Source organism: Cricetulus griseus, chromosome 8, assembly GCF_003668045.3.
Source record: "Cricetulus griseus strain 17A/GY chromosome 8, alternate assembly CriGri-PICRH-1.0, whole genome shotgun sequence".
NCBI lineage: Eukaryota > Metazoa > Chordata > Mammalia > Rodentia > Cricetidae > Cricetulus > Cricetulus griseus.
Genome location: NC_048601.1, coordinates 23,163,313 through 23,235,401, shown reverse-complemented (window position 1 = coordinate 23,235,401; position 72,089 = coordinate 23,163,313). Strand labels below are relative to the sequence as shown.

The 72,089-nt window shown below is 41.5% G+C and overlaps 1 protein-coding gene across 1 annotated transcript; it reads left to right on the top strand.

The window, feature by feature from the left end:
- Positions 1-16,614: 16,614 nt before the first annotated feature.
- Positions 16,615-71,811, top strand: LOC100772039 (murinoglobulin-1-like). Its single transcript, XM_035449024.1, has 35 exons — positions 16,615-16,715; positions 17,969-18,152; positions 18,822-18,981; positions 19,101-19,153; positions 21,245-21,265; positions 21,537-21,705; positions 22,085-22,169; positions 23,149-23,257; positions 34,755-34,872; positions 35,031-35,140; positions 36,101-36,262; positions 39,099-39,323; positions 39,511-39,574; positions 45,508-45,656; positions 45,831-45,980; positions 50,881-51,030; positions 52,038-52,125; positions 54,518-54,656; positions 55,643-55,871; positions 56,574-56,700; positions 57,248-57,369; positions 57,856-57,907; positions 60,829-60,912; positions 61,157-61,333; positions 62,235-62,322; positions 63,106-63,262; positions 63,497-63,571; positions 63,963-64,143; positions 65,381-65,604; positions 66,813-67,031; positions 67,193-67,320; positions 68,987-69,077; positions 69,692-69,760; positions 70,494-70,596; positions 71,690-71,811. Exons 1-35 carry the CDS (start codon positions 16,615-16,617, stop codon positions 71,809-71,811), a joined length of 4,485 nt encoding a protein of 1,494 aa, XP_035304915.1.
- The last annotated feature ends 278 nt before the right edge of the window (positions 71,812-72,089 follow it).

Below are 72,089 nucleotides of genomic sequence, written 5' to 3'. Positions count from 1 at the left end.
TCCTTTTGATTCATGCATTCATTGCTTTTGTTTGAAGTATTGATTTCTGCTGTGTATTCAGCTTTCGTAATTGGTCCTTTTTCTACAATTTTTGTTTGTCATGTTTTACTTTGGAGCAAGCGATTTCCCTGTGACATTCCTATACTTGCACATGGTGGACTCCAGTCATCACCAGCCACTGCTACATTTCAGGAGCCCCTGGCACGCGCCTACGAGTCTCTCCTCCTCTAAGGTTCCTCCTGCACATCCATGACTCTAGTTAAGCTCACTTGATCTCTGGAACTAGCATGTTACAGACAACCATTGTATTTTTAAAAATGACAAAATTTCATTCTCTGTGGCTGAACATGGGTATCTTCCCTTGACCTCCTTATATGCTCGTGGTTGATGACATTTTGTGTGGTATTATCCTAGGATTCCATGCTGAACCCACCATGAATATGAAGCACCATCTCCATCGTGGGTTGTTGAATTATTGAACTTTGTCTGAACTATGAAGTAATCTCCTACCAGATGTACACTAGAATGTTCAAGGATATTGACTCTCTCTCTCTCTCTCTCTCTCTCTCTCTCTCTCTCTCTCTCTCTGTGTGTGTGTGTGTGTGTGTGTGTGAGTGTGTGTGTGTGTGAGTGTGTGTGTGTGTGTGTGTTCCAACATCAGGGTATTGCTGGCTTTTTAGATTAAGTTTAGAATAATCTCTCCTTTTCTCCTTGGTGAAGCAGTATGGTAAGGAGTCTGGTGGTTTGAAAGAAAATGGCTCCCAAAGGGAATGGCAGATTTGGGAGGTGTGGTTTTGTTGGAGTGGGTGTGGCCATGTTGGAGGAAGTGTGTCACTGTGGGGGCGGGCTGTGAGGTTCCCTATGTTCAGGATGCTGCCCAGTGTCTCAATCAACTTCCTGTTATCTGCAAGATGGAGCACTCTCAGCACCAGCACCACATCTGTCTGCACACTGCCATGCTTCCATCCTGATGATAGTGGGCTGAACCTCTGCAACTGTAATCGAGCCACTCCAGTTAAATGCTTTCTTTTATAACAATGACTGTGGTCACCGTGTCTCTTTACAGCAATAAAAGCACTAAGACAAGGAGCATTCCTTTGCTTCATACTTTACGTCCAGTAGGTAAGATCCATCATGCAATCTGTTGGTCCAGGCTATCTTTTTTGGGGAAGATTGCATTAATCTTTCCATCTGGTCCCTACATTTATCTCCTTACACATTTTCTAACATCATGAATTTATCATCACATCCAGGGTGTAATGGGGGAGGGCAGCAGGTGGTACGAATGTTTGATAACCTCTTATATCAATCTTGATGTCTTTTGTGAATTAAGGAGTCAATCAGGATTATCAGCACTCTGGAGTACAAGTTTGCCTCATAGCACTTAGGGTTCCTTTGGGTTCTACCTGTCTCTTCTGTGACCCACATTTCAATAATTTGTGTCTTCTCTCTGGGTGATTTATAGCAAGGGTTTGTCAGGTTTGTTCATCCTATCAAATTACCAGCTCTTTGTTTATTTGATCTTTGTTTCAACCTGTATATGTCTATTTATTTCCAGCTCTGATTTTTCTTAAGCTTTGTCACAACTGCTTTGGTGTTTGTGTTGGTTTTTATATCTGACCGCAAGATGCCTCAGATATCCATGATTTTCATGACATAGAAACTGAGCCATAAATTTGTCTCCCAGGTCTGCTTTTGTTTTTTGTTTGTTTGTCTTTACTTCTAGCACCTTGTGGTGGTGCCATTCCTCACCTGTGAGGTGGAGGACATGGAGAAGTCATTTCCATGCATGGGTCTCTGTGATTCACATTTACCACCAGCATCCAGAGGTCCAGGTGGTCCATCTCCATCATTGTGGATCCTGTGCATTCCTTGGGCCACATTCAATAGCAACAGTGGTAACTGGAGGGGAAAATAGCTTAATGATGTCCTAGCCAAAAAAATGATGTCTTCTACTGGAAAAAAAGGTGGTGGTTACAGCCTTGGGGGCGTGGGGCATCTTCGAAAGATCCTTTCAGTCAAGAGCCTGGGATGTCCTCTAGCCCTCCCCACTTTCCCTTAAAGAAAAGATGGGTTCAACCTGCCATGCTCACATCCATGGCATATGAGGACAACAAAGGGCAGGAGGTCCAGCTCACCTGATTTATACATCATGCTGGATATTGACTTGGCTTGCAATTCTGCCCCAAAGGGGAATCTTGAGGATGCATACAACATCAACAATTCTGAGGAGACAGAGAGTACTGTCTCATTTGGTGACACATCTGATGACCTCCTGTCCTACCTGGAGGATACCATGTCTGATTCTATCTCAGCCCCAAGGGATGATGGTGTGGAGGCTGAGAATGAGGAGGCTGGCTGAACCATCATGTTCAGTTATACAGCCATAGATGTAGTGTGATTCCTGGAGGATACCAACTGCAATGGGATTCCAGGACCACAGGATGATGCTGAGGTTACTAATAGCATCACCATTAGAGACATGAATGAAATTGACCTACAGTTCAGTGAGAGAACATGTAATATTATATATTTCCTGGAACCTCCTCAGGATGGGAATGCTGAATATGAAAATATCAAAGGCATAGCCCTTGAGGGCTCACTACTTATATCTAGCAAGGACCAGCCCCGGGATGCACCCATAGCCTCTACCAATAACAGAGACTGGAAAGGGGTGAGGAGGCAGATTAGCCACCTGTTTCACAGCTCATGCTGTAGCTTCCCCACCCCAAAGAAAGACACAACCTCCAGGTAAGGGACAGCAGGGCATGGAAAATGTAGTCCCATGGGAAACTGAGTTAATGGCAACCAACATTGACTTGTGAATTTGACTTTTGCTCTCTCAAGCTTCTTCTCTACTGACAAACTGTAGCCATTTATAAGACGTGAACCATAAGATGTGTGTAACCCTAGAAGAAGCTTTCCTGCTGAATCTCACCTACGTGAGCTCTGAGGAAAGCAGATCCAGAAGTAGACAGCAGAGGATGTGACCAGGGGCTAGGTATGGAGGAAGAAGGGAAAAGGGTTTGGTGAAAGGGATCACAAGTTGGAAAGGAGGAATCAGAGAGCTACAGTGCAGCAGGGTAGCTCAGTACTAAGTCCTGCCTATGTCAAAGTTACCAACAGTGTTCTTTGCTTGTGTCTCCTTTCAAGGACTGAAGAACAAGGCCAGGTCCATGGTTCTTAAACCACGGGTCTATGCTTGGCCTCGTGTAGCCAAACAGTCCCAGGAAGGAGCTAGGCCAGAAAGTGTGGGGGGGGTTTGAGCCCCCAAACCTGTTGTAACTTGTCAGACTCCTCCAGCAGCCAGGGTACAAGCTTTCTACCTCTCCTCTCCCTGCAGAGTGTGAGTTATTAGCTCCCTACTATGTAAGTTCATAGTTCATCCAGCACTATGGGGAGATGAGGAGGAGAGTAGCAAGTGGGACATGCCAAGAAAGAAGAAAGGGGGTAAGAGAAATGAGGAAAGGGTATGAAGCTGGCTGGATGAAGGAGAGGGAGAGTCTGCCTGTGGTAGTTGGAATGTAATTGACCCCCATAAGCTCAAGGGGAGTGGCATTATTGGGAGGTGTGGCTTTGTTGGAGGAGGTGTGCCCTTGTTAGAGGAAATGCGTCATTGTGGGGATGGGCTCTGATGTCTCCAATACTCGAGCCACACTCAGCGAAGACACACACCCCTGCTGCTGCCTGCAGATGAAGATGTAAGAACTCTCAACTCCCTCTCCAGGACCATGTCTGCCTCCACACTGCACGCTTCTCACCAATGAAATGTTTTCCTTTAGAAGAGTTGCCATGGTCATGGTGTCTCTTCACAGCAATAGAAACCTAAGACACTGCCCAGAGGAAATTCCAGTGAGGGATCTGAGAAGAAAACCATGAGCATGCCGGATGGAGACAGGGTGTAGACAAGCAGGAGCAGGAGTATTCTACCCCCTGAAGAGGAAATTTGGGGGTGCAGGGAATGGTGGCCAGGAGGAGAAGAGCGCCTTCCTAGTGGATTCCAGCTCTTGGCAAGTTGCACCAGCTGGATGTTGTCCGGAAATCTGCTCCTATCTTGGGGAACTCAGGCAGAAGTGACTGTAGAGAAGAGAAGCCACATCCTACCCAGGAGCCTCTTCCTCATTCTCCTTTAATCCAGTCTTGGGCTGATCATCTTGTGTTTTTTAGCTTCACAACCTCCTTTCTCCAGGCTCCAACAATGAGCTCCAACGATGCTGTTCCCCCATCTAAGGACTCCACAAACTGATAAAAATTTCATGTCCCACTGGAGGATTCTATCTTACTTAGGGTTTCTATCGCAGCCTCAGTGGCCATGCAAGCCAGATGGGCTGTATTCTTTCTCAGCCTAAAACTCCTGTGAGACCCTTCGTAGGTTCGGTGGTGCCCCACACCCTGATAGTTGTGCTGCAGTTCTGAGTCCGGGGTTTCTGGTGCTCACAGACACACCCAGGCATCCCACAATCCACACAAAGCTGGACACGGAAATTAGCCACCACTGTTATGAGTCTGGGGTCATTCAGGGATTCACCGGTTTGACCATGATAAGTTAACACATAAGAGTCTTTATTCAGACGCTGGTGCTGGATACTCGAGGCACCAGGACTGCACCCTAGAGCTCCCTTGAGATGCTCCAAATTACATTAGTACGGGGTTTATAAAGGCAAAACTCATGAGGACAGGATACTTACTTCCTGCCTTCATGCAATCAGGAGCAAAGTCAAACAGTGACATACTTCCTACCTATGTGCAATCAGGTACACATCCTGTCTACATGCAGGAAAACACACATCCTACTTATGTGCTGCCAGGGGCAAACAAGCTTGTTTACAGAAGTGAAAACATGTGGTCTGTTATCTTACATAAACAAAATCAGACAACTATAAGAACAGCCCCCAAGTGAAGATGACCATGCCTGATTTGGTTGCCTGTATGTATGCGCTATGCAAGTATGCTCCCACACTTGTGTACCACCCCTCCACACAGACTATGTAGCTCAGGATGACCTCCAGTTTCCGGTGAGGCATCTAGATGAGATTCTGTGTTATGAAAATATTATCTCAGTGCTTAGCCACCTGTGTCCTCTTGATCATGTTTCAATCAAATAGTTTCCTTAGTGTTAATGGTTATTGTTTTAAGTCCCCCAGCCCACCTCTCTCTCTCTCTCTCTCTCTCTCTCTCTCTCTCTCTCTCTCTCTCTCTCCTCTCTCGTGTGTGTGTGTGTGTGTGTGTGTGTGTGTGTGTGTGTTCGCGTGCACGCATTCTTTTCAATCTGTCCTCTTTCCTCTGCTGTCTATTTGTTCTCATCAAAACAATCATTTCATCAGTAATTTTCTAATCTCCACTGTCTCCATTTTCAGCTATGCATACTACCCCACTATTAAGCTCATTTATAAATAAGATCCTTTGTGTCAATAAATCTTTCTGCCAAAGCCGCCCGAGCCCTACCGCCACGTATGTGGTCTCCACCAGCCTCCCGAATTTTGCCGCTGCATGAATGAACAAAATAATACAGAGACATATTAGGTACAAAGCTGCTTGACCAATGACTAGGATTCTCATCTGTTAGCTCAGTCTTATTTATCATAAATCTTTATATTTTATAAGACTTATCTTATTGGACACCTTCCGTTGGTGTCTTCCCTTGCCGGTGGATCACATTGTGCCGCTGGAGGAGGAGCGGAGGGGAAAAGGGACACTTCCTGTTTCTCCTTTCTTAAATATGAGTCTCCTTGCTATGTCACTTCTTGCCTGGAACACCACTTCTCTACTACATTTCCCAGAATCCTCTTTGACTCCTAGTCCTGTCTAACTTGCTGTCTCATTGGCCAAACAAGTACTTTATTCAATAATCAATAAGATGAACATACACAGTACATTCCCCATCAATCCTTCTTCATGTAGTTTTAGCAAAGAGTAAATTATTAGGGAGTTCTCCTTGCTTAGGAATTCCTCCCTGTGAACAGCCCACTCTGTGATGCCTTTGCTGGTCCATTTCCCTTTGCACTTTTTAACCTATTCTTCAAATTTTGCACCCGGTATTCCCTTCCTTCAGTTATTCTAGGCAGCCCAAAGCCCACACAAAACTTATTCTTTTAACGTAAAGATTATTTCTAAGGTATACCATGAATGCCTCAATATAATGACACCTAAAGTGGTCCCTCCATCAGATTGTCCATCAGCACACTCCTCGAGTCCCCTCTTGCAATGCAGGCAGCTGTTTGCTTCTTGAGAAGTAATTATGACGGGGTCTGTGTTCAGGGCCTGTGGTTCAGATGTAAGAAGCATGGCTCATATCAGAACCTGGACTCCTGATGGACAGTCCCAATTCTATCATCTCTTCATTTATTTCTTTATGTTTCATTTATTTCTCACAGACTTCATGGTGTGTGCCCAGTGCCAGGTCCCATTGTATATTTTATAAAGATCCTGGGACCTAAACTCAGGTCCTCATGTGTATCTAACATGGTCAACCACCTCTCCAGTCCCAAGATTGTTAAGACTGTCTTAGTTAGGGTTTCTATTGCTGTGAAGAGACACCATGACCATGACAACTTTTATAAAGGAAAACATTTCATGGTGGCTTATAGCTTTAGAGGTTCAGTTGATTATCATCATGAAGGGACACAGTGGTTCACAGGCAGACAAGGTGCTGGAAATAAGAGTCCTACATCTTGGAAGGCAACAGGAAGTAAACTGATATGCTGGGCAGTATCTTGAGCATATATGAGACATCAAAGCCCGTCTCTACAGTGACACACTTCCTTCATCAAGGCCACACCTACTCCAACAAAGCCATAACACCTAGTTATAAGGGAAGCTGTAGCCACGCCTTCTTAGGGGCTGGCTACAGGTGTGCCTGATCATGCTTGTGAGGGCTTGGTCAGAGTGACGTAGTGTGACTGCGTTTGCGCTTTCGGTTTCTTTTTGCTTCTTGCTGTACAGGCTGCTGCCACCGGCTGGCTAGGTCGCTCTGTAAGTAAGGCTTTTCCCTATTAAATACCTTTATATTTCTACCTGACTCCGTATTGGTAATTTCCCACTATATCTAGTAGTGCCACTAACTTTGGGGCCATTTTCTTTCAGCCCACCACAAAGGCCTGCATTACTCTATGAATTTTAACCAATTTAGGACAGAACTTAAGCAATACTTTGCTTTCTTTTCTTTTCTTTTAAAAATTTACTTGAAGAGCCTCCTGTTACATTGCCAGGCTGTCCTTAAACTCATGATCCTTCTGACTCAGCCTCCTGAGTGCTGGGATTGCAGTTGTGCTGTGTGGTGTGACTGTGTAACTATCTCCTCCATACTGCAGCCTTTCCTCCAGGAGGGAGGACAGAGGTGGGAAGACCAAGGAGGGTACTGAAACTGACTGGGCTTAGGAAGTTCACAGGGTCTCTCCTGAGTTTACCAGTCAGTAAACAATGGCTATGGGGAGAGGAGACTCTTCAGAGAAGCTGCCTGCCATGTGGGCATGGAACTCCTGATGTTACAGAGTCCACCAGTCATCATTCATGCCCCTGTTAATGACCCCTCAGCTGAGCTCCTGTAAGTCACCCCAATAACCTCATCAGCTCATAAGCTTTGGGTGGCCCTGTCTCTCTTGTCTGGCATCAGTGCCTTCTTCGGAGTGAATAAGAGCAGGTTCACTTCTTCCAGGAGGTCATACTGCACACATCTAACCACACTGCTTTTCTGAACTCCTTAGGCTGTGAGTCTGGACAGCAGGGTAATACAGCAACAGGGGTGACAGCTCCCAGGAACATCAGCTGAGTGCCAGCTTAGACACTGCCTGTGGTTGACTGATTTGGATGGAGGAGGTAGAAGCAGAGTCAACCAGGAAGGGAGGGAAATACTGTCCTCTGTTTCCTGTCTGCCACATCCTGACTAGAATGCCCCAGAAGGCTGATTCATTGAGTGAGGGAAAACCAGACTGAGACAGACAGCTTTTGTGAGCTCAGGATGGTACCTAAACAGGATCCATCTAGAAGCCTCACCAGAAGTGGAGACCCATCTGAGCTACATAGCACTAGGTCACCTTGGGCCATGGAGTGAGACATTTGTGTTAGAAAACAAAATTAAATAACGTGACATACTCCAACAGTCCTGTAGTAACTGGATGACTAAGTGTGACCCAAGGCATCCAAACTGGACCACATGCTACCCCAGGAGCCAGGGCTCCTATTCACTGATTCCATGTCCCTACAAATTTATAGACTGTGCTCTCCTTCCCAGAAGCATCTAGAAGAGACTGTATCACCACAACCACAGTGCCAGGGCCTGCCCACATCAAACATGAAGACCATTCCCAAAGACATAACCACAGGCTAATCTGATCTGAGTACTCCTTCACTTGGGACTCCATCTCTCCAGGTGACTCTAGACATTATCAAAATAAAAAATAACACATAAAGCCTTAGCAGTGTGTTCTACAAAACCATAGGAAATGCTGGGTTACTGAATATGGCTGGGACCCTGGAGAAGCACAGTCTGAGTTGAGAGTCTCTGCTCATCTTTTGACAGCCAGTTAGCACACACGGCTCTTTTGTATATATTTCTGGGTTTTGTTTTCTGTTTTGGTTTGTTTTTCTGGAATCTGTAGCCCAAGCTGAAAGCATTATGTAGCTCTGGCTGGCCTCCAACTCAGAACATTTCTCCTGCCTCAGCCTCCCGTGTGCTATGATACAGGCATGAATCCTCTTTGAAAACGCCTGATTGAATACATGTGGCTGAGTTGGTCCCTTAGTGTCCTGGCCACAGCCTTGGGCCTGATAGCTGGGTGAATCTTCCTGACACACTTTTCTATGGTTAAAGGTCCTTGCTGCCATAGCTGAAAACCTTAGTTTAAGCCTTGGAACCTAATGATAGAATCAGAGAAATGATTACCACAGTGTCTTCTGTCTTCTACACACACACACACACACACACACACACACACACACACACACACACTAAAAAAATAAATGTAAAAAAAATTTCAACATGTTTTACATGGTGATGAATCTCTAGGGCCAACAAGATTTGCTCTGCAAGTCAACATGGAGTTAGTTCTTGTAGACGGTCACACATGTCCAGTTATAGTAATGTGTTTTCTCTGCCCACTACAAAAGTTTATACATGCCCATTTAATTAACTTGTCTGTTTGCTAATGGCAATTTTTCTATGCTTATCAATATTTTCAATGAGGTATTTGTTGGATTTTCTGTTTGTCAAATAGCTATTAGTCACTCTCTTGTCTGTTTTTAACCTCCAGAATCAATGCTTCTTGAGGCAACTCAGTCATTATTATCCTGTTGTTCTCATAAAGTACCGTGATGAAGACACTGCCGAGAAGAAAAATTGGATGTTTTCATCTCTAGAGGGATAGAAGGCTATGAGAGTGGAGCAGAGATGCTGGAGCAGTAGCCAAGAGTTCACATCCCAAACAGAGAGCATGGGTGTGGCATGACTCTCTAAACTCTCAAAGCCTGTCTCCAGTGTCACACTTCCTCCAACAAGGCCACATCTACCAAGTCTCTCCAAACAGTGCCACCAACTGAGGGCTGAACCTTCTCATTCAAACCACACAGGCCTTATCCTGAGAGGCCTTTAATTAACAATGTTCCCTGACATTCTCCACTGGCCCTGAGAACCTCACTGGGTGGAACACTTTCAACTTCCAGGGATAAGCTCTCATCAGTCCTTGTGGGTTATGCTCTACAGATGGTCTTCTTTGTATCTACCCAGGATACATTCATCCTCCATTCTCAAGATGATGTCTAAACCTGCTGGCAAAATGGAGTCTTTCATGGCAGGAAAACCAAACAAAAAATCCTTAAAAAAGTTTTATACAAACTGGAGAAATGTAGAACAGGACATAGGCTGACTCTGACAGGATGAAACTATCTCATGGGCAAAGGACACTTTGAAGCAAACAAAGAAATATTGCAAGAGCTTTAGACTTTGGCCTTTTCTGTGGGTCAAGGAGATACAAACAGCTTATCTGGAGCCTCTAGTTACTATTCTACTAATACATTTAAAAAATGCCCAAGAAGACACAGGAGCAAATGGAGGGACTATGACTAAAGCTATGCTCTCTGAATCAGCCTGTGCCCTATTATGAAATGCAAATGGAGCCCACACTTTCTTGTGTCTCCAGTGAATTTGCAAATGACTCACATCATGAGAAGCCAAGCACACACTAACACCACCTCTCTGAAAGCATCTGTCATATCCAAACCATGTTTTATGTCTCTGTGACTTGGGCCCCTGTGATATATGTGCTGTGGGATTTTGTACACAGAAAAGCGAGTCTTGGTCCCAGAAATACATTTTATGCTCAAGGAGGCCATCAAATGTTTGTGCCAAGTGTATGCATCCCTCTGTTTCAGTGATTTCTTCATCCATTTGTGACTGACTGTCAGCTCTGTAATTCACCTCATCTTGTATGAACATATTGCCACCCTATTTTATATGCATCCATTTTGATTGGCTGTATCATGCTTTAATAATTCTCAAACATTTAACTGGGTAAAGCCTATGTTTTCATATGGACATTTGAGAATAAATTGTGGATAAACGTTCCTGGGAACTGAGAAGATACAAGTTAACACTCACTTCATCTCTTAACTTTCTTGTCTGCACACAGCTGTGTCTTGTTTGAGGATCCCAAGGTGGTGCTCATCTGCTTCGAGCGTCCAAAGGCTTCATTATATGCTCTTTCTCCTGGATACCCCAACAAGAGCCTTAGACAATAGAGAGCTGAGGTGATGTTATATTGACGAACCAGTTATTTGGTGGGCATGGCTTCAAGCTCTAGACTTGAAATCCGGTCTTATGTGTGAAGATAAGAGAAGCACTGGATCTTCCTGACATACAGAAACTCTCTGCACACATTTCCAAGAAATGTTGATTTTAGAATTTTGTTGATCTGCTTGCAACCCATGTGTTTACCAAGTCAGAGTCCAACCTGCCCTGAACCTAGACTGTCATTTTGGCCCCACATTGAACCTAACAGTGATATGGTGCTAGCTAGCAAGGCTGGTGACCCAAATTCAATATCTGGGACCCACAAGAAGGGAGAGAACTGACTCATTCAAATTTTCCTCTGACCTCCACATATATGACATGCTGTGATTCCACAAATAAATGTAACAAAAGAAACCCAAAGGAAAGAAAACCACCTTTGGTCAGTTGCACATTCCACATAAGGTGTGTTTGGCATGACACCATGGCTTTGATGAACCGTAGAATTATCTTCCTAGTTTGTTTCTCACCAGGACTTGCTTCAAGGATTGCTCCCTACTGGGAAGCAGAGGACAGCCCTGCCCTTTGTGGGCTGCCGACATCTCAGGAGCCATATTGTTAAACACAAATTGAGGTGGTACTGTGAAGGGAACTTGCAAAGTAAATTTACTGATCATCTCCCTAAACTCTAGCCCAAAAAGAGATGGTCTGGGTGGGCCTGACTCCATCAGATAAAAAGTCTGCAAATTAAAGTTTGGATTTCTCTGATTCGAAATGACAACGAAGTCTGAAGCTGCCCTATAGCATGCTGGGAACTTCACATCCATGGGTGTTAGATGTACAGCATCCCTGGCATCAGGCAGGCAGAGGGTGCTATCCTCTGAGTCTGAAATACCCTCTGTGGGTGTTTTTTTTTTTTTCATCAGGATGATGTGGGATAATGCTCCTGTCCACTGTAAAGATTTGAAACTCATATTGGTTTAATACAACGCTGCCTGGCCAGTACCCAGGCAGGAAGTATAGGCTGGGCTGCCAGACTAGGAGAATTCTGGGAAGATGAAGGCAGAGAATGAGTCCCCAGCCAGATGCAGTGGAAGCAAAGTGAGAATGCTTTACTGGGAAAGGTACCAAGATACACAGCTAAACATATATAAGAATTATGGGTTAATTTAAGTTGTAAGAGCTTGTTAGTAAGAAGCCTGAGCAATAGGCCACACAGTTTATAATTAATATAAATTAATCATATTGTAATTTATAATATAATAATTATATAATATAATATATTATAATTGTGTTATAATAGATGATTATATATAATATAATAATGTAGTGTGTAATTGGTACTAAAAGGTTACAGAAACTACAGTCTACAGTAGGAGATATTAGCTCAGACAGCAAGGTTGAAAGTCAAGGGCTAGTGTCTTAGTCACTGTTCTATTACTGTGAAGAGACACAATGACCAAGGTAACTTCTATCAGTGAAGGCATTTCATTAGGAGCTCGCTTACAGTTTCAGAGCCTTAGTCCCTTGTCATTGTGCTGGGAAGCATGGCAGCATACAGCAGCTGATGGAGCAGTAGGAGATTGCTACATCCTAATATATAGGCCAAGAGAGAGAGATGCACAGAGAGACAGAAACATGGAGAGAGAGGGGCATCTGGGCCTGGCATGGGGTTTTGAAATCTCAAACACCACCCTAGTAACAGACTTCCTCCAACAAGGCCACACCCCAAAATTCTTTTTATCCTTTCAAATAGTGCCTGGTGACTAATCATTCAATATATATAGAGAGGCCATTCTTATAAAACCAACACATCCAGCTCCATGACCTGCATAGACTTGTAGCCATATCATAAGGCAAAAATGTATTCAGTGCAATTTCCAAAGTCCCCATAATCGATCACTGTCTCAACACCATTTAGAAGTCCAAAGACTTCTGAGATTCAAGGCAATCTCTTGACTGTTATCCTCAGAAAAATCAAAACCAAAAAGCAGATCACATACTTCCAACACACAATGGCACAGAATATGCATTACCATTCCAGAAGGGAGGAAAAGGAGCATAATGAAGAAATACTCAAGAGAAGCAAAAACCAAAAACCAGCAGGACCATCTCCAAGACAGGCTGTCTTGACATCTAGGTCTGATGTCAAAAAACTCTTCAGGATATCAACCACTTTCAGCTTTCTTGACTAAAACATGCTGCTCTCTCTTGGACTGGTTCTACACCTGGTATGCAAACTCTCCTTGCCAGGTATTCCATTCTCTGACATCTTCAACATCCTTGTTTGTAACAGCTAAGGAAAATTCCTTTTGCACTATGAGCATATTTTAAACTCCTAAAAAAGGAAAACTCCATTTTGTACTAGGTACCCATTCCAAATTTCTTCTTCTTTTTTTGTTGTTGTTTTGAGACAGGGTTTCTCTGTATTGTTTTGGAGCCTGTCCTGAAACTTGCTTGGTAGACCAGGCTGGCCTCAAAGTCATGGAGATCCACCAGTCTCTGCCTCCCGAGTGCTGGGATTAATAGTGTGGCTACTAACATCCGGCCCCATTCCCAATTTCTATAGGATGAGTGTCCAGCAACTCTGACTCCTTGTCCCCTCCCCAACCTTGTAAAACTGCTATTAGGTAATTGATTGTGCTAGTTTTTTAAAAACCACTTTTGAATGTGTACCATGGAGTGAGACAGCTCCTTTACCTGTGTATACAGGTGGATAGAGACAGCTTTTTAAAGTTAAGGGATTAAAAGCAGTTGCTCACTCAGCTTCACATAATTGAGATAGTTGTGGTGTCCATCTATAAAAAGCCTTCCTCTAGGCAGATCTGCATAACTCACCTTCTATTTGGATTTAGGGCTAGCAGTAATTAATAAATTCATTTAATGATAATTTGAATCAAGTCTGTGGTCTTTTGTCAATGTATTTGAACTCTGTAACAGGTATATCCAAGAAAATCCAGGCTTTACCTTCACAGCTTCACATAATGGCCTCTCTGGGTGTCCATGCAGGGACACCCCTAACCCATGCCTGACCTTAGTGGCTCTCATTACCCATAGAGGAAGATTCCACAACCCTTCTTTTATTCTTGATTCTAAAGATCAAACCATGTGATTGATACTGCCAAATTCTACTTCTTGATGAGGCTGGAACATGGGTACCTTCTTTCAGTTATGTTTGCATCAGTTGTCTGTTGTTGATAGAGTCTTTCACTGCTTAAGGTTTTCTTTATTTTTCACAAGTTGGAAGCTTAACCGGGCAGGGTACTGCCCTGACACCACAAATCTCCTTATTCCATTTAGCATTGCATTTTCTTTAAATTGCTTATCTCCTTGAACACTGGATTTTGTTCCATTACATTTCCTGGTATTCCATTTAACTGCAAAGTGAGCATTTTCTGTTTCTTTTTGTACAACTTTCTCCTTTTCATCATAGGTCTGCATAACAGTGATTACTAATAACCATATGACAGCATCAACACTAGGCTGTCTTGACATATCCTCTACCAACACCATTAATTCAAACTTTTCCATTTAGCCTCAGGCAGATTTCTGAGATGCAGGCATGGAGGGGAGCAGCTTTATTTGTTTCTAAAATATCACAAGAATGGCTTGTAGGCCACTTATTAATATTCTTCCCCTCTGAAACTCTTGAGCCAGGCTGCCACAATATACATTGGCCTCAGCACCACTGTCAATGTTCCTACTTGGATAGCCCAGTAAGTTACACTTAAAGTGTTCAACCACTTCACTAGTCCAAACTTACAAAGTTCACATTATTCCAGGCCTATCACAACAATATATCAATCTCTGGTACCAGTTTCAGAGGTTTAGTCCATTATCATCATGTCTGAAAACATGGCCACATGCATAAGGCATGGTGTTGGAGAAGTAGCTGAGAGATACATCCTGATCCATAAGCAAAGAAAGAGAAACAGAGAGAGAGAGAGAGAGAGAGAGAGAGAGAGAGAGACAGAGAGACAGAGAGAGACAGAGAGAGACAGAGAGAGACAGAGAGAGAGAGAGAGAGAGAGAGAGAGAGAGAGAGAGAGAAAGCCACACTTTCTAATCTTTTCAAATAGTTCTGCACCCTTGTGACTAAACACTCCAATATACGAGCCTGTGGGGTCTATTCTCATTCAACCACCACAGTAAGGAAGATGCCAGTCATCTTGGAGGTTTGCCACCATTATTACCTAGCCATAACCCATCTCCTTATCTGTCTGCCTACCAGGGAGTCTGCCTAGCTCCTAATCTCTCAGGGTGGAACACCATCACAGGATATCTTGGTAACTATACCAGCCATTAAGTGGGGTATCTAGGCTTCTAGTCTTCCTTTCATAAAACACATAAGCTATCATGCTACACAGAAAAGATTTCTATCCGTTCATTATTTAAGTGATACTAGTTCTTACTCCAAGTTCCTTTCATAGGCCTCACATGGCTATGCTTAGCTGTATTGCAGTATCATTATTGCAATGAAAGACTCCCACTTCAGATGAGGCAATGCTCTTCTGGTCTCCAGGCCTTCTCATGTGCTTTTTAAAGATTTGAAAATCTGTACCCCATTGTTTCCTCAGACTGGAAAAGCTCAAGTTAGTCATTGTAGCATGCCTGTTCTCTAACAAGAAGACATCTGTGAGTTCTGAGTCTGGGTTATGCACTGTCTCAGGCATGCCAGGCTGTCTGATGTTATCCTGCATTGTCAGCAACCTGACAATGGTTTTGTGTGCATCGCTTGTAGCATCATCTTACATGAATCTAAGTCCATTCATTGTCATGCCCAAAAATAAAGAGCAGGCAGTGAAGACGGAAAAGTGTAATTACTGTTTTAGTGGGATTTTGAGTGAAAGGACCAGTTCAGAAGTTGATGGGGCTTCCTATTGATGACTTATTCAGGTTCATATGTCAATCAATAACATACAGAAGATTCATTTCTTTTTCAGCCTTTACATGCTAACCCTACATCCCATTTTAGCATATTCTATCTTTTTACTTAATGCCCAAGATTAAAATTGATTTAGCTTATGCTATACCTTCCTCTCAAGCCACTGTCATAAGCTCTTTGCAAAACCAAACAGCCCCAGGTTCCAGAATGGAAATGCTACTGTGTATCCCAACTCATACCTTAACGCCAATCCAAAGGAACTGAGTCACATCCCAAAGGCTGATCACCTTAGCATTCAAAGCCACCACCTTTAGTTGCACAGACTATATTTGGCTTCTCTGTAGACCGTAGAGTTAAGTCTTCTCAACTGTACCTCTAGATGAGGTTTATGAACTTCAAAAAAGAAGAGTTAGACATAGTGACTTGTAGCATGTGAGTTTTGGAGCTTTCCCAGCATCCACAATCCCCTCTTTACACATAAGACCCATAAAAGCATAGACTTGAATGACCAGAGACAGAAGAACTGGAAATCTCTAACCTGGAATGCTGTAGTGACTCCTCAAATGAGGAAAGAGAAACTGAGGTGTCATATCCCAGGGAGTGCTGCTAGGTTCCAGCTGACTAGAAGCAGTGAGGTAGCCAATGTCATAAAACAACCACTTGATGCAAAGATATAGATCAGTAGTATTAAGACTGAGAAGGTCTGCTCTGTTTCAAGCTAAGTGAATTCTATGACCTTGACGTTTTACCAACACCATCCACAACTACTCTGGCACCTTTGATGAGGCTGTTGTAATTTGTTTGAGTTGTACTGAGGCCACCACTGAATACAGTGACACTAACAAAAAACATCTCTTACAAAATTCTTCTTGTCTGTTTGGACACCTAGGGTGGAGCTCTCTGATTACACAGGGCACCCATAAATAAACCTCTGTGTATTGGTATCTGGAAATGGTATCAGGGAAGAGGACACCAGAAGCCCCGTCCTCTTGTCCTTTCTTCCTACACCATGATGAAGGGCAGACAGGCACTGCAGTGTCTCATTTCAATTCTTCTTGCCTTCCTGCCTTCTGTTTCTTCACTCGATGGACAACATGAACCTGAACAACCGTGAGTACCACCAAGGCCCTCTTCCATGTTGTTCCTCTTCTAATCCCAAGTCACCAATTTCCTTTCTATATCCTTTTTGCTTTTTAACAGATAATGACGGTATGTATGCTTTCCAGGATTCTATGTAATATTTTTTCAATTCTACACCGGTGTTATTATATTGAGCTACAATATAATTTAGAACAACATTTCTCTTATGACTGTTCCAGCAATATCTAAAATCCCAGTGGTCAGAGACATTCTTACCTGTTGAAACCATTTAATCACTTTGAAGATAAGTATTTACGTTGTTGACACTCTTGGTTTGAACTGTGTAGTCTACAGTTAAGGTAAGACTTCAGACACACCAGAATTGTACGGATGTTTGTGTATTAAAGCAAAATCCTTGTTAAGATCAAAGACCTTGTATTAAACTACCAGTAGAACTCATTATTTGGTGTCCAACCAACCACATTATCAGTATTATATTGTTGACTGACTTTTGTTGTCATTTTTTATCAGAAAAATATATTTAACATCGTAAAAATAAAGCTACCTGTTGATTTTGATTTATTGTGTGATGTAGCAGTGACAGGCTAGATTTTGGGCTAGTTTGGGTAGAAAGACTTGAATTCCAGAAAGAAGTAGGGAACGATTCCTACAGACCTGTCTTTGGCATTTGCTCAAGTGTAACATATGTCAATCGTGCAACACAGAATTGCACAGTCACTTCTTAATCTTAGGTTTAAGAGTACCTGAAAATAAGAGCAGGGTTTGAGTTAGTTTTCAAGAATGGTAATTAAGAACAATCTTGATAAGTTGTATGAAAAGAATAATTATTTGTCACATTAAAAAATTTAAAAACCACCAAGCAATGGTGGCGCATCCCTTTAATCCCAGCACTCAGGAGGCAGAGATAGGTGGATCACTGTGAGTATGAGACGCCAGCCCCCTATAAGAGCTAGTTCCAAAGCCACAGAGAAACTCTGTCTTAACCCCCGCAATAAACCCCCCAAATGTAAAAACCTTCTAGAACATGAATGCTAGCTGCTAAAGCGAAGGGAGTACAGGGCATTTAACCCTGACTGGATGGATATCACCACTGAGGCTGAGTTGTTATAATCACTGATTATTGTCTGACCTCTCTGCTGTATCATGCTGTCACCCTGCCACCTCAAGCTGAAGAAATGAGAATGGTGATGATTATTGGGATGAAACCACAGGCATGGACAATGACATTTGTTCTCAGCTGGCCTGAACTCTTTCCTTGCTAGGAAGATTATGGTGCTGGTCCCTTCCCAGCTCCGCACTAAGACCCCTGAGAAAATCTGCCTCCATCTATACCAACTGAGTGAGCCAGTGACTGTGAAAGCATCCTTGAAGTTTAGCTGGGAAAGCAGAAGTCTGTTCAATGATCTTGTGGTTGACAAGGACTTGTTCCACTGTGTCTCCTTCACTGTGAGTACTGGATACCTGTGCCAATTTGCTTTTCATAGATATGCATATATACTAACATATTTCTGAAACAGATTAATCTAAAAACCCATCTAGTACTTCAAAACAATAGAAACCTACAACATTTACCCAATAAACAAATAGCATAGATCATCCCACCCCAAAATGGAAAGAGCCAATACTTGGGCACATGCTACTTTCCCATTGAAGTCCCTCAAAAATCCCACCACCCAGAAAAAGAACAGTTTTGCCACTTTGTAATATTTCCGGATCATAAGTAATAAGCTTTCAAAAAGCACTCCAACTGATCAGGACCACATCTCCTTGGTGTAATTGATATCCTGAATAAGTGTTGGGCTTCTTCTGCACCTATCCTCAAGACACAAAAGACACAATTCCTACCACCATTAATAGAGTAATTTTCACTCTACCTCAGTTCAGAGTCATATCTACTTTTTCAATCAAGATTATGTTTACTCCAAAAAAAAGGCTACATGTTTGATGTTTCCATTGACTCATGAAAATTTGTGTTTTCTTTCCATACCTAATGCATAAACCGAAATTGATCTCCCCACATCCTTCCTGTGCCATGGAAAGAGAGGAGGTAAAAAGGCCATCTCAGAACTCCAAAGGGTCAGATGGTGAAGGGTCTTGTGTTCCTCTCATTCTCAGCTCCCCAGAGTCTCATCTTCTGAGGAGAAGGTGTCCCTCTCTGTCCATGTCAAAGGACCAAAACACGAATTCAGCAAAACGAATGAGGTGACGGTGAAGAACCAAGAAAATGTTGTCTTTGTCCAGACAGACAAACCCATGTACAAACCAGGACAGCCAGGTATGCAGCCATTATGGACACAGGAATTAAGAAGCCATCCTCAACATGGCACAGAGCAGCTCTGGGTCTCTGGAACTCACTAGGAAATTCTCTATCTCTATCTCTCTCTCTTTGTCCAGTTAAATTTCGTGTTGTCTCTATGGATACAAATCTGCACCCCCTGAATGAGTTGGTGAGTCTTTTATACATGGGTATTGGGGGGGGTTCATGAAGATGTGTTACTGAAATATTCTCTTTTCTAGCCTCTTGCTAAGGTATGCATTTACCTAGTTTTCTATTCTCCTCCTTTTCCTATTTATACGCCTTATCAGTTACCATTGTCTATTCTATGTCTCCCTTATGTGTCTTCCTTATTTTGGAGTCTGGTTAAGCGCCTCTGTGTCTTCTTTATACTTCATGGAGACTCTCACTGTACTGTACAGGACGTTTTGGCTTAATCATGTTTTCCACTAATTTCTTTTGTAGTTTCTGTTACTTCATGCCATCCTTGAGAAATCCATTTCTAGGCCAACATGGGTATTACTCACATGTACTTTGTATTTAACATTTAAGTCCTTCCCTAAATGGACTCTCTTAAGCATAAAATAGAATTTCACAGTCTCTTGTCCCGGGCACTTCAGCAAGCTGTGGGTGTCTATGTTCATCACCATCTACTGTAAATAGAAGCTTCTCAGAAAGGACTGAGAATCTCTATAGTCTGTAAGTATAAAGATCAGTCTGTAACAATTGGTCTAATACTATGTCCTTTAGCAGCATAATAATAGGTTCTCCTCCAAGGGCTATGACATGTCTAGCCATAGGTTCTTGGCCCTACAATGATGCCAAATGTGGGTTTCATCTTGCATAGTGGGACTTTAGTTCAGTCAGAGAGTGTCTTGTTACTTCCATGACATTTGTGTTACTATTGCACAATTGGGCATGTCTTGCCAGGCCAGAGGTTCTCATAGTTTATAGGTTCACAGCTGGGTGAGATTGATGATCCCCCAGTAATGTAGATGGCACCTTCCAGCTCTATGACCGTTAGCCAGTAATGATGATGGCTCCAATCAGCACCAGCTTGACTGTGGAATGTGAATGCCCAAATTAGACATCTGAATAACATTCTCTCCCCGCAAGGAACAGAGATAACTGTGTCAGTGAGGAAGGAGAAACTATAAAAACCAGAGGTAGTGAATGAATGCAACGAAACAGTCCTCCAGACTCAGCGTTGCAGCCAGACACATGAACTTATAATTGAGTTAGCATCCACAAACTTATCCAAGATCAAGCCAGACCAAACCTTAGCATGGAGAGGAGGGATGTACATGAAATCCCACCCTTAGCTGAGGCACTATTGCTAGCTGATAGCTACTGGGAGTAGTCAGTTTTCTTTAAGAGTATAGATGAATGTAAGTTGACTAAACTCTGGTGGAAGACCATATATCCAAGAATCAAAAAGAAACACTTCACCCGATCAACCCCTGTACATGCAGCCCATGCCTTAGTCAGCAGCTACTCTCCTTTTTAGCAAGAGCAGCTACTGAGCACTTTCTTCCACTGTATTTCGAGGGCAATGGTTAGGCCCTGGTTTGATCTGTTAAATGAAGTTCAGGAGGTGTATATTGAGTGCATGTGCTAATCCCTTTGAAGCTCATTAGATGAGGAATGGGAAGCCAGCGCCTTGTGCAGCGTGGGCATATGTAGCTTGTCCAGGAAAGCCAAAGTTAAACATTTGGACTGGATGTATTTAACACTAGCAACCCCATTCCACACTAAAAACATTCCTCATCTGAACAAATAAATTAGGTGATCTCCGTACTGCAAAGGCCTAGGGTGGGTCTCATAGCACAGAGACATCTTAATGATAATGTCACACAGAGTAGTTCTAGAACACAGATAGTTCAAGAATATATACGAACAGTTTCTCTATGGTTGTTAATTGGTTTGCAATTGACTTTGTTACTGGATATTAAGTTCATTGAATTCTGGCTGAAACTCGCATCGGAAGGCCCATTCTATAAACCCATTTTATTTGCTATGAGGGTAAAATTTCTAAACCAGTGGTTCTCAACCTTCCTAATGCTGTGGCCTTTTAATGCAGTTCCTCACACTGTGGTGATCCTCAACCATAAAATTAATTTCATTACTACTTCATAACCATAATTCTGTTACTGTTATAAATCATAATGAAAATATTTTTGGCGACAGAGGTTTGCCAAAGGGGTCATAACCCATAGGTTGAGAACTGATGTTCTAAACTAACACATTTTCCCTTTTGTTTCAGTTTCCTCTGGTTTACATTGAGGTAAGAAACTTAACTGTTTCACACTCAGAAAGAGATCAGTCCGCTGAAAGTAACTGGGTGCTGGAATGTTGTAGCAGAACTATGGGATGCAGCCTTCCACCATTCCAGATGATTGGTTCATTATATCTCTCTTTACCTTCATTCCTCCCTACCCCCCCAAAATATTAATGCTAACAAGTTCCCGAATGCTTCCATCATGAACACAGTGGTCATAGAGGTATTGCTGTAACTAGTATTATATTTACTCAGAAAATTTACAAACTGTTTCAAGGACCCGAAAACAAATCGCATCATGCAGTGGCGGGATATTAACACAGAGAACGGGCTCAAGCAACTGTCCTTCAGCCTGTCATCTGAGCCCATTCTAGGCTCCTACAAAATAGTGCTAGAAAACCAATCAAGATCAAAGAAAGAGCACTACTTCACCGTGGAAGAATACGGTATGGCTTGGGAAGATTGAAAAGGGAAAGTAGATGTCATAAGTTTTTGGTCATCATAGGATGAATTCTTTTGAACTCATTGAGTTCCAATGGCTAAGGCTGGGCTTCATCTGACTTTAGCTAGGCTAACCATCTAGCAACATGGGACTTCCAGAAAGTTCTGAAGTTCTGGGACTTTCAGAAGCCAATTGTTTGCTTTTTCTTATTTTGCAAAACCTGATATAATCTATGACCACTCAGCATTCTAACTCTATGGGGTGGCGGGGGGGGGGGGCCGTTACCTTAATAACATGAAATCACCCTTTCTTGGCAGAAGCTGATCATTTAGACGACTAGAAATGTCATTTCTCCCCTGAATTTCTCCTCTCTTTTCCAATAGTGCTTCCCAGATTTGAAGTTCAAGTAAAGGTCCCGAAGGCCCTTTTCATTAAAGATGAAAAATTGAAAGTGACTGTGTGTGGAGTGTGAGTTTCCTGTGTTTAACCTTCTATCCTTTTGGACACAAAACAGCCAGGATGTAGACTCCCTGTAGACTATGCCAAAATGCTAAGGCTGGGCCCTTCCCTCCTGGCGTGTTTCCCCTATGGCTTTCATTTCCTCTTCCAGTCCCTGACTGCTCTGCATGGATGAATCCTTGATCATTCATTGCATATGTACTGATGTTAATTCTGATGACACCAATGACAGAATCAATATATGTGGCAGTAGAGAGTTCCTACATCTGGAGACGGGAAGGTACCTAAAAAGCTCTCCTGACCCAAGTGTAGAGAGCACAGGCACTAAATATAGCACTGTGCTGACCTATTATGGGTTGACAGAAAGAGCAGAGAAACAAGAGCTCCTTATATGACTTCAGTTCCAATCAATGCAGCCCAAGTTTTAGTTTCAAACATATCACATTTCTGTTTCTATTTTCTGTACCTGATAAATAAGGATCCCGTGCCACAGCACAAGAAACTGCTCTTTAAGTCTGGAAGCACAGGAAGTTAAACCGTGCTAGAAGGAATTTGCAAAGGTGCCTGCGTCAAACAAGAGACATGCCTTTGCTCACACTTGCTTGTTTTTAAAATAAACATGCTCAAAAGAAAATTGATAGAAAGAAGGAAATTATTGAGGAGGTCTGTTAGAATAGGTCTGAGTCTTGTTGCCATTTTTCCATTCATCGCAGCCCCGGTCATTTACTAGCTAAGGATCCTGATCAGGTCGCTTAACCTTTTCAGAGCTACAAGAGGGAGAAAATCGTATCTCCCAGAGGCTCTTAACAGAGCTAAATTGTTAACACATCTAGTAAGACAGTGTCAAGTGGTACTCCATATTTGCTGTCACTATGAAACTATACAGTCAATCTACAGTTACAGTTTGACAGTGAGGACTAATGGGTGGGAAGAGTATGTGTCTCTGTTTTAGGATGACCCTTGGTGTCTCTGCATTTATCTGTGACAGATACACCTATGGGAAGCCTGTACCAGGACATGTAAAGATACGTACGTGCCATAAATATCCGCTGTACAGAAGGCAGATAGAGACTCAATGCAAAGAGTCCAGTTCCCAGGTAAGTAAAAGTGTTCAAAGGCCTGTTTTCAATATCCAGGGTTAACTGACACAGAAATACAGACAGCAAATTCGAGAAGAAATGCACACTCAGATATTGATAGAGGTTGTTCTGTGGACTACAGACCTTGGGACCTCGGGGTGTAGCTCTGTTGTGGAACACTAACCAGGCATGTGTGCAATCCCCAGCACCCCCACTACTGACAATAGTGACAGTCCTAGTACCTACTATTGCTAAAGAAATCTTTCAACAACTTAGAGCTAAACTGGGCCACCAAATTTATTTTTTAATATATATTCCTTGAACAAATTAATAGGTCTATGACATTTTCATACAAAATATCATATATTCTAGCCATATTCCCTAGTCTCATTGCCACTTCAACTCTTGTGTCCTCACTCCTGTGTCCTTTCTTCTTCTTGTATGGCCCTCAATACTTTCATGGCTTATGGATTATTCTCTAATTGGCACATATAGAAATTAAGTAAATTGTACAAAACTATAGGCTTCTTTCCCATACATTCATACAGGTGTATCATGGACTTGATTATCTCCTTCAGTATCTATACTGCTCTCTCCTTCTGTCCTGCCAGACCCTTCATCTTCCCAAATGGAAGAACACATACGTCACAGTGTTCTTTGTTTTACCCTAACATGACAGGATGTGTTTGAGTCTGGTTTATTTTGTGAAAGGTGACAACATCCTTGCCTGTAACATTGTCTGGTCCAGTTTGGATTATTCATTCATCAGCTATGGACTCATTCATTTGGGAATCCCATTCAGGACAAGCATACATGTGGACACATGTCTTGGTGCACTGCGACAGATTCCTTTCATATATCCCCGATAGATGATCATATGGGTCTTCGACCTTGCATTTTCTGAGGAGCTTCTATACTGACTTGTGGAGTGGCTGTTCTAGGGTGTACTCTCACGTGAGCACAGTGTATGAAGTGTAGAGTCTATAAGGTCTCTGTGCTCACAGATAAGCTTTAGGGAAACAGGATTGTTAAACACACAGGGTTGTCTCCTCAATGGAGGACATGTCCACCCAAAAAACTGGAAAAGGATGTGGTTAATATTCTGGTGGTCTGTGTTGTCTGTAGGGCCAGGACACACCTGAATCTTCCAGACTACTGTGTTTATCCCAGACTCTTCCTCTCTAGACCTTTATCTTGAGCACTGTTTCTCAGGCAATAGAACCATCCTTATGAAGATGTCATGTGTACTTTACAGCTGCTTAGCTGACTTCTGTCCTATCTGTAGGACTAGGCCACTCCTGTCTCCCACAGACTCGTATGTTTATATCATCATTTTCCATAGGCCCTTGGCTGAGCCGTGTTTTTCACTCAATAGAAGCCATTTTTTATGGGAGATGTCACATGGACTTTACAAATGGAGCAGAGCCTAGGTGACCTCTGTGCTACCTGTAGGGCTGGGTCACACCTGACTCACAGACTCATGTTTATCTCAGTCATTCTTCCTAGAGGTTCATCTCAAGCACTGTTTCTCAGTTACTAGAATCCCTCTTAAAGAGTTTCACTGTGATCATGTTTTAAGCTTTGTTGTTTGTTTGTATGTGGGATTGAGTTCATTTTATCAGGAAACTTTTTTCCAAAATTGTGCTGTGTTTAAATATGCCTAAAATCAACTGCCCACTGTCAGACTCAAGAAGTTTGAGCCAACCTGGGCTACTGAGTCATGTTCAACTGGATTTCCTTGTTGCCTTACATGGATTGTTATTCTGCTCATTCTGGTGTTTACATACACTCCCACAGGGAGTGTCTCCTCACAACCTCACCAGCATTGTATTTTGCTTTCTTTACATTAGCCACTCTGTCTATGGTGAGAAGAATTTCCATAGTTTGGGGACTGAATTTTCCTGTGTCTAAGGATGTCAAAATTATTTTTTCATATTGTTTTAGAGGTTTGTACTTGTTATGCAGATTGTTTCTTCAAGTCACATCAATCGCCCATGGAATGAATCATTTTTATTGGTCTTACATATTTTAAGTTTTATATACATTTTTCCTAATTTTTAACTTTTTGAGAGTTTCATGAGAAATGTGTTTAAGTCATTTTTTCCCCTTTATCCCGCCTCTCCAATGCTTCCCACCTCTCCCCAACTCTCTCTCAATTTTATGACATCTTCTTCTGGAACTGTTATTGTTACACATATATTAAATATTGTGTGTGTGGTGGGGGGGAAAGCTCACATATTCATCCTGCTGAGTTGATGTAGTATTGCTCCTATGAACATATACTTAAGGATGACCACATGACATTCTATAACCCGCCAGGGCACTCTGTGAGAAGAATGGTTTCTATCTCTGAGCAGTCATTGATTACCTGTAGCTCTTGATCTTGGAGTTGGGCTTTATGAGTCTTCTCCATCCACCACACTGGCATGTCAACTGGCGTTACCATTATGTAAGTCTTGTTTAGGCAACTACATTGTTGAGATTCTAATGAATGTGGTTTCCCTCTTGTATCTGAATGACACTATTTTGCAACAGGCATTCTGGTCTTTTACAATCTTTCTGATCGTTATTCCATGATTTTCCATGATCCTTCCACGCAGTGGTTATGTTGGAGATATTTCAGGTGGGGTTGAGCACATCATAGGCACTTATTTTCTGCATTTTGAGGAGTTGTGGTCTATAATGTTCTGGATTGAAAATTAAGATGGTTTCCTGAAGGGTGAGATCTACATATATCTGTAAGTATAAGCATAAGTCTTTGAAATATAATAAGGAACTATACTGGTTCAAGAAAATGGCAGGGGTGGCTTTTCCCCCTAGAGTCTATGTGACTGTTGAAGTTGTCCATTTATTATTGGTTTAACATTTATGTTTTGGATGAATGTAGAAATTTGTTTGTTGGTTTTAAGTTTTCTAAATAGTTAATGCAGTACATGTTTTTAAAGTATTAGTTTATAAAATATTCCAAATCTCTCTAATGTCTATATAATGTTTCCTTGCAAACTCCTAATTCTGTTAATTCGGGTATTTTCTTTCTGTCTTAGGTTAATTACACAAAAGTTCTGTTGACCTTATATTATTTTTTATTTAAATTCTTTAATTACTACTCATATTCACATATCTATCACCGCCCAATTCCCTCACCCTCCCATCCTCCCATGTTCCCCACCAATCCCCAAACCCATCCCCCAACTCCTCATCAGGGATAGTGAGGCCCACCACAGGGGACCTTCAAAGTCCATCATATCATTAGGGGGAGAGCCTAGGCTCTCCTTGCTGTATCTGGGCAGCAATAGTATCCCTCCATAGGGAAGGGTCCCAAAGTCCATTTGTGTTCCACTGTTAGAGGTCCCATAGACTGCCTTGGCTTCCTAGCTGGCAAACACATTCAGAGGGCCTGGATTTATACGATGCTGTTTACCCAGCTTTATGACTAGGGTCTCCATGCTCTCACTAGTTCTGGTCAACTGTTTCTGCGAGTCTCTCTAGAAACATCTTGGCTACTTTGTTCATCCCTCCTCACTCTCAGAAACTGGATTCCAGGAGTGTGGTTCAGTGCTTAGCTGTGGGAGCCTGACTCTGCTTGGAACAACTACTGGATGAAGGCTCTAGGAATGGGAACCAAGGTAGACATCAATCTCATTACTGGGGAAGGGCATCCATGGCATCCTCTCCACCATTGCTTAGATTCTTAGTTGGGGTCATCCCTGTGGATCCCCTAACATTTCCCCTGTGCCAGGCCTCTCCCCAAACATGTACTGTCTCCCTCTATCAAGGCATCTCCTTTCTTGCGCTCTTTTATTCCTCCCCTGTCTTAGTCCTCTTGTTCTCCTGCCCTCTCCCCTTCTTCTCTTCCCACCTGTTTCCTCTTCCCCCTACCCCCATTTGCTTAGGGGTTCTTGTCCCCTTCCCTGTCTCCCAGGGACTATGTAATCTTCCCTTGGTGTCCTCCTTGTTTCTTAGCTCCGCTGGCAGTGTGGATTGTAGATTGGCAATCCTTTGCTTTATGTCTAAAAATCATATATGAGTGAGCAATACCATTTTTATCTTTTTGTGACTGGGTTACCTCACTTAGGATGGTTTCTTCTAGTTCCATCCATTTGCCTGAGAATTTTGAGATTCCATTGTTTTTTTTCCCCCCCACTGAGTAGTACTCCATTGTGTAAATGCACCACATTTTCTCTATCCATTCTTCAGTTGAGGGGCATCTAGACTGATTCCAGGTTCTGGCTATCACAAGCAATGCTGCTATGAACATACTTGAACAGATTTCCTTACTGTATGAGTGTGAATTCATTGGGTATATGCCCAAGAGAGGAATTGCTAGGACTTGAGGTAGGCTGATTCCCATTTTCCTGAGAAACCACCATACTGATTTACAAAGTGATTGTACAAGTTTGCACTCCCACCAGCAATGGAGGAGTGTTCCTCTTTCTCCACATCCTCTCCAGCATAGATTGTCATTGGTGTTATTAATTTTAGCCATTCTGACAGGAGTAAGATGGTATCTCAGAGTGGTTTTGAGTTGCAATTTCCTGATGGCTAAGGATGTTGAGCCCTTTCTCAAGTGACTTTCAGCCATTTTAGATTCCTCTGTTGAGAATTCTCTATTTAGTTCTGCACTCCACTTTTTAATTGCATTGTTTGGTGTTTTGGTGGCTAGCTTCTTGAGTTCATTGTATATTTTGTTAATTAGCCCTCTGTCAGTTGTTGGATTGGTGAATATCTTTTCCATTCTGTGGGCTGCCGTTTTGTCTTGCTGACTGTATCCTTTGCTTTACAGAAGCTTCTCAGTTTCAGGAGGTCCCATTTGTTAATTGTCATACTCAATGTTTGTGCTTCTGGTGTTATATTCAGAAAGCAGTCTCCTGTATCAATTTGTTTAAGGGTACTACCTACCTTCTCTTCTAGGAGGTTCAATGTGGCTGAATTTATGTTGAGGTCTTTGATCCATTTGGACTTAAGTTTTGTTGCATGGTGATAGATATGGATCTATGTGTAATCTTCTTTAAACATGATAAAAGCAATATACAGCAAACTAACAGCCAACATCAAACTTAATGGAGAGATATTCAATGGGATTCCTCTAAGATCAGGAACAAGAGAAGACTGTCCACTCTCTCCATATCTCTTCAATATTGTACTTGAAGTTCTAGCTAGAGAAATAAGACAAGAAAAGGAGATCAAGGGGATACAAATCAGAAAGGAAGAAGTCAAACTTTCACTATTTCAGATGATATGATAGTCTACATTACTGACCTGAGAAACTCTACCAGGGAACTCCTATATCTGAGAAACACCTTCAGCAAAGTGGCAGGATACAAGATTAACTCAAAAAAAAAAATCAGTAGCCCTGCTATATACAGTTAATAAATGTGCTGAAAAAGAAGTCAGAGAAACATCACCTTTTACAATAGCAATTAACAATATAAAATATATTGAGGTAATGCTAACCAAAAATGTGAAAGACCTGTATAATAAGAACTTTGAATCCTTAAAGAAAGAAATTAAAGAAGATACAAGAAAATGGAAAGATCTCCCATGCTCTTGGATAGGTACGATCAACATAGTAAAAATGGCAATCTTGCCAAAAGCAATCTATAGATTCAATGCAATTCCCATAAAAATCCCAACACAATTCTTCAAAGACCATGAAAGAATAGTGCTCACCTTCATATGGAAAAAACAAAAAACCCAGGATAGCCAAAAGAACCCTCTACAATAAAGGAACTTCCAGAGTTATCACCATACCAGACTTCAAGCTCTATTATACAGCCATAGTCATGAAAACAGCTTGGTATTAGAACAGAAATAGACAGGTTGACTAATGGAATCAAATTGAAAATCGTGATATTAACCCACACACCTATAAACACCTAATTTTTGACAAAGAAGCTAAAGTTATATAATGGAAAAAGAAAGTATCTTTTTGTTGGCATAACTGGATTCTGACTTGTAGAAGATCTTATATTCTTAAATAACCATTTTTATACTCATTGATTCTTTGTGCTTTTTATTTCTGTTCCACTAATACCTGTCCCAGTCTTTATTTTTAGTTCCCATCTACTAATATTGAGTTTTGTTTGATTTTTCTTTTTCAAAATCCTTGACTTGTATCATTGAGTCATTTATTTGTGTGATTTCTTTTTTTTTTTTTTTTTAAATCTGTACTCAGACCTGTGAATGTCCCTTTTAGGACTGATATGAATGCTCCAGAAGTTTTGTTCTTTCTCTTGGGCTTGTTCCACTCCTTGTTAGCAGCTTTTCTGGCAGGTATCCCATTACTCTGGAATCTCCAACACCTTGGGTTCTCCAAGTAACCCATACTTCAACTTCAAAACTTCATACAATGGCCTCTCTAGGCCTCCATTCAGAAACAACCCTGACACATGCCTGCATTCAGCAGCTTTCTCTAGTCAAGAAGGCAAATTCCATAGCCTCTTAGAACTTTATTTAATTCCAGAACCATGTGGCTGAAGCTGCCAAGTTCTGCTGCTTACTAGGGCTGGAACTTATGAAGCCCTTGTTCAATGACATCTTTACCAACTTTCGATTTTTTATGTTTTCTTTCACTGCCTCATCTTGGCTGTCCTGAAACTGGATCTGTAAACAATATTGGCCTCCCACCAGCCTCTGCTTTCTGTGTGCTGGTATTAAAAGTGTGCTACAATCTGCTTTAAGGGTTTCTTTAATTCCTATCCACAAGTTAGAAACCTGGCTGGGTGGGATCAAGCCCTAAAGTCACCACTCCCTTTATTCTGTTTCTTAATCTCCTTGATTGAGAAATCTTTAATCTTGATTAAGAAATATTTAATTTAAGTTAATTAATCTTTATATTCATGAACATAAGACTTAGCTCCATTCCACTCCCTGATGCTCTTTTTCACTCAAATTTTGCATTTTGTATTTTTCCTTCCTCAGCTTGCTCATTTTCATGATAAATATATATATAAGAGAGACCAGAAATAACCATAAAACAGAACCAATACCAGGCTTTTTCGAGATTTCTTCTACTGACATAATTAATCCAAATTTCTTCACTTTAGCCTCAGGCAGACTCTTCAGACGTGGGCAAAGGCAACCACATTCTTCACCAAAATATCTTCACAAGAACAGTTTCTATTAATTAATATTAATATTGTCCTCCTTGCAATCTCTTGAGCCAGGCCTTCACAATTCAAATCACACCCAACATCACTGTCTTCCAGGTTCCTACTAGGATGACCCATTAAGTTAAAACATTCAACTGATTTTCTTCTTTCTTTTTTGGTTTTTTGAGACAGGGTTTCACTGTGACTTGGAGGCTGTCCTGGAACTCGTTCTTGTAGACCAGGCTGGTGTTGAACGCACAGAAATTCATCTGCCTCTGCCTCCTGAGTGCTGGGATTAATGGTGTGTGCCACCACCATCTGCTTCAACTGATTTGTAATCCTCAGACCCAAGGTCCCTGGTACCAACTTCTGTCTTAGTTAAGATTTCTATTGCTGCAAAGAGATGTCATGACCACAGCAACTTTTTTTTAACCCTTTTTTATTTTAAAAAAAAAAAAAAAACCCTTCTCTTCATAAACTAACCTCAGTTCCCCTTCTCCAGTCCCCATGTCCCACTTCCACCTCCCACACTCATTCCTCAGAGGGGTTAAACCTTCCTTGTGGAGTCAGCAAAGTCTGGCCCACCAAGTTGAGGCAGGACCCTCCTCCCTGTACCAAGGCTGAGCAAGAGATCCCACCATAGGGAATGGGGTCCAAAAACCAGTTCATATACCTGGGATACCTCCTGGTGCCACTTCCAGTCTCCCAGCACCTGCAAAAGATCAGACCACATAACTGCCTAGGTTGGTTCTATGCAAGGTTACCAACTGTCAGTTCTAAGTCCTTGAGCTCCCACTAGCTTGGGTCAGCTGTCTCTCTGGTTTTCCCCATCTTGATCTTGACCCTCCTATTCATATGATCCCTCAGCTGAATTCCAGGAGCTTATCCTAGTGCTTGGCTGTAGGTCACTGCAGCTGCTTCTGTAAGTTACTGCATGAAAGTTCCATAATGACAATTAGGGGAGTCATCATTCTGATTAAAGGGTTAGGCCTGTTCAAATACCCTTTCCAGTAATACTAGAAGTCTTAGTTTGGGTCATCCTTGGGGATTCCTGGGAATTTCTGGAGCACCTGGTTTCTCCCTAACCCCACATTGGCTCCCTCTATCAAGATATCTCTTTCATTCCTTTCCCCCTCCATCCCTCCTTCAACTTGACCTTCTCCATTGCTCATCTTCCCATCCCCCATCCCACCCCTTCCACCACCCTCCCGCTTTAGCCACAGATCTTAACTGTTTTCCCATCCTTGGGCATTCCATGTGTGTCCCTCTTAAGGTCCCCTTTCTTACTTAGCTTCTCTGGAGCTGTCTTTTCTTTACATCTAATATCCACCTGTGTGTGAGTACTGTAACATGAATAATGAAAACCCAGAGACAGATATAGGGCTTCAAGCTGAAGATTAGAAAGGCAAAGCAGTCAGCCAATACCTTTTACTTCTACATCAGATCAAAATGGTGATATCCTGTCTCCAGGAATCCTCAGAGTGCAATATTCAGAGGCAATATGCTCTCCATAAATCCTCGTAGGCAAAGGTTGACTACACTGCTCTCCACCAAGCTGCAGACTGCTGTTCTCTGCGTTCCTGTCTCCTCACACCTTATTATCCTCTCCCCATCCACCCATATCACTCCTGCTTCCACCTATACAGTGCTAGGATTAAAGGTGTGTGACTCCAAGTTCTAGGATCACATTTGTGTGAGCTGTTTCTCTTTCAGACTGGATCAACTTCTTGTAGCTAGTGTGGCCTTGAACTAACAGAGATCCATCTGCCTCTTGTCTTCTGAGTAGTGGGATTAAAGGTGTGTGCCATACCTGCCTGGCTCTATGGCTGTGCCTGCTTTGTATTTTGATCACCAGTGGCTTTATTAAATCATAAATAATATATCACCACAGAGGACATACCATGTTTGTCTTTCTGGGTCTGGCCTACCTTACTCGGGATTTTTTGTTTTTTCTTTTCTAGTGCCATCCATTTGCCTGAAAATTTCAAGATGTTATTGATTTTTACCACGGACTAGTACTGCCTTGTGTAAATGTACCACAATATCTTTATCCATTCTTCAGTTGAGAGGCATCTAGTTTGTTTCCAGGTTCTGGGTCTTACAAATAATGCTACTATGAACAGGGTTGAGCAAATGTCCTTGTGGTTTGACTTTGCATCTTTGGGTGTATGCTCAACACTGATATACCTAGGTCTTGATGTAGATCAATTCCAAGCTCTCTGAGAAACAACAATATTGATTTCCAAAGTGGCTGTACAAGGTTGCACTCCCACCAGCAATGGAGGAGTGTTCCTTTTACTCCACATCCTCTCCAACATAAGTTGTCACTAGTGTTTTTGATCTTAGCCATTTTGATAGGAGTAAGAGGGTATTCAAAGAAGACATTTTGATTTTTATTTCTCTGATTGCTAATGATGCTGAGCAGTTCCGTAATGTCTTTTGGCCATTTGAGTTTGTTCTGTTGAGATCTGTACCCTATTTTTCAATTGAATTATTTGGTTTTTTGGTGTCCATTTTCTTGAGTTATTTATGCATTTTGGTGATCAGCCCTCTGTCAGATGTGGGGTTGGTGAAGATTTTTCTCATTCTACAGACTGCCATTTTATGTTGTTGACTATATCCTTTACCTTATAGAAGCTTCTCAGTTTCAGGAGGTCCAATTATTGCTTGTGGCTCTCATTGTCTGGGCCACTGGTATTATATTTAGTAAGTAATCTCCTTTGCCCATGCATTCAATGCTAATTCCCACTTTCTCATCTATCAGGTTCAATGTCACTGGATTTATGTTGAGGTCTTTGATTCATTGGACTTGAGTATTGTCCATTGGGACGAATAAGGATCTATTTGCATTCCTCTACAGTTCAACATCCAGTTAAGCCAACACCATTTGTTGAATGCTTTCATTTTTCCATTGTTGACCACAGCAAGTTTTATAAAGGAAAAAACATTTTATTGGGTGGCTTATGGTTCAGAGGTTCAGTCCATTTTCATCATCATGGGACCTAGCAGTGTTCAGGCAGACATGATCCTGGAGAGGTAGCATGTACAGGCAACAGGAAGTGTCTACACAACTTAGTGTAGCTTGAGCATATATGAGATATCAAAGTCTGCCTCCACACTAACTCATTTCCTGCAACAAGGCCAAACCTACTCCAACAATGCCACACTTCCCAATAGTGCCATTCCCTAGAGCTTCTAAGGGGTGAATAGCATTCAAACTATCACACTGCCCTTTCATTTTTTAGGCTAATTAATTATCCTGTGTCTCATATTAGAGAGTAGTTAAAATCATTTATATTTATCTGTTGACAATTATTTATTCATTTACTATGATTTTATTAGATATTCTGGTTGGTTCCCATGCTATTTATCTTTATTATCATCACATCTGTTGTTGGCTTTCTCATTCTTATCTGAATTGATAACTTTAGACCTTCATCTGCATGTTGGAATTCTCTTTGAGATCACTGGCCATTTCTAAAACTAAACAATTAGACCATTTGTCAGCAGTATGAGAATCTCAGTATTCCAGGATTTGGTCAGTGAGGAGTTGTGCCCTTTGGTAGTTGTCCTACTGCCTTGTCCCTGTTTGCTGTATTTCTACATTGTGATATACAGATCTCTTATAATAGTTCTCTCCTCCAGTTTTATTTGGGGGTCTTTTCGGTAAAGTTTTCACTTAAAAGCTTGATCCCCTCTATCATTCAGAGACAAGAAAAAAAAACCTGCCAAACACCAGGAAACCAAAGTTAATAGAATGATATAATTTAAACTAAATAAAGTGCTATACTATGCCAGAAATCACTTTAGAAATGAAAATGGCAGAAATGTAATGTAGTCTGTGAGTTTGAATTGAATTAAGAACAAAATAATACTATTCTGGTGACTTCTCTCACATTTCAAAATAATGTCAGCTCTGTCTTATGAAGACATTTCTCACTCACAGAAAAACAAGAGGCAGCTCCTAAGCCCCATTAAACGATGGAATAGATTTTGCTTCATTTATTTACTGGCACTCAGTATCAAGTCAACAGTTTCCTGCCTGCTAGTAAAATGTACCATTGAGCTACATCTAAGCCTGTGGTTGCTATTTTGAATAATACAAAGTGATTATTAAGTACTAATGATATACAAGTAAGTGTTCTGATTACATTATAATTGTGATTTTACTTAATACTTCCTATTGTCTATAAAGGTAATCATTATTATTATAGATGACAAAGCCAAGGCAACTCTGTAACTGGCTCATGATGGTGGCACACAGCAGCTCCATGTGTGAGCTGAGTTCCATGCTTATGACCATAATGCCATGCTCTGAAGCCCTAAGCACTCAATTTTCTCATAGAAGCCCTCACATGTGGGTTAGAGTTGACCAAACATCTGAACAGGCCTGCATGTTACCTTGTTTTTCTCTTGCATATCAGCTAGACAATAATGGCTGCAGCACACAAGAAGAAGACATCACTGAGCTTCAATTAAAGGAAAAAACATTTGAAGACCAGTATCTTCATGTGAATGCAAAGATTACAGAAGAAGGGACAGGTGTGTGAGTAACCTGAGAATATAGAAAATGAAGCTGTGAAAGTTCACGCCTGCTCACGCCAATGGCGGTTTGAACCATGTAGAATAAGGGTGTAGAAAGCAAGCAATTCCTCTCTAACTGGCCTGGGTTTCAATGCTGTTGCTAATTTCTCTTTCAGGATTGGAGTTCAGTGGATCTGGGACAACTAAAATTGAGAGAACCATAGCCAAACTCATATTTGTGAAAGCGGATTCACACTTTAAACAAGGGATTCCATTCGTTGTGAAAGTAAAGTACTTTTTGATTCATAGATGATTCAGCTGTATTGTGAGGCCTCAACCTAGGCCATTCTGCTCAGTGATAAACATGTCTGACATGACTGGCTGCAATGTGAGAATTTAGCTTGCTGGTAGAGTTTGTATCTCAAGTGCTCAAGTGCATGTGTTCAATTCCCAGAGCTAAACTGAACACTTCGAAAAGTTATCAAGAAGCCCCAAACCTAAAGCATATTAGCAAAATTTTTATTTCTAACCACTGTCCTTGAAATTCTTAAACCCCAAAGTGTCACTGTGTTTTCACAATGAAGCAAGATATGCTCCATATTCATAATGAATCCAAGCTCTCCATTAGCCTCAGGGCCCTAAGGAACTTTTATTTTGACTGTGTGAGTGCATCTGCCTCTCTTCATCCACACCATGAAGTCATGGATGGTTTCTTGTGAAGAACAGGCGAGTAGGAAGCACCTTTTATTGAGTTGTGTTAAGACTATGACACCTTCAGCCTCTGGCTTTCACAGCACATCCAGTTCTTCTGGTGCAGATCTTAAAGAGTTAGATGTAGTGATAACTTGCCTGAGAACCTGTAACAGTGGCCATGCATTTTGGGTGTGGTTACAGGTGCAGACATAACCAGGTAAAGGTGAGGTTGGGGGGGGGCAGTGAGAATCCCGTTGGTTGCAGAGAACACAACAAAGGCAGTGTGTGCATCCTTTGAGCAGGGCTGTAAACAGTCACTCACTGTTAACTGTGTAAGTCCATCCCCAATAAAACACCATTTATCATTTATTCTTGGGTCTAGTGAATCCATAATTTCCACACCTTCAGTTAGATGTTTGTAAAATACTTTCTTGCACGCTGAACTAGTTGCTGCATTTTTGATATCTTTATATAATATGGAAACAGGTTTTTCTCTTAATTCTATGTAGTATCTTCATACCTAGACTATACCTTTCTCCCTTGTTCAATTTAGGTCCGCCTAGTAGATGTCAAGGGAGCTCCCATCCCAAATGAAGAAGTCTTCATCAAACTATGGGAACTTGACTACACCAATAAAACGACCACTGATCAGCATGGCCTGGCAGAGTTCTCAATCAACACCACCACCTTCAATGTGCATTTCCTCATTATCAAAGTAAGTCAGGAATGAGGGCATTAGACACATGGTGAAGCTTTGTAACAGTTTGAACTCATTAATGTGTAGTGTAATGAAAAAATGTTCCCATGCCAAACTTTCGTATTTTAGGGCAAAACATAAAAGATCTCTGATGAGTAATACAAGTATGAGCAAAGGGCTATAGAAATAGGTACATGCACCATAAATGCACTACTTTTAAAACAATATTTTTCACAGTCTCTCTTATTTTGATTGTCGTCTCTATATCTCAAGTCAGGACTTTTAAGCAAAAATGAATAAAAGAACATCTTTATCTATTCAGTCATGGATACGTGCTGTCTAACCTCCAATTCATTGTTCAGATATGCTGTGCCCATTTTTTCAACCAAGGGACAGTTATTTTTGTAACTGAATATGATTGGTGCCACACAGTTCCTGCTTTAGGTGGGCAGGCAGGCAGGCCTACACACATGATTGCATGCATGCACAGGCACTTGCTCATACACACACACACACACACACACACACACACACACACACACACACACACTTAGAGGGTTCCTCTAGTGTAGGAAACTCATCCAGTCAGAAGATAGAAGATAGGTTTATCTGGTAAAATCATATGATGGTCATACTGTCATTATTTAACAGCCATAGACTCAGTGCCCTGAAGTCAGCCCTGCAGTGCTTCAGACATTGTCTTAGCTCAGCTAGTGGCTTAGGCTTCAACTCACTCTTCTGATGGACCATCTACCGCCTCTTCTGGTGGCCTGTCTCCCTTCCTCTTCAGATACCCCACCTACCTTGATCTCCTTCACTGGGTCTCAGATGCAACAAGTTCACCACTATACTTTCTTCTCCTTAGATTCCTGGTGGTTCTTGAAATAACGCAAAATAATTAGTTTTCCTTTTTTCTTTCATGGTCACTTCAGGTTTATCCCCTCTCGTCCTCCTGCCCAGCCCACTTCTCCTTTCCCTTCCTCCTTTGAGTGTGTTACTTTTGTTGGTTTTTTAATTAGCACGGAGAGTGACAGGTTTCACTGTGGCATTCTCATACATTCTGGCGCTTGGCCCCTCTCTGTGATTATCTCTCCATCCCCCGAGCCCCCTACACTTCTGCCCCCAATAGTCCGCCTCCCACATTCCCGCCACAGGCTTCAGATGTCTAGTGCTGTTCCTTGACTTTCTTTCTTATGCTTGGGCCTCGTTTCCCTTCTCTGCAATTCTGTTTCTTTTTTGTTTTCCCTGCTCTCCCTTTTTTGCTACTTTAGTAATAAAATTCATCTCTATATCTTTTTGCATTCTTAAATCACATTTTATTGTTTGTGGATTTCACATCACGCATCCCAATCCCACTCATCTCCCTGTCTGCTCACTTCTGCCCTCTGTCATTGAAACCCCCTCCAAAAAAGAAACCCAAAAGTTAAGTAAAACAAAAACAAACAAACAAAAAACCAGGACAGTGGACCCACACATGGTCCTTGGCAACAGCCTGGTCCAGATGTTGGCTTTACAGATCACCCAGATTGGTGAGGCCCCTGTGGTAACATGGCCCTCAAACACCTTATTCCCAGGTGGTAGCCCAGACCCCTGTCATCAGTTCAGCCTTCCATGGTAACAAGAACCACGGACATCAATAAAGACTCGCTGTGGTAGGCCCATAGATCCAGATATGGCCTGTGTTCTGCAGTTTAGGCCCAGACGATACTATGGCCTTGGGAGGCAGCACAGGCCACCGAGGTCTGTAAGGCCCCCTGCAATAGCTTGACCTTGAAAGTCTACATGACCTCAGATGTTGCCCCAGACTGCAGGGCTCTGCATGGCCCTCAGTAGCAAGAGGAGTCACAGATATCGACTTAGAGTCGGGTCACAGGAGGGCCATGGACCCAGACATGGCATCCAGCAGCAGTGCAGCTCAGACATTACCACAGTCCTGGGTGGTAGCACAGGCCTCTTAGATTGGCATGACTCCTGTGGGGGTTCATCCCTGAGATGTGGAAATGGTCACAGGTGGTGGCCCAGACTTGGGCTGTCTACTGGCCCTCAGTGGTAACAGGAGCCACAGACATCAGCACAGACCCCCAAGGCTGCATCAGAACCATGGACCAAGTCAAGGCCCTTGACAGCAACCCAGGACTGGACAACACCATGGCCCTGTGTGGCGACAGGGATCTAATCTGCCCGTTCCTCGCCTCCCTCTTCAGATCTGCCCCTCTCCCTAGCTCATGACTCATTCTGCCTCTCTCTCTCTCTCTTTCTACCATTTCCCCACTCTGTATTCACTCATGATGAACGTGGTGCCAGGCTCATGTTTGCTTTCTTCTTACCCTAGGTCTAGAGGCCTGGGGTGGAGCTGTAGCTGTCCTCAGTGCTCCAGACAGGCCTAGAAGTGCCAAGAGGCTCTTTTCTCTACTTTTTAGCTCAAGTGTTTAACTTACATTTATTTTATCTTCCACTTTCTATTGATTGTAAATGGGGATACAGTGTGTCTTTTGAATTGTTTTGTATAATATTCATACATATCCTTTACTTTGGCATTGATGAACTTTTTAAAATTTCCTCCATGTTCCTGAGGTTTATTGGAGAGCAAGTCTTTCAAATAAGGCTATTCATTAAGAAAATTTGCTTATAATTTTCTTGTAGTCTTGTAATAGATACAAGTAGATCTATCATCATAGATACACAAATTGCAACATTAAAATAGAAGAAATATGAAAAAAAACATAACTTACCCAAATCTCTTCATTTTCTAGTTCCTGAACTCAAATCTATTGGAGCACATGAAATATTATACAAATAATTTATAAGTTTATTTTTTTTAAATGATTAATGACAAAATGTGCTGTCTCTCCAGGTCTACCATAAGGAGCAAAGTTCGTGTTTCCATAAGCTTTGCCTAAATGAACACACAGAGTCACTCCACATGGCTCAAAGTGTTTACTCCTTCAGCTGGAGCTATATCCACCTGGAAAAGGACGCTGGCGTCTTACCCTGCAGTCAGACTCACACAGTTCGGGTGCATTTTCTTGTGAAGGGTCCTGTCTTGAGTGCGCTGAGAGATCTTACTTTTTATTACTTGGTGAGTTCTAGCCCCACGTTGACAAACACAAAGAATCTTTCCATCTCCTGACCATGCCTCTCCACCTGACATTTTGGGTTCCAGGCTGGGTATTTCTGTCTAACTATAGGTTTTTCAATTAGAAGAAAGCCTTGTAAAATATAGATGTAACCTTGGAAAACTCTTTTTTTTTTTTTTTTTTTTTTAGGTCATGGCCAAGGGCAGCATTATCCAGACTGGAAGCCACACTCACCACACGGAGCCAAAAGAATGTGAGTGATTCCCACCCAGTAACAGGTCTCCAGCTGAATCCCCCCAACACTCACCAGTGACACCTCAGCACTGAGCAGCTAGGGATGCAATGATGCTTGTGTGTCACCCACACACTCTCTACAGTGGGAAGTCAAGGTTCTGTTATCTAATGTAGGTTATCTCTTACACAATGACCTTCAGGAAGGAAAAGTCTCAGACTCCCTAACTGGGTATCATTCAACATGTTGAAATATTTATTCTGAAGATGTAACATCTGAATATAAGATTCACACTAAGTGAGGAATCTATGCATTTACACACAGATTATCACCATCAAGGCAAAATAGGTTATCTTAGTGTCCGTCCAAAAAAATAAAAAATCTGGCGGTTTCTCAACTTGGTCTTTAAACCATTCTAGGTACACCAATTTTTATTCATCTCTTACACAATGACCTTCAGGAAGGAAAAGTCTCAGACTCCCTAACTGGGTATCATTCAACATGTTGAAATATTTATTCTGAAGATGTAACATCTGAATATAAGATTCACACTAAGTGAGGAATCTATGCATTTACACACAGATTATCACCATCAAGGCAAAATAGGTTATCTTAGTGTCCGTCCAAAAAAATAAAAAATTTGGGGGTTTCTCAACTTGGTCTTTAAACCATTCTAGGTACACCAATTTTTATTCATTTGATTCATTTTTTATTGTTGTAAACTGTGGGGTGTTTGGGGGGATGGGGAGTGTTTATCTGTGTGTGCATCTTTTTTAATTAATGTTAGTTTGAAGTCCATTTTGTTAGATTTTAGGATAGGTCCACCAGCTTGTTTCTTAGGTCCTTTTGATTGGAAATTTTTTTCCCAAATATTTACTCTGAGGTAATGTATGTCTATGCAGTTGGGGTCTGTTTTTTTGTACACAGCAGAAGAATGGATTCTGTTTTCATAGCCAATCTATAGCCAATGTCCTTTTATAGGTGAATTGAGACCATTTTTATTAATGAATATTAATGTTCAATGATTGCTAGTTCCTGTTACTTTATTTTTGTTGGTGGTGATGTCATTGTGTATTCAGTTCCCTTCTTTGGGATTTGCTGCTGTAAACTCATCTATTGCCTGTGTTCTTGTGGATGTAGTTGATTTCCTTGGGCTAGCATTTTCATTGTAGTAAGTTTTACAGGGCTGGATTTGTGGATAGGTATTGTTTAAAATGCTTTTATCGTGGAATATCTTGTTTTCTCCATCTATGGTTATTGAAAGCTTTGCTGGGTAAAGTAGTCTGGGCTGGCATCTCTGGTCCCTTAGTGTCTGCATAACATCTGTCCAGGGCCTTCTGACTTACATTGTTTCTGTTGAGAAGTCAGGTGTAATTCTGAGAGTCTGCCTTTATATGTTACCTGGCCTTTCTCCTTTGAAGCTCTTAAAATTCTTTCTTTACTCTGCATGTTTATTGTTTTGATTATTATGTGGCGAGGGGACTTTTTCTTGGTCCAGTCTATTTGGTGTTCTCTAAGTCTCTTCTATTTTCATAGGCATGACTTCTATAGGTTGGGAAAGTATTCTTCTATGATTTTGTTGAATATATTTTCTGTACCTTTGAGTTAGACTTCTCCTTCTTCTATATATATTTTTCTTAGGTTTTGTCTTTTCAAGCTGTCCCAGATGTTCTGCATGTTTTCTACTAAGGATTTGTTGGATTTAAAATTTTGTTTGACCAATGAATGTATATCTTCTACAGTGTCTTCAACACCTGAAATCCTCTGTCCCTTATATTCTGTTATTTACACTTGCATTTGTGGTTCCTGATTGTTTACCTAGATTTCCATTTAAAGAAATCCCTCAGTTTGCCTTTTCTTTACTGCCTCTATTTCAGATTTCAAGTCTTGAATCATTTCCTTCACTTGTTTGATTGCTCTTTCTTGGTCTTCTTTCATGGATATGTTCATATCTTCCAGTGTTTTGTTTTGTTTTCCTCCATTTCTTTAAGGGAATTTTTCATTTCCTCTTTAAGGGCCTTAACCACCCTCCTAAAGTTATTTTTAGGTCATTTTCTTCTGCTTCATCTGAGTTGGATGCTCAGTTCTTGCTGTTGTAGCATCACTAGTTTCTAGTGGTGCCGGTTTTGCTCTTTATATTGTTGAGTGTATTCTTACCTTGTTGTCTATGCATCTCTTCCTCTAATAATTGGTGTAGGTGCAGCCTGTGTTTAGGGGAGATCTCTATTTCTCTAATTGGTATAGTTGGTGGCTGTGGCTCCGTTGACTACTCCTTCAGACACAAGTCAATCAGAGCCTCTTGTGAATGCTCTTCTCCATAGAAGTGGGCCCAAGGCTCAGGTGGTTGCTCCTTGAGGTCCAGGTAGGTCTAGAGTTCCAGTGACATCCTCCCAATTGAAGGAGAGACTACAGCTTCAATGATTGCTCCTTTAGGTGTAGGTGGGACTGAGGGTCCAGTAGATGATGTAGCAGTGGGTTATCTCCACCTGAGAAACGGAAGCAGATGCAGGCTGGGACACAGGTGCTCTTTCATAGAGGAACTTCTTACCATAGTTTCTGTAAGATACTGCTGGAAACAACTGCTGTCGTCTCACCCAGTGGTTGCTCCCTATTCCTGGGCCTAAGACTTGGGCCTCCCCTGATGCTGCTCCTGGACCTGAGACTCAGGCCTCCCTCTGATGCCTCTTCAGGGCTGGGGTTCGGGCCTCCCACTGATCTTCTTCTGTTTCTGTTCAACAGGTCTTTCATGGATATCAACAAAGCATGGCACAGCAAATTGTGGTAAGACTATGCACCTCCTTTTTAGTATGGCTGGGAAAGGCAACTCAGTATGAGGAATGCGTTCCCAAGAGCCAGCCAAACATTAGGGACAGCCCCTTCCCACATTGTTGAGATTCTGACAAATAGACCAAACTACACAACTGTCACATATTTGTAGAGGGGCTAGGTTGGTACCACACAGGCTCTCTGGTTAATGGTACAGAGACTGTGAGTTCCTATGAAACAGGTTAGTTAAGTCTGTGGGTTTTCTTGTGATGTCCTTGACAACTCTGGTTCCTACAGTCCTTGTTCTCTCTCTTCAGCGCTATTCCCCAAGCTCAGCCTAATGTTCAGTGTGGGTCTCTGCATCAGTTTCCATCGGTTGCTGGATATAGACTCTCTGATGATGATTGGGGAAGTCACCAGTCTGATTACAGGAGGAGGCCAGTTCAGGCTATATATCCACCATTTCTAGAAGTCTTAGCTGAGGTCATGCTTCTAGATTCCTGGGAGTTTCCCTTGCACAAGACTTCTACCTGACCCAAATTGTGCTCCTTTCCAGTCATTGGTTTCAGTACTCTCCCTCCATCCAAACCCAACACTACTCCCCAAGTTCCCACACATAACTGTCCACCCACGAGATCTCTTCTATTTCCCTTTTCCAGGGAAATCCATACCTCTCATCCCCCTTTGGGCCCTGTTTGTTACCTAGTGTCTCTGGGGCTATGGATTGTGGCCTGCTTATCCTTTACTTTATACCTAATATTCACTTATAAGTGAGTACATATCATATTTGTCTTTCTGGGTCTGGTTCACCTCACTCAGGACGATTTTTTTCTAGTTCCTTCGATTTACCTTCACATTTCCTGATGTCGTTGTTTTTTAAAAGCTGAATAATACTCCATTGTGTAAATGTACCACATTTTCTTTATCCATTCTTCAGGTGAGGGGCATCTAAGTTTTTTCTAGGTTCTGGCTACTATGAATAAAGCTGTTATGAACATTAGTTGAGCAAGTGTCCTTGTGGTATGATTGAGCATCCATTGGGTATATGCCCAAGAGTGACATAGCTTGGTCTTGAGGTAGATCAATTCCTAGTTCTCTGAGAAACCACCATATTGATTTCCAAAGTAACTGTACAAGTTTGCACTCCCACCAGCAGTGGGAGAGTGTTTCTCTTGCTCCACATCCTCTCCAGCATTAACTGGCATTTGTATTTTTCATCTTAGCAGTTCTGACAGGAGTCAAATGAAATCTCAAAGTTGTTTTGATTTGCATTTCCCTGTTCAACTAAGGATGTTGAACAATTCTTTAAATGTTTCTAAGCGATTTCAGATTCTTCTGTTGTTCATTCTGGTTAGATCTGTACTCCATTTTTCAATTGAATTATTTGCTATTTGATGTCTATTTTCTTGAGTTCTTCATGTATTTTAGAAATAACCCCACTATTGAATGGGAAATTGGTGAAGGTCTTTCCCATTTTGTAGATGGATGTTTTGTCCTATGGACAGTGTCCTTTCCCTTGCAAAAGTTTTTAAGTTTCATGAGGTTTGTTAATTATTTATCTCAGTATCTGTACTACTGGTGATCTATTCAGGAAGTTGTCTCCTGGTCCAATGTGTTCAAGGCTATTTCCCAGTTTCTTTTCTATCAGGTTCAGTGTAACTGGATTATGCTGAGGTCTTTCATCCACTTGGAATTGAGTTTTGTGATAGATATGAGTCTCTTTGCGTTCTTCCACATGCCATCATCCATTTATTCCAGCACCATTGTTGAAGATGCTTTCTTTTTTCCATATACAAAGCATTTCAGTCATTCCTACTCCTCACTAATTTCCTCCAGCTCCTCCCTGACTCTCTCTGCCAGGCCTCTTCCCTACTTCATAGCTTTTTTAACCTATTGGGCTGTAAGTGGCATGGGGCCATCCACTGAAACATTGGCTATGTAACAGGAGCTGCATCCCTGAAGAAATCTGACACATCCTCCCCTCAGCAGCCATCAAGTGTCAATAGCTCGTCAGCTAAGAGTGGGTCTCCATGAACCCCTCCCCGTAATGCAGCAATGTTGATTGGTTGATGTTGTAAAGGTCTTGGGCAGCTAATCATAGCTGCTGTGACTTAATGAATGAAATCACTCTCTCAAATCCTGATGGTTGCTCAGTTCTACTTGGATCAACTCTCTCTCTCTCTCTCTCTCTCTCTCTCTCTCTCTCTCTCTCTCTCTCTCTCTCTCTCTCAATTGTGCCTCTTCCACCTGCTCCTATTAAAATCCCAAGTTGCCACTGGATCCTGGTATTCTCAAGATTCACCTTCTGGTCATCCTTTCCTTCCCAAATAACACTACCACGGGCAAATGTATTTTTTATAACTTACCTTGTCATCACCCTTTTCTTCTCATTGAAATATCGACTGCATGAAACACATAAATTTATGTATGTAGCTTCACAGAGATCTTCCAGTTGATTTTTAGAAGTGGTCAGTATTTGGTATCTGCTCACCAAACTTACTGGAAAAGGGCTTCATTTTCACTGAACAATTACAAAAACTATTTTGCTATTTAATGACGTATCTGGTTGGTTCTTCAATGGACACTAAATGGGAATCATAGTACCAATCTTGAGAAGGTTTATAGATCTCCCCAGGTTCACCAGAAACGATAACAGAGACTTCTAAATGGCTTAATTTTTCTCTGAAGAAATGTAAATACTGTGAACATTTAGTTGAGAAAAAGAGTTTATCTACAAAGATATGCTTAGAATTTTCAAATACTGCTTGCACCTCTGAGATCATCATGACTTTACAGCTCCCCAAGCACGAGGTTGCCAACTATATAATTCTCTCTCTTATTGGAATAATAAAAGAAACATCAGTCAGGGTTGTTTCATCCCTTTTTATAAGAGGAGTGTCTAGCAGATGCTGTTTGGGATGTTAGTGTGTAAAAGAGATAAGAGTTAGTATATGAGTAGGTATAAATAATCAATATAACTTACCATGGAAAACATCTTGATGGAAGATATCTTGCTCTGAGTGTCCCATACCTCCTGAGATCATTAGCATATGAACAATTAACCAGAGAACAGACCAGATGTAAGAAAGTCTTCCACAGACAGACATTGCTCTACATCCCTGTGTTCAGATATTCCTGTTTTCCAGCCAATATTATGACCCATAACTCTGACTTCCCATTCCCTCCAGCTCCAGTAATAGGAGACTTTGACCTAGAAATCCCTGTGGAGTTGAGCATGGCTCCGGTGACCAGCGTATTCGTCTACACCATCTTTCCTAATGGAGAAATAATTGCAGACTCTGCAAAATATTATGTTGAAAAGTGTCTTCTCAACAAAGTGAGTAATTTGTTTCTTAAAATTTCTATTTAAAAAGAAAAAAAATGTCTTAAGGATGCAGAGAGTTGGAATCTGGTAAACAAATATGCACTCAGAGGTAGAGGGTGACTGACCAGGCAGGCTTCAGGGCTGCAAGAGCAGGAAGCTGGCTAAGCTTGATTTCCCTTCCCTCAGGTGGACCTGAGCTTCACCCCAGCCCGAAGTCTTCCAGCCTCACAGGCCCATCTGCAAGTCACAGCTTCTCCTCAGTCTCTCTGTGGTCTAAGGGCTGTGGACCAAAGTGTGCTGCTTCTGAGACCTGAAGCTGAGGTCTCCCCTTCCTGGGTGAGTCCCCATCATCCTCTGTCCAAGAAAGGCCAGTGGTGAGGCTCTGATACGCTGGTTCTGATAAATTGGGTCATTCATACACTAGGGCTCCTAAATGTAAAAATACTACATGTAATGCTAAAGGCATCGCTCAGGGAGTTCTTGTTATAAAACCCAGAAGAACTGCTCAAACACTTCAGCCAATAATCTCAAGACCAAGCCTGAAGTCAAGCACTCTGAGTTGTAAACCTTGTGAGTGACCCAGGTGCTCTGTGTCTTACTGCACCTCTCCTGGCACAGGAGTGGCTAGCCCTCATAACACAGTCATGATGGAGCTTTTCGGAAAGACGCTGTCTGTGGGATACAAACCAAACAGTTTATACAAATGGAATCTTGTACCTCTCAAGAGTTCCCCAAATAAGAAAAAGACAGGATGCTTTAAAATTTAAAAACAGAGTATAAGGAGGCTCTCAACTTGTTTTAAAAAATTCTCAGCTATGCAACTTGTTGTGCCAGGTTCGAGAAGCCCAGAGACTAACCCAAGGAATCAACACTCTGATGCAAAAGCAAAAGGTTTCTTTTCATTTCAAGTTGGCCAGTTAGGATCTCACTGCATGGCAGGCAAATGAGATGCCAACCAGTCAAAAAGAGTAGCTTTTAAAGGGGCAGACTATACCGTTGAAGGCCACAAATTACAGAGTTTCCGTGGTTACTTAAGATCATACAAAGTACAGAGTTAGTCAGTAACTATACATTTTAAGGGAGATACATTTGACTGAGATAACACAGGGCATGGGCTATCAGGGTTACAGGGTCGCAGGGTCTGTCAGTGATCCCCTGGGCTGGGGGATCTTTATGACCAGCAATTAGCAATGTTAACAGGAGTGGTGGACAGTTACCTCCACTTCTCTGAGAGCAGGGGATCTGACACTAGCCATGGCACTCCTGATTTGAGGAGTAAATTTTCCTTTACCATTAGATGTTCCCATTTCAGGGCCTAAGTTTTTAAACTTTTATTAATTTTCATTTTTGGTTCCTCACAACTGAAACCATAAACTATGTACAGGTTCTCACCTAAGTTAACCATATCAAAACTCTTCTTTATATTGAAATCTGAATGGGATTTATTAAGAAAAATTACATGTTCACTGTAATTGTTTAAAAAATTATTCTTCACACTAGCTAACATCATGTTTTATATGTAAGGTGCATACGTGAATTTAAAAACAGTAATCATTAGTCCAGATCATGTTGGGAATTTACCTGTCTTCGTAATGTGTAGGTTAAATCAGCATTTAATTTAAATGATGAAATTTTATGATGCACATGCAGAAAATACTTAGGTAAATATTTGACTAGAATGTGTTTCTTTTAAATTTTGACTTTCCCCAAATCCATTCAGTAAGAGACTTTTTGAGCAACTGTTTCAGCTGACAAATACAATTAGTTTTTAAAAATCAAAAACAAACAACAACAAAACCTACAAGTAATACCCAAAGAGTTTTAATAAAAAACGTAATTCCCTTGCTCCCATCTCCTTGCGACAGCCATGCTTTAGCTGCTTGTGCTTTCAATGATTACAGCTATTTCTTTAATATTTTATACCACATTCTCTATTAGTCTTGGACAATATTGGCCTTACTTCATTTTTTTTTGAGACAGGGTTTCTCTGTGTAGCTTTGGAGCCTATCCTGGCACTCGCCCTGGAGACCAGGCTGGCCTCAAACTCACAGAGATCCGCCTGCTTCTGCCTCCCGAGTGCTGGGATTAAAGGCTTGTGCCCTCAAAGACCCTCGGCCTTCCTTCATTTTTAACATCATCTGTTCATTCTTCTTACTATAAAGTAGCTGTATACTGAAGCTGATTAGACAGACCCTTCCTGTCTTCATCTTGCCCTCAAAACTATATGATTACTGTGTAAAATCTGTAGAGAGTTTTCTTTCTATAACCAGAAAATATGGCTCCTTATTGAGTCAGATAGTGTGCTGTGGTCATCTTTCCTCTCATTTGTATTCATGTGTCATGACATTTAATCATTCCTTTTCATATTTGCTTTAGGGTCATCCTCCTCACTTGGTTTCAGTTCTCTAGTGTCTGTGGCAGTTCTCAGTTCTACTCTTGTCCCCAGTGGAGTTCTCTGTCACCCTGCTCTCATCCTGGACCATGTCTGCAGTCCAGGTGTTCACCCCTCTTTTGGGGAGTCCCTTCAAAATTCCCTGTTTGGTTCACTATTTTCTGACTTCCTTTTAGGGTGCTGCCTCCCTGGGGTATTCAGCATGTGCAGTACTGTTCTGATAAAGAGGGAATCACAGATGAACTTCTTTTGGTGCTATGAGTATCTAACTTATGGTAATAATTAATACTTTGAAAAGGGGCAAACCGTCAGCTAAGAAATCATGTTCCCTGAGAACTCTGGAGACATAGTGTTATGATGCTCGATGCCATTAATTCTACATCTTCCTATTTGTTCAGTATTTCCTCTCTGGCATCTCTTCGGGTCTTTTATTCATAACTGATCTCCAGAATATTGAGTAAATTGTCTAATATCTTTCTTTTACCCCAACTGTCCTTCGATTTTTTTCTTTTTTCTTTTTTATTAGTTCAAATTAGGAACAAGCTTGTTTCACATATCAATCCCTTCTCATTCTCCCTCCCCTCCCTCAGCCTTCCCATTAACCCCCCATATCTCTCCTACCCCAAATCCCCTCCACTCCCCAGGCAGGGTAGGGCCCTCCACGGGGGCTCCCCAAAGTCCACCACATCGTCCTGGGCCGGGCCTAGGCCCTCCCCCATGTGTCCAGGCCGAGAGAGCATCCCTTCACGTGGGATGGGCTCTCAAAGTTCCTTCTTACACCAGGGAAAACTACTGATCCACTACCAGGGTCCCACTAGAGTGCGGAGGCCTCCTCATTGACATCCATGTTCAGGGGTCTGGATCAGTCCTGTGCTGGCCTCCCAGACAGCATTCTGGGGTCCATGTGCTCCCCCTTGTTCAGGCCTTGTTTCTGTGGGTTTCACCAGCCTGGTACTGACCCCTTTGATCGTCATTCCTTCCTCTCTGCACCTGGGTTCCACAGTTCAGTTCAGTGTATATCTTTGGGTGTCTGCCTCTGCTTCCATCAGCCACAGGATGAGGGCTCTATGATGACATATAAAGTAGTCATCATTCTCATCATAGGGCAAGGGCATTTAGGGTATCCTCTCCACCATTGCCTAGATTGTCAGTTTATGTCATCCTTGTAGATCTCTGGAAATCTCCCTAGTGCCGGATATCTCTTCAGACCGATAATGGCTCCCTCTGCTATGGTATCTCTCATCCTGTTCTCTTCTATTCTTCCCCCAAATCAACATTTCTGCTCCTCCATTTTCTCTTCTCCCCTCCTCTTCTCCTCTTCACATTCTGCCAGCTCCCTCTCCCCTACCCTCATGGGCACAATTAGTTCATGAGATCCTGCCCCTTCCCATTCTCTGGAGTCCATGCATTTTTCCCTTAGAGTCCTTCTTGTTTCCTGGTTTCTTTGGTTAAGAGGATTGTAGGCTGGTAATCCTTTGCTCTATGTCTAAAATTCATATATGAATGAGTACATACAAAGTTTGTCTTTTTGTGACTAGGTTACCTTACGCAGGATGGTTTCTTCTAGTTCCATAGGATTTGCTGAAGGAGGTTTTCTATTTTTTTGAGCTATTTCCTTCAGATGTACCTTTCATATTTTTAAATATTTTGCTGCAAATTATCTTTATGTCCAAACCTATTTTTTCCTGCTCTAGATTTTAGATAGTCTTGAGTTTGCTGCGTGGATACAATGTTTCCTATCACTTGAGAATGGTATATTGTTTATTTTTTCCTTTCTTTTTGCTTTGGTCTCTTTTCTCTTAAAGCTCCTATCTCTGCTCATGTTGGTGTCTGTCACTGACACTGGAACTCTTCAGAAGAATTGCGTGTCTATTCATAGAGAACTGAGGTTGGCCCTGTGGTCTGTCCTGGGGTGATGCTGTCTGTCACATGACTGGCTGGGTTGCTGCTTTATAAGTAAGTCAGTCTGCTCTTTAGAGAGAAGCCACCAAAGGGAAAAGACAGTTTGTAAGCTTTTTTCCCCCAGAGTCACTACCCTGTCCCAAGAACAATTTCATGTCTCAGAGACACAGGGTCTGAACATCCTGGGTTGACAAGCTTTGGCTTCCTGTTTTCCTCACACATCTCCACCTACCCTTGCCTTTAGGGTTCCTGACCTCCAATGCCCAGGCTGGGTTCCCTGCAGTCTGGCAAAATTGCTTGTATGTCATCAGCGTCTCCAATGGCCACTAAACCATGATGCGCTTCTGTTCGGACATGTCACCTGCAGGCCCTCTACCTCTTTCTAATTCCACGAACTGCAGTTTCAAGGGTTGAACGAACCCTTCCATCAAAGATGGAGGTGGCTTGGGTGTGTTTGTTTTGTTTTGAATTTTTTCCCCTAAATTTTAGGAAAATTTGTAAAGAAATCTTCATTCAGGTCTCTTCAGGTTATCTACATATTGACTAACTCAACTTTTGTTTTGTTTGTTTGTTTTATAGTATACCAGTAGGCTGAAATATACAACTTCAGTGTTTTGTATTTATTGAATGGTTTATATAGTGTAAGCATGTTTCTAAATGTTTAATTTTTTATTAAATTATGTTAAAACACATCATTCTCAAAAATAATATGCAGGATTTACACTCTCTTTTTAATAAGTGGAATATGTTTAGTCTTTTTCTACATCTTGTGAACACCTTCAGAATAATGCACTCTTCAACAGGAAATATTTAGAAAACCTTGTTTGGGGATCCGTGAACATTCTAGAAGGAATTTCCAGTGATCAAACAGACCCATTTCTTTTCATGAGTATCTTCTACAAAAACCCAAGAAAGAGGCACCCTTGTCCCCTGTTCTTACAGATATACAACCTGCCAGAGATTCGGAACACTGAATACATCCCAACTCCAGACCAAATATTTCAAGAGCTAGAATTGTGTGTGTGGACTGACAATCCCACAGATGAAGTCTTATTGCACCCAGATGAGAAGGATGTCTACGGTTATGTGAAGGTAAGCCAGATTGCCCATTAATGTTCTGCTCTGTGAATTATTTGGGTTTAATGAAATGTTGTATTGGTAAAGAATTCCAGAGTCAGGCCAGGGATATAAATCACCAGCAGACCACCCACCTTACCTGTGGTGGTTCATGGATTCAAACCCAAGCATTCCAAAATTTGCATCTTGGAAAGGGCTCCGTCTAGGCACAGGCTGGATGAGGGGGCTTTTTTTTATTATTTCTGTTTTTTTTTTTTTAACAGGCTGTCATTATATAGCTCTGGCTCTCCTGACACTCACTCTGTAGACCAGTCTAGCCTTAAACTAACAGAGATCTGTAACAACTGTCTCACCAGCCAGTTCCCAAATAAGGACACATAGACTTATTAATAATTATGAATGTTCAGCCTTATCTTAGGCTCGTCCCATTAGCTCTTATAAGTTAATTTAACCTGTTTCTATTCATCTACAATTTGCTTTGGGGCTTTTTACCTTTCTTTCATTCCATAGGTCCTGCTTTCCCGCTTTCTCTGGCTAGCTGGCCCCTGGCATTTCTTTCTTTTGCTGTCCCCACCCCTCCTACCTAAATTCCTCTTCCTACTTACTTTCCTTGTTTGGAAATCCTGCCTATTATCGCTGCCTAGCTATTGGCTGTTTGGCTTTTTATTACATCAATCATAGGGACATATCTTCACACAGTGTAATCAAATATCTCGAAACACAGATCTACCTGTCCCTGCCTCCCAAGTGCTGAGATTAAAGGCATGTGCCACCGTGCAAGGCGGTGAGTGACTTTTTAAAATAACAGGGCATTGTTTCAGAAAGAAGGCCAGCACATGTGCCTCACTAGGAATTTTGTGCTTCTCAACACACTCTGTAAGTAGCATGAACAAAACTATTTGAATAGGAATTCTACTTGAACATCTGAAACTATATCCCAATTAGTTCCTATAATTTTTATACACTTTGATTTTTCTCAGAATTTTGAGATAATTTGCTTGATTTAATAATTTTCTTTCCAGGACATGGGCTTAAAGGCATTCACCAACTTGAAGATCAAATATCGTAAATTTTGTATTTCATATGGTGACAATTACCCTACAGTAGCAGGTAAAATAACAAATCAGCATATATTTTCAGAATAAAATCAATATGAATTGTTTATCAAAAGGGATAAAATAATATTGTAGAGCATGTATAGTATCCAAATAAGAGAGAAAGAACTCAAACTTACCTGAGCAAAATGTCCGCAAATGTATGGTGGTACTAAAAGGAAGTTAAAGATTAGAGGCTTTTCCTTCAGTGTTAGACAGATAAGACAAAATGCAGTTGTTACTGCAATAGAGACTCATTGTGTGAAGTGTGAAGAACTTCTGCAGACATGTACTAACAGGTGAGGAGAATTTCCTAAGTGTTAGAGACAAAGACCAGAAGGAAAAACCAGGCACAGAGTGAGGACGGTAAAGCAAAGCACTTGAGTCAAGGGTGATTTCTCACTCTGTCTTCAACCAGCACTAACCATCTTAAACCTTTCCCTCTTCCTGGCATGAGAGTCACTTCCAGAGTCTCTGCACCAGTTTGCATCCCCACCCTCAGCAAATGAGCTCCCCTTTCCCCTACACCCTCTCCAATTTGGTTGTCAGTTGTTTTGTTGACTATTCTGACTGGGGTGAGATAAAATCTCAAGTTGTTTTAATTTAGATTTCCTTAATTGCTAGCATGATGAACACTTATTAAATATATTTCTATTACTTTTGAAAACTGTGTTTAGTTCTACAGCCAATTATTAAATTGTTTTTTTTAACTCTTATATAGATTTTTTTGAGTTCTTTCTATAGTCAGGATGTTTGTCCTCTATCAGATGTACAGACAGCAAAGATCCTCTCCTACTCTGTGGGCTCCATTTCACTCAGTTGATTGTTTTCTTAGCTGTGCAGAACCATTTCAGTTTTGTGAGGACCCAAATGCCAATTATTGACCTGAATTTAGAAATGAATGGATCTTATTTAGAAAAGACCTTTCCTGCACCTTTATTTTGTAGGGTTACTGCTTATGTTTCTTTTCTAGCTTTTTCAGATTTCATGTTGAGATCCTTGATGCATTTGGAGTTGATTTGTACAGTGTCATTGATGTGGTCTATTTCCATTCTTCTGTATGTGATCATCCAGTTTTCACAGCACCATGTCTGAAAATGCTGTCTTTCTTCTAGTGTGTGTTTTGGCATCTGTGTCAACTATCAGATGGCTGTAATTACATGAGCTTCTATTTGGATTTTGTATTTTATTCCATTGACCTACATGTCTATTTTTATGCAAGTACCATGCTGGTTTTATTACTATACTTCTGCAATATAACTTGAAGTCGTGAAACCCTATTTTCATTATTATTTATTGTTTCATTATATTTATATTCTATTATTATTTAGTATTTATTCTAAATACTAAAATTTATTTTTTCATGTATGTTAACATAAAATAAAACATAGTTTTGCCTGAGAAGTATTAATTTCCCCCATACTGATTTGAAAAGAAATCAAAAGATCACCACAAATTTCTAAAAGCAACAAGACGTAAGACACTGTGACTACCCTAGACCGTGGTTAAATTGGGCAACTCTCCCTGTAGATGCTTAAGGTAAAGAGTGAAGAACTTAGTCACTAGGAATCACTGAGTAATAGAAAGATGGATTGCAGTCTGTGCCCATCACAGAGAAGGAACCATAGAAATGAAGCTGTCCGTGTGTGTGTATTTTAATAGGTGGAAAGATTTTCAATGGTGAGATTCAGTTGGGAGATACTGAGGTGAAGTCTTGACTGAATTAGCATGTATACTTGTTCATGGAAGAAGCAGAGCACAGACCCTGTGTCTCGACCTTGATACCTTGCATTTCTCACCAATACAAATCCAAGCAAATGCTAGGACTATTGAGTAATGAACTTCCTTTGCATCACCAATAGCAACAAAAACATACAAAACTACAACCTCTATATGGACTTTTCCATTGCGTGGATTTGCGATCCAAGAGTTTGTACCTATACCTCTTTCAGTTTTTATTTACATTGATACTAATTTAAAAAAATGGGATAATCCTGCAGATCTAGAAATCTAGTGAAATTAAAGGCATTCCAAGAATGTCTATGCTGATAATGTAGCTGTCATTCAGCTCTAGTCTGAAGAGATTCTCGTTGTAGCCACAGGATCTGTTGTCTGGGAAGTAGCATTACGGATCTTCATTCCTCCATCGTAACATTACATTTGGAAGCATTCCCTGACCATCCAACCCAACTACATGGGTGATGTTTTCTCCAGGATTTCATGGTTTCTGATTTTGACAAAGATGTTAGCCACTCTCCTCCAAATTGAGAGATTCAATGATTCACTTCCAGGGTCATTGTAATAGCATTGAACAGCCAGGAGGAAAGTGACAATTAAGCTACATTTAGGCTGCACATTGTGTCCATGTACTCAGTGCTTTGTTCAGGTCTTCCACTGAACCTTCATAGTGCCTTCTCTGGGATTCGATGATGTGACTAACGAAGGAGACTCAAGAACCAAGCCAGAAGTAGGACAAGAAGAGCTAGTCACTGAGACCATTCGAAAATATTTTCCTGAAACCTGGATCTGGGATTTAGTCACAGTAAAGTAAGTAAAGTAAGGATTCAGGCAGGTTATGAAAATTCTATTTCTTTGTCTTCTAGTACTTCTCTAATTTCCATCATAAACAATAGAAATGGCTAATTCAGAAGACCATAGCACATCAACCCATCAATTATAACATATATGTGTTTCCATCAGTCCCAGAAAATTCATGTAAAATTATCATACCTCTCTGATGCTTAAAAACATTCAGGAACACCATATTGAGTAATAAGTGAGGCAGTCCTACTTGGAGTAGACCATATAAGTCATAAAATTGTCATATAGTGTTTCAGAAATGAGAGTTTAGAGACAACTTGCCAGACGCTAATATGTAACATGAATAATAAAAGACCCAGAGACTGATATTGGAATTCAAGCTTGAAGTTGAAGAGCAGGGAAGCAAAGCAGTCAAGCCAGTAAATCTTACCTCTACCTCAGGTTGAAAGAGCAATCCTGTCTCCACGAATCCTCAGAGACAAAAACTCTCAGTTGCTGTCTCCTCTGCTTCTATTCTGTTCTCCACCCAACCATATTTTCCTGCCTCACCCTCCCTATCCTGGGATTGAACGCATGAGCTCTGTTACTCTTCACTCTTGTGTAGGCCAGGGTGACCTGGAACTCACAGAGATCCATCTGCCTCTGTCTCCTGAGTCCTGGGATTAAAGGATTTTGCCACTGCTGCCTAGCTTCTACAGTTAAGTAGTGTAGGTGGCTTTGCTTTCTGACACTCGAGGCAATATTTATTAAATCTTAAATAATGTATCACCACACAACTTCAAATCTATATTCAAATTTTCACTATCATACAGACTTTGAGGTGTCATGAAGCCCTGATTTGAGTTGGGAAACAAGACTACAGAAAGACGTTCGATTCCTATGACTCCTTTGAAGGGCTCAAAGGGTGGCTTTAGCTCACACTCTTTGTTACAATCTCAGAAATAAATCATTCACACTCTAACTTCCTGTGCTTCACACTCTCACTCTCCTAGCTCATCTGGAGTGACTGAAATGGAGGTGACAGTCCCTGACACCATCACTGAGTGGAAGGCCGGAGTCTTCTGCCTGTCCAATGACACCGGCCTTGGCCTCTCTCCTGTGGTATCTCTCCAAGCCTTCAAGCCCTTCTTCGTGGAGCTCACGATGCCCTACTCTGTGATCCGTGGAGAAGCCTTCACACTCAAGGCCACTGTGTTCAACTACCTCCCTACATGCATCCGGGTGAAGACCTTTTCCAATTAAGCAACACCAGAGGGGAAAGGGAAACTAGTGTGTGTAAAATTTAACTAAGAATTAAATGAAAAGATAGAATAAAGAGAGAAATAATTGTATTGAACCCTCAACACTGGTTCCAAATGCTTAAAAAAATCCCCACACTTGGAGTGTTCATATATGTATGAGTTGTTCAACAATATGGACACTGCATAAAATGCATTATGTGATTTTGCCAGTATACAAATAGCGCGTACTGTACTGAAAGCCGCAGGATATTCCATGTGGTCTCCTGATACAATCAAAATATATGGTCCCCAAAGATATAGTAAGCTGTTGTCAGGATAAAATGGCAGATTGTTCTACAATGTATTTTCTTTTCCTAAGATAGATAGATACATTAATATAATAGTTAAAAATCTACCACAGTAAATATATCTTTGACATCAAAATAAAGTAAATATACATAGATATACATATGATTATCTCTCTAATCGTTTGTGTAGCTAATACATAATGATAGCTAAATAAAATTCTAGACAGGTGTGTGCATATGAAACCTGTGTGAGCCTTCTGTGTCAGCTTATGTGACATTTTAGGCACATGTGTCCCGCTCCTACTCTCCATGCCCTTTCTGTGACCTCCACCCACCCATGATACCTTGTCCTTCTCTGGTGACATCTCTGCTATTTCTTTGCCCATGTGGCACAGGTGGGTGTGCTGCTGGAAGACTCCCCTGATTTCACAGCTGTCCCAGTGGCAAAAGACCAAGATTCTCACTGCCTCTGTGCCAATGGGAGGCACACCGAATCCTGGTTGGTAACTCCCAAATCATTAGGTAAGTGAAAATTCTGCAAAGGGGGCTCTATACAGAGAATAAGAAGGTAGGAAGGTTGCTTTTTTTTTATTTTTGTGCATCATGTGTGTACACACATGCACACATGTTTAAATCCAGAGGTCAACATTGATTCCTTCCCTCAATAACTTTCCTCCTTATTTTTATTTTTTCTGTTTTTTTGTTTTTTAATTACAAACAAGATTGAATTACATGACAATCCCAGTTCCCTTCCCCTCCCTTCCTCCCCTACCACGCCCCCAACTAAAATCCTACATATCACATATCCTTTCTTCTAATCTACACCTGAATCAACCTTTCTGCTCCCTCATGACCTCTGCATCCTCGTAGGAAGGTTGCTTAAGTTACTTCCTTCTCATTGGGTTCCCAAGCTCTGGGTCACCTCTGCTTCTGGCACATGCTCACCACATTCTTAAATACAGGACAACCCCTTGAGCTGCTCATAGACCTGAGGATGCTTTGCAGATCTTGGGGTTTGGAGGAGGCAAAGTTCCTGGCACATCTTAGCTCAGCTCTACCTGTGTTTCAGGGAATGTGAACTTCTCTGTGACTGCAGAAGCACAACAGTCCCCAGAGCCTTGTGGTTCTGAGGTGGCCACAGTTCCTGAAACCGGGAAAAAGGACACAGTTGTCAAAGTCCTGATAGTTGAGGTGAGAAACCTCTCTTGATTGACAGTGAGCTAAGAATGAACAATGCTGACTATGCTTAGATGAAAAATAAAAGATAATAATGCATGACCTTGAGACACTTCATGGCATAGGCGAGCTGGTGCTTTTAAATCAGTGTGTGTTCTGTTGTCTCTCCCTTCCCATTCTCTTAACTGGAGCTGGGAGGGGCTGGGCTATGCCAGTGTGTCTCCTTAAGCACCAACTCTTTCTTCTGATCCTATTATGACCCCCTCTTTAGTCTATATTGTCTTTCCTTATAACCTTCTTTTTGACCTGGCATGCCCAAATTCTCAAACGTTTATGCCATTCCTGCCGTGACGGAAAATTAGCCCATCTAATTCCAGCCCCTGACCCAAAAGTAAAGAAGCTGAGACCCCCAACCAAAATAATAATAATAATAAGACTCCAGCATCTTTGTGTTTGCACACACTGTAATTTCTCATGTCTGAAATTTCTATCTTTTGCAAGCCCGAAGGAATTAAGAAGGAACATACCTTCAGTTCACTGCTCTGTGCATCAGGTGAGAATCCTTTAAAACAACAGTAAGATAATCACTGATGTCATCTACTTAGATCTCTTACAATATACCTGTAATAAAACCAGGATAGTTGAGCAGTTTGCTCTGTTTGTGGGGCCCCTAGCAGTGGGATCAGGACCTGTGCCTGGCACACATCCTGGCCTTTTGGAACCTATTCCCCATGCTGGGATTCCTCACCCAGCACTGATGCTGGGGTTGGGATGGGGGGAGCGGAAGTTGGTCCTGCCTCAACTTGATATGCCATGTTTTGTAGACTCCCATTGGAGGCCTGCTCCTTTCTGCTACTTTATTTTTTGGGGGGTGGGTGTGGGTTTTGAGACAGGGTTTCTCTGTGGCTTTGGAGGCTTTCCTGAAATCAGCTCTTGTAGATAGCCTGGTTTCGAACTCTCAGAGATCTGCCTTCCTCTGCCTCTGCCTCTGCCTCTGCCTCCGGAGTGCTGGGATAAAAGGTGTGTGCCACCACAGCCCAGCTGATGCCTGTTCCTTTCTGGATGGAAGAGGAGTGGTTAGACTAGAGGTGGGAGGAGGGGTGAAAGGGAAGAGAGGAGAACTGGAAACTGGTTGGTATGTAAAGTAAATGAAAAAATTACTCAAAAAAAGAATGAAAACCAGGATACTGTATACCTCATAACCACTAAAAAATAACCAAACTGAGTCACATAATTTGGCGAGGTCTTTACTTACCAGACACAGTTATCAAGAGTACAGTCTGTTTTACCTGGGACTTCAGCGTTCATTGTAGCACTTTTCTTTAGGACAGAGAAGTGTTTTCATCCAGCCCATCTCAGTACTTAGAAAGTTTTAGCTAGGGAATAGCTAAGAAGAGGTCACAATCAAAATTTTCCTTAAAAAAGGAAAAATACAGAAATATCTTGGATATGAATGTAGTGGTTTGTATTAGATTATAAATAAAAACAAAGGCTTTATAGCTGAATAATATCCATACATATACCAAGAAAAATTATGATGTGTACTAAGCATAATATTTTTCTTTAATGGTTGTTTTTATGACTTAGTCTTTCATCTGTGCTCCTAACTGGGTGCACTATTGCAGAGGAAATACAACATCGTATCACACAGGGAAGCTCACTGTCCCCTATGAGGGGCAAGCATGAAGGCAGAGCCTGTCTGCTCACAGTAATGACTATATCACCAACACCTACACTAGTGAGTACTGTAGTGCTTGCTCAAAATATATTTGTCAAAAGAATAAAGAAATTGGGATAATAGTTTTAATGTAATATAAAAGCCATTATTATATGAAAGGTAGCAAAAGACATGAAGTTGAGCATATTTCTCTGTAAAAGGGATAAATAAACTAATGTAGCCACTACTAACATGGTGTGCAATGAAAACTGTCATATAATGCTAAAATCCTTTAAAAGTTTTCCATGGAAGGAAGCACACTAATTTTTTAAGCATCCAAGGACAGGATAAGAAAAACCTTATGAAGGGACCAGCTCCCCATTTCAGCAGCCATGACAGTAACACTTGCTCACTATGACCTTGTCTTAGTCACTAGAGGTTAGGTGCATGCCTCGTCACAAGGCAACAATCAGAAGTTAGCTGGTGGCGCTATGCTTTACGACCCTTGGTATACTTTACAGACAAGCACACAGCAATGACGCACAGAGCATAACAACCACCCTGGAAGGGCCTATGGGCCATAACAACCAGTTGACCAATCAACACAGGGCAATCCCTCCAAGCCTGGAGGCACACCAATCGTGAGCCTGTGCATACCCCTAGACACTCCCCTACAAGATATCTCACAGTCGGTTCAAACTGTCTTTTGTAGCCAACCTCCATGGTGAGTGGACAAAAGACCCGAACTAACATGGAGTTAGCTCGTTAAATTACAATAAAGTCTCATGCAGTTTGCAGCAAGCTCTCCAATCTTCCTGGAGATTGTGGTGACCACAGTTGTGGCCTGGGACCCCTGATACCTGAGTTTTTTCGGGGGTCTAACACTCATTCTTCCCAACTTTCAGTTTTGGTTCTCCTGACAATTATTTAATACAAGGCAATCTGGCCATCTCCTGACATAGGAAAGCCCTCCATGACAGCAGCATGAGAGTTCTCAGTGAGACCTTTTAAGGTAGCTCAGGGAGAACCCAGAAATAACAAAGGCCAGCTCAGCATTTACCCACTTTCTTATTCTGAAGTAGTGGATGTTTATTCATGCATTGCCTTATTTTAGGTTTCTATCATTGTGACAAAAACACCACGACCAAAAGCAACTTGGAGAGGAGTGGTTTGTTTCACCTTCCATGATCACAGTTCATGGTGGAGGGAAGACAGGGCAGGAACCTGAAGGAAGGAGCTGAAGCAGACGCTGGGGGGAGCGCTGCTTGCTCTCCCTGGCTTACTCACTTTGCTTTCTTGTATACCTGACAAAACCACCTGCTCAGAGGAGGCACCAACCACAGTGGGCCAGGCCCTGCCACATCAATCATTAAAAAAGAAAATGTGCTAAGACTTGCCTATAGACCAATTTTATAAAGGCATTTTCTCAATTGAGGTTCCCTCTTGCTAGAAAACACTAACTAGTGTCAAAGTTCACACACACAAAACAGACAAAACAAAAAACCCTAAGCAGAATATACATAAACCAAAATTCAATCAATAAACATATTTCATGTGTTTATTAAATAGTGATTATTAATTAATAATTAATAGGAGATTCAAAAATTCATTTAGCAGGTGCTTTGCTTCAATACAATAAGTGATAAAAGCAGAAGCAATAGTACCAGGAAATGTGGATTTGTATATTACCGCAAGATTATTTTCAGGGAAGCAAGAAGTCAAAGCTTTAGACACAATTCTAAACTGACTGGCCTTAGGGCAGTTTAGAAACTCAGAGAAAAGTGATAACCATCTATACGTTTCTTTTGCTTATTAAGATGCTAAGATATCTGAAAAAGTGTCCCTGAAGCTACCATTGAAGGTTGTGGAAGATTCAGTCAGAGCCCATTTCTCTGTGCAGGGTGAGTCATTCCATCCCTGGAGGACTTGGGGCAATGGTCACTACCACCAACCTGTCCCCTCTGTGACTCCAAATGTAAATTCTGAACTACTACACTTAAACCCTTTGCATCTTTCTTCTGTCTCAGCATCCACCTGGTTCCCAGCCCACCTCACCCTATCACCGAGAAATGATTCTACTTAAGATGCTGTTTTGTTCTTGAAGATAATGGCTGTTTTGTCTGATGTTACATCTCTCACTTCCAGGTGACATCTTGAGTTCGGCCATAAAAAACACACAAAACCTTCTGCATATGCCCTTTGGCTGTGGGGAGCAGAACATGGTGCTTTTTGCCCCCAACATCTATGTACTGAAATATCTGAATGAGACCCAACAGCTGACTCAGAACATCAAGTCCAAGGCCATTGGCTATCTCACTGAGGGTCAGTGTTGGGCGGGGGAGATGTAAAGGGTGGGGGAACAGACTACTAAATCTGAAACAGAAGCAAACTTTATTAAAAGTCACCTCAGTGTACAAAAAAAAATTATCTGTTAACTGAGACCACAGCCAGAGTTCTGGTTATCAGGGTGGGCTCCCCTTACTCTGCTTTTATAGTAAGAAGTAAGCATTAGTTATGGACCAAAGAACCTTTACAACGTCAAGGCAAAACTTCAGTACAGACTATTTTTTACAAATTCCATTAACAATGTCTTTGACTTAGTTACTGTTTATATTAGCTTTTTCTTTCTCTCATGAACTTCTAATGGTGTTTAACAAATCTGCACTTCCCTGCAGAGAAGTTTTCCCAAGGCAGAGAGGAGTATGAAACAATGCAACTGAAAGTCACAACTCAGTATTAAAAGTTAACTTAATTCACAGCAGCTGTGGGTTGTAACAAGGGGTTACCTGATAGCTAATTCTCCATACAGAGGGAGCCACTGAAAAAATGCTAACCTTGGATCACAGACAGCTCCTGGTCACAGAGACAGCAACTCCATTGTAAAAAGTTAATCCCTAACAGCTGACAGTTGCTGACTGTCAACTCCTACTTTTTCTTAAGTTGCAAATTCACATTCCTATACTTGTATATCCCTATTCCTGGGTCCTTCATTTCCTATTTCTGGATCCTTCAGTCACTTAGGCTTAGAAATTCGACCTTGTTCTTGCCCAGGGTCTCTCTAGAAATGGGCTTAGCATGCAGGGGGAAGAGAAAGCTGTGCAGTGCTCTCATTGGTCAGTCCTGCAAACCACAGCATATGAGGCCTCTGTGGCTCCAGAGTTACATCCAGTCCTTCTCTGGCACATCAGTTTCTTCAAAACACAAACAAAGCCTTCCATTCCAGGCTATCAGAGAGAACTGAACTACAAACACAAGGATGGCTCCTATAGCAGCTTTGGTGATCAAGATGGCCAGAGCGAAGGAAACACTTGGTAAGAAAAGTCCACTATCTGCCAGGCATTGTTCAACTCTTGTTCCCCTTGGCAGCTACACATGCACCATGTTTTATATAATATAATTGATGCCAGTGCAGAGACAGGTTTGAGGTATCAAGAAAAGTAAGTAGAGAACTGAAACTGTCTCAAGTCTCATCTGCTTTGGCTCCATTTAATAGGTGGTAACCTATTAATTTAAAAGGTGGGGTTCTCTTTTCTCCAGAAGATCTTTTGTCAGTAATACTTGGCTAAATATCCATGAGCATTGAAAGATGCTCTTGACTGAGACTTGAAAAGATGTTACCATTCTTCAGGAGACCTTGCATTGCATAAGAATGTGTTCTTGAGATAATACACACAGACAAACAGGTGACAAATGACATAGAAACTGATGGAAATAGGAGAGGGATGGAATTTTAGAGGCAGGAAACACATGGCAGGGGTTTTAGAAGATTTTTCTTTTCTACAAAAGAAACTCATCTGAAGGGGGGAAAGGTTGAGATGAGGATGCAGGTGTTAGGGAAACACCAGAGTGAGCAAGGGGGAAGCAACAAAAAAGCAAAGCAGGAAGCAGCTGAGCCACACTGTGGTGTCCAAATCCAAGAGGACCAGGGGATGGGAGACTACTTTGGAATAGCAAGAGACACTGTCCAGCTATACACACTCAGAGAGCCTTAGACTAACCAAACAGAAATGTGGTTCAGACCCCAGGAAACCTGTGTGTGAAGCCTCTGCATGAGAACAAAAGCCTTCAGCTCCCCACTCTCCCTTCCATATCAGGCTCACAGCCTTTGTGCTCAAGTCTTTTGCCCAAGCTCGAGCCTTCATCTTCATTGATGAAAAACACATCACCCATGCCTTCACCTGGCTGTCCCAGCAGCAGCAGGACAACGGTTGTTTTAGGAGCTCTGGATCGATGTTCAACAACGCCATGAAGGTGACCTATTGTGAACTACTTATAAGCATGGTGACCTTATAATAACATCTGAAAGTCAGGTCATACTACTTACCATGGTGACGAATAAGCTTCTAGGTTGGGAATGTACTTTTCATAAAGGGGATATAAATGAAAGCTTCCTTTGAATACAGAGTGTTGGCCATAAGTGAGGAAGACATCTTTGATGGACTGCTTGCTGTACATTTTACCTCTTTCATTCCTTTTGTTTTACAGGGTGGAGTAAAGGATGAAGTGACCCTCTCTGCCTATGTTACCATTGCCTTTCTAGAGAGTTCAATCCCAGACCCAGTAGGTGCCACACTGCTTCTCCAGCTTCCCAAGCTGGTTTAAAACCTAGGGTTTCCTAACCTCTCTAAAGCCAAGTGGCAGATTTCTTTTTTTTTTTTTTTTTACAAAACTTTTGCATTTGACAGATTACATTAGTAAGCATGCTCAATTAGATCCTGGTTATGTTGGAAACATCAAGTGGAAGACACAGCCTGTAATGCTGTCCCTAGCAGGCAGTATTTAAATGGAATGTTCTTTATAAAAAAGAATGGACCCCAAACAGAGGGAGTGAGGGAGGGAGAGGTATTGATGTGTGATTTGAAGAGAATAAATGTCTATATCCTCCATGTTTGTTCCAGGGTCTGCTAGGACCTTTTTCCACATTGCTCAGGTTTGATTTCTCTGCCAACAGCATCCCGTTGTCTCCAAAGCCCTGACCTGCCTAGAGTCGTCCTGGAAGACAATACAGCAAGAGGGAAATGGCAACTTTGTGTACACCAAGGCACTACTAGCCTATGCATTTGCTCTGGCAGGGAACCAGGATAAGAGAAATGAAATCATGAAATCACTTGATAATGAAGCTATAAAAGAAGGTAAGATGTGTGTTATCCACTGGAAGACAAATGTCACACAATTTCAATTTTATGTGTAACCTAGAAATGATGAACTTAAGGGTACAGAGAGTAGAATTGTGGCTATTAGGCTTCATTGTGGATCTTTTATCAATGGGGTAACATTTGGTTTAAGGATAGAAAGCTGCAGTTGGACAAGAGGCATGGACTCTGTGATGTCTTGAGGTCTACTGAGAGCATGATAAATAAGGTTGTTAACAATATCTTATATTTTAAAAGGTGTGAGATAGTATACTTTAAGTGTTCTCAAAACAAAAATAATGAATATGTGTGATATAACATTTTAATTGGCTTAATTTAGCCATGCCATTGTGAACATACTGTATTATCTATCATAATTGTGCATGACTTTATTTATGAGCTAAATTAATGAATGAAAAAAACATTAAACCTCATGCATTTGCATCAGTAAAAAAACAAACCAATGTGTGTTATCACATTTATCTCCATCCATTTCCAGGGAAGGGAAACAGGGGAATATACAGAGTGTCAAAACAGTATATTTTATTTCTGTCTCTATGGCACACAAAGGTTTCTCCTTAGACTGACCCTTTAGGAAATTAGTTATTTCTTCTATAAGCGAACAATTTCTCTTCAGTATTTCCTTATAGTGTGACCAAAATCAACAAATGTAATATCAAGGTAGAAAGTATACAGTCCCAACTGTCATTACAAAGATAAATGTAGATAAAAATTACCTTTTCACTCTGATGAGCATATACCCAACCAGGAAGAGCAAAGACTATGAAGAACACACACACACACACACACACACACACACACACACACACACACACACACACACACATGCAACTTTGCTTCAAGCATTTGTTGTTTCAAATACAATTCTGAAACTATTGGGAAAATTTCCTAATTCATTTGGACTGAATTCTGAGCAAGTGATGCTTTGTTGGGTGTGAGGGAGTTAACAGAATCTTGTCTGTTATAGTGGTCTCACCAACTCTGCTAGAGCATCGTTGAGGATGTATTTTAGTTAACAACTTAGGAACTTCTGTCTTGATATCTTTCTCTGTCATACTATATGTAGGATTTTATTACATATTGATTAATCTGGGGATGCTGTAGTGAAAAATTTAAAACCTTCTACAAACTTTTATATTTCCTTCTTTCTAGATGTAGACATAAGTCATTCACTCACTAATCATACCTTTAGTTAACTCTCTGTTTTTACCCTAAGAAAACTCCATCCATTGGGAAAGACCTCAGAAACCCATGCAATCAGAGAGGTCTCTGTACAAACCGCAGGCTCCCTCTGCTGAAGTGGAGATGAACGCCTATGTCCTCCTCACTCTCCTCACTGCCCAGCCAGCCCCAACTCCTGAGGACCTGGATGTGGCACTACGCATCGTGAAGTGGCTCACAAAGCAGCAGAATCCCCAGGGTGGCTTCTCTTCCACACAGGTCAGTGACTTTCCTCAGAGTCCCCATGAGGGGATTTGAACAACTAGTCCAGGAACAATAACCAGGGGAAGAAGAGAGAAAAAACAAGGACATAGGAAGTGGAAGATGATACATCCCATAATAAATTTGTCTACTTCCTGTGTTCAGACAAGGAGTTCTCTTCATACCATATTCAGTGAAACAGACATACCTTTTTGAAAACTTCTAACAAGACCCAAACCCTGATAGAAAACAATGGCAAAAACCATGGAGAGTCCAGAATACTAGACAAAACCTCACCCTAGAACAGCATGTGGAGTAACTAAAGATGCTACTTGGACCAAACTGACATCTTTATCATCCTGCTGCCTTTAGGTGTGGCCATTTTCCTTCTCCTGACAGAGTCCCTGAATCTTATGTATAGAGAGATTGCCCTCAGGTTTTCCCCAAGGTAGTAGGAGGTGCTGCTGCCCGCCTTAACCTCTTGATAGTTGGAAACAATCAAGACTGCAAACCATTTGCTTTATCATCTAGTCAGTATAATTCTCATGATGTAATATTTTCCAAAAAAATACACATCTACCATAATGTCTATAAATTATGCTCTATGAATCCTGGGCATAGGTAGCAGAATTTGTCTCCAGAGAAGTGTTTTAAGACAGTGGTTTTCTCTAAAGGAGAAATAAAAAGTACAAAGAGGAACCCCCCCTCAATGACACAAGCCATCCTGCTTTGCAATGTGATTCTTACACTTTCATTTCAATAGGCTGCCTGCATTGTAATAGAAAAACCCTCACTGCATGATTCTGTTCTCTTGTCGGGCTCTGCAGTCAGGAGAGGATCTGGAGTTGTCTTGGGATAAGGAGGGATCCTGTGGGGTTGAGCCTCTCTAGAGCATGAGGTTCCTCCCCATAGAGTATGCCACCAAGCAGCAAGGCAACAAAGGACAACAGTAGATCATAGTTTTTCCATCTATGTGATAAGACTGAATTGTGACTAATTTATATTTATACTTCATACTGGCTAAAAGGGAATCTGAATTTGCTAGGGCAATCTGTGTAGGGAGGGAAATCAGGTGAATGTTCTTGATTCTCGATATTTCCTAAATTAAAAACTAGAGATCAAATAAGTAGAGACAAAACCTCATGACACTTTTGTCCCAGCTTCCGGAAGAGCCCAAGCCCTTCCACACTGATACTATCCTGAGCTTTTACACTCATCCCTCACAGGACACTGTGGTGGCTCTCCATGCTTTGTCCAAGTATGGGGCAGTTACTTTTGCCGGAAGTCAGAAAACTCCTTCAGTCACCATCCAATCTTCAGGGACATTTTCCAGAACATTCCAAATAGAGAGCAGCAATCGACTGTTACTGCAGCAGGTCTCACTACCAGACATCCCTGGAGACTATGACATCAGTGTGTCAGGGGAAGGATGTGTGTATGCTCAGGTAAGATTCTGGGGAAATTGTGGGTATACAGCTGTGGGTCTCCTTCCCTCAAATGGAAAGTCTCCCTTTGCCTACCTGCCCACATTATGCTCAAATTGGGAGACATCAATCTAAGTACCCAGTGCAATGGAGGTGAAGTGTTTCTATTCACTACTTATCAGACAACACTGAGGTACAACGTGCAATTGGAGAAACAGGAGTCTGCATTCACACTGAGGGTGCAGACCTTGCCTCTGACTTGTGGTAACCCCGAAGGCCACAACAGCTTCCAGATATCACTAGAAATCAGGTATGGACCTCTCTCTCTCTCTTGGCTATTATAGTGTTGTTTTCCTAGAACTCTTCATGGAATGGGTTCAGAGATATCTAAAGCAAGTCTTGTCATTAAGATTTTGCTTTGTCTGCCTGGCACTGGTGGTGCACGCCTTTAATCCCAGCCCTCTGGAGGCAGAGGCAGAAGGATCTCTCTCAGTTTGAGGCCTGCATGGTCTACAGAGCAAGTTCCAGGATAGCCAAGGCTACACAGAGAAACTCTGTCTCAAAAAAAAAAATTTGCTAGTGTATAAAAAGAAACAAAGAACCCACTTCAGCAAAGTGAACAATGACGAATTGCAGAATTATAATCTCAATTAGTCTACTTTTGTGTGTCTTTTATCACCCACTATCATCGCAAAATAATAGATTATTCTTTTCCATTATAGCCTAATGTGGTGTTCTTCACCAACAAAGGCAAGCCTTCCTTGTCTTTTAAGATTCAATATTTTTAGAGAGAAAAATATTCTGTTGTTCTGACACTTGTGCTAAGCTTCATATACAATATAATCAGAAACGGGCTCTAACTGGAAAAACTGAAGGGCTCATGGAAAGAAGTATTCCACAGTGTGACCTATTATCTTGTTTCACCACAGTTTGGTGCGGTACAGTTGATCTGTTTACTCTTTTGGGGCCTGACACCCAGCTCCCAAATAATACATTGAGATTATTCTTACTATATGAATGCCTGTCCTTAGCCTGGCTCCTTTCTAGCCAACATTTCTTTCTTTCCTTTCTTTCTTTCTTTCTTTCTTTCTTTCTTTCTTTCTTTCTTTCTTTCTTTCTTTATTCTTTCTTTTCCAGCCAGGGTTTCCCTGTGTAGCTCTGGAGCCTATCCTGGCACTTGCCCTGGAGACCAGGCTGGCCTCAAACTCATAGAGATCTGCCTGCCTCTGCCTCCCAAGTGCTGTGATTAAAGGTGTGAGCCAACAATGCCCCGCTAATAACCAACTCTTCTAAATTAACTTAAATCATCGAATTTCTCTGCAAATATGTTTTGCTCTGTGTTTTTTTTTAATCTTTCTTTGTTCTATAGATCTTGCTTTCCTTCTTACTCCATCGCTAGCTGGTGGCTGATCCCTGGTGTTCTCTTCTCCTTTTCTTGCTCCTCATGCTTCTTCTCAAGCCTAGATTTCTCCTCCAGTTTATTCTCTCTGTCTAGCAGCCCTGCCTATTCCTCTCTACTATCTAGCTATTGGCCATTCAGCAATACATTTTTGCATCATTAAACTAATATTCCAGAACTATGGTGTGTGTGTGTGTGTGTGTGTGTGTGTGTGTGTGTGTGTGTGTGTGTAAGAGAAGGGGCAGGGGGCCTATAGGGGACAAACTTAACCATCAGTCCTCAATTTCTATACATACTGGGGTTTTGAGATAAGGTCTCTCACTGCCCAGGGGCTAGCTAAGAAGACTATGAGGGCTGACCAACATGCCCCATGGATTCATCTAATTTCTGTGAACTCTGCAGGTGATACTGTTATACAGTCTATTTTCAGAACTATTTATATATTGAGAGTAATCACCATATATTTTAACATATGGGAAAAATCACACAGGGCCTATCAGGAATTACTGCTGGACCTCAAAGGAGTCAAGATGCAAAATATTAAAATTACTCCTTCATCCACTTCTCTGCTCTGCAGTTACACAGGGAGCCGCCCAGCATCCAACATGGTGATTGTTGATGTGAAGATGGTGTCTGGTTTCATCCCCTTGAAGCCAACAGTGAAAAAGGTAGGTAGACCAGATGTTTGGATTGTCTGTATCCTCAGACTAGGAACATGGAGCACCATCATGATGATGCCACCCTGCATCAAAGAAATGGTAGTACTAATCTAACAAAAATGGGATTTATATAATGCTAAGTATAGGTGTGACTGTGAAGCAGCAGCAGAAGAAATATAAAAAATTTCACTGAGTCCACAATCTAGCTATCAAAAGCTTTTAAGGTAGAAGGGACCTGGTCAATAATGATTCAGGGTGAAATATTATTAAATACCAAAATATAAATGTGGTGTTTTAACAACTATGAAAATAAGAATAAGCTGAGGCCAAAAGCAGAGTACAGAGAAAGACACTTGCATGAGTAAGTAAGTTCTATCAAATGCAGTACTACTTCACCTTCAAACAAAAGTCAAAATTGCAGAATAATAAGTCAGGACACTTGTAGAGTGGCATTCACAATTTTCTGAATATATTTGCTTTCATATCTGCAAAGTTTCTTCCAGTTCATTTAAATGAGTTGGTGACATCCCCTCTTTCATCTTCAATTGCACAGTTCATTTGCCTTTTTCAGTCTCAAGGCCTTCACTTTTTCAGTAACACAAGTGATTTTATCTCCTCTTCAGCTTGAAAGATCAGAACATGTTAGCAAAACGGAAATGAGCAACAACAATGTCTTGTTATATGTGGATCAGGTAAGGCCCCCTCCTGCCTCCCCAAACATGTCTAGGTGAGTCTTTATAAGGCAGGAGAAAAGCAATTGTAAAGGAAGGTTTTTGGAGAGGCACCTTCCCTATGTTCATACTAGAGGATGTTTAAATTCTCTTTCACTGGCCTAGAGACATGGCTCAGCAGTTAAGAGCACTTACTGTTCTTGTAGACGACCAGAGTTCAGTTCCCTGAACCCACACCACCTCACAACTCCATGTAACTCCAGTTCCAGGTGAATCCAATGCCCTTATTGGTCCCCACAAGAATAGAAACACACACACACAAACACACACACACACACACACACACACACACACAAATAATGATAACAATAATCATGATAATAATCTTAATTTTCCTTTTCTTGTTGCTGGATATCCTGGGATTTACAATGGGGATCAAAATTCTGCAAGTCAAAGGACTTAACTCTCACACAATGGGCAAATATCACACATTAAGGAGAAATATGGGATTTTAGGATAGTTCAAAGGACTAGAAAAGTTTTATACACTCCCAGGAGCCTCTACTTCAGTTCATCAGGCCCCTACTCTAAAATCCATATCCTCATCCACATATGTGAGCAATTACAAGCACAGTGACTGGGAGGGCAAATGCTATCCAATGCATAACTCTCTCTCAGATGCCAAGGACTGGCTGATGCTGAAGGAAAACAGTGGCCACCTCTGTGATTCTGAACTTGTTTTTCTCTGTTAACAGGTGACCAATCAGACACTGACCTTCTCCTTCGTCATTCAACAAGACATCCCAGTAAGGAACCTGCAGCCTGCCATTGTGAAAGTCTATGACTACTATGAGACAGGTGAGCAAGGGATTAGGAAAAACCCGAAAGCGACTTGATTTTTTCTTTCTTTGTCTTTTCTTTTTTTTTTTAAATACAGCTTCTCACAATGAAGCCCAGGCTGGCCTCAAAATCTCAATCTCCAGGCTCATTCTAAAAATGCTATGACAGGCATATACCATTACACCCAGTTTTAAAAACAATTATTTTTGAGACAGTGACACACTACATAGGCCAGACTGGCCAAGTCAGCTCTTAATGAAAGAACATGCATATAACAAACACAAGATTTCAGTTCATTCGGCACAGCTGCCTTGTTCCTACCTGTTTGTCCAAACTGTCATGTGGGACCAATCATGTCCAAATAATGCAAGGGAACCAAACAAATAAGTGTCTGTAGGTGACAGACACATAAATCTTCTGAATACAGCAACAGAAAGATGAAGAATGATACAAATCATTACAGTAGGAATACAAAGATGATAGAGAAATGTAGTCTGAGTGGTCATTGATGACCAAAGAAAGAGTGCAAAACAGAGCTGGAGAATTAAATGGGGGTTTTCTCTGCCGAATGTTTCAGAATAGAAGAGTTCAAGGAATACTGAAGGAAAAAATCAGAACTATAGAAAGTCACCTGAGGGGGTACATGTCTACAGGGACCACTCCTAGTACTCCACTCAAACACTGTAGGATAAGCACTCTCTGAGTTTCTCAATAGGGTGAATTATTCTGGTGTTGATGCACATTTGTGTATTTATTTAGTGAGAGGGGGGCGTTCCATGGTGCCTGTGGAGGTCAGAGGGCAATTTGGGGGAATGGGCTCTTGCCTTCTGCCATGTGGATCCTGAGGACTAAACTCTCTAGTGAGTCAGGCATGGCCACTAGCACCTTTCCCCACTGAGCCATCTTGCATGCCCTGGATAATGGTGTCAACCAGTGGCTTCAAGGGGACAGATTCCTCTACTGGCCTTGTCTGATGTCCCCAGAGTGATGACTTTCCAGCAATCACCTAGGTCCTGACTGAGGGAATTGGTCAATCCTAAGACATCAACTGCACTCCAAATCATCCTCTTGCACCAAAGCTCCTATTCTCAATGTTCTCCATGTCTTTCAGATGAAGTGGTCTTTGCTGAATATAGCGCCCCCTGCAGCTCAGGTGAGCACCTAGCATTCCTTGCCACAAGCCTACCTCTGGCTTCCTTCACTACAAAACTACCCAGAACTTTTGTTAGATGAGCTCAGAGCCTTTTGCTGTGTGAAAACACAGAAACGAACACCTTGGGATTCGCACACTAACCAAAGTATATTGTAGCTTGTGGTAGAAAATCCGATGAACCCCATGCTCCACCATGGCCAGTTTGCTTTCCTGCAGAAAACCCTACTGTCCATACCCTGTTACAATTACATTATTCTGATGTTTTGTTTCTTCTCTCCACATGCACAGAGAAACAAAATTTTTGAAACTCCTATCTGTGGACAAGCCATTGCTGGAGTCCCCAAGCCCCTTCAAGATG

What these genes read in the sequence shown, in the direction of transcription:
- LOC100772039 (XM_035449024.1), top strand. Translation starts at nt 16,615, where the DNA reads ATGATGAAGGGCAGACAGGCACTGCAGTGTCTCATTTCAATTCTTCTT. An exon ending in TGGGATTTAGTCACAGTAAA is followed by an intron (nt 54,657 to 55,642) that starts GTAAGTAAAGTA and finishes TCACTCTCCTAG; the next exon opens with CTCATCTGGAGTGACTGAAA. An exon ending in TCTTGTTATATGTGGATCAG is followed by an intron (nt 69,761 to 70,493) that starts GTAAGGCCCCCT and finishes CTCTGTTAACAG; the next exon opens with GTGACCAATCAGACACTGAC.